The sequence below is a fragment of the Podarcis gaigeae genome (assembly GCF_964106915.1).
Source record: "Podarcis gaigeae genome assembly, chromosome: 7".
NCBI lineage: Eukaryota > Metazoa > Chordata > Lepidosauria > Squamata > Lacertidae > Podarcis > Podarcis gaigeae.
In genome coordinates, this window is record NC_139683.1 from 31,112,143 (window position 1) to 31,184,231 (window position 72,089).

Genomic DNA, 72,089 nt, shown 5'->3' on the forward strand with positions numbered 1-72,089 from the left:
AATGAGCAGATTCCCAGTACATGAACACACACACACAACCGCTCTAGAAATAATAACAATAATAAGTGCTTCACTCTGTTAGTTGGGAGGGGAAGGACAATGTTAAAATCCCATTTCGTTTTGTAAGGAATTGATAAGTGACTTCCTTGAACTAGGGAAAAGATGCATTAAATAAGGAACAATAAAGGATGGTTAAAAAATAATAATGGCTACGTCTCTTTCAACTGCCACAAAAAAAGGATGTATTCCCAGTTAGAAATATAATGGGCCCTTGCTTGCAGATTTTACTATAATTACCATTTAATTCCTCTCACACACATCACAGCAGGAATACCATTTAGAAATTAGCTAGGTGATGAGAAAGTCCTGCAAATTGGAATTCTAATGAATGCAGTTACAATATCCAATTGTATTTTTCCTATGAGTCTGGAATGATAATAGAAATTATCAAAGAAGTTTTATAGTATTCTACCAGAATCAGCAATTCAAAGCAAAGATTGAACTGGACAAATTCCTAAATGTGTACATTTGCAAATGCAAATTCGTGACCTTTGAACTTCGCATTTCCAATCCAACCCTGCTTTGAATCTCTGACTCAACATGAGATATTTCCTAATTTGTAATTCAGAATTTATGCCTGTGTACTTTGCCATTCAGTGCTTGTGTGTGTCCAGTATTATACTACTTGCTCAGATAAGGGGTTAGATTTGTAGCTAGTTTAACTGGTTTATTTCACTCGACTGGCAAGCTGTGTATAGCACAGGAGCATTTGGCCTTTGTTCAAGACCAGTGATCGCAGAACAGCATCTTCAACAGCAATGGAGGCATCAGGCTAGCTTAGGGGGTGCACGGCAGGCTAGTGTAGAGGGCTTTTGGGAAGAGGACACTGGGTACTACCACCACCCCACATCCCCAGCCTTCACCTCCTGAAGCAGCTGCCTGGTAAGACAAGCTCTGGGTCAAATTAACACAATGTTGTGTTATAAAAGAACAAGGGCACATTTGACTTTGAAAATGGGAACTTCCCCAGAATGAATATACAGTGGTACCTCGGGTTAATAACTTAATTTGTTCTGGAGGTCTGTTCTTAACCTGAAACTATTCTTAACCTGAGGTACCACTTTAGCTAATGGGGCCTCCTGCTGCTGCTGTGCCGCTGCCACATTATTTCTGTTCTCAACCTGAAGCAAGGTACTTAACCCAAGGTACTATTTCTGGGTTAGTGGAGTCTGTAACCTGAAGCGTCTGTAACCTGAAGCGTCTGTAACCCGAGGTACCACTGTATCGGCTCCATCCCCACAGTCACTGGAAACCACGGGAGGGGAGAGTGTGCTCGCACTCAGATTCTTCCTGTGGGTTTTCTCCACAGGCTTGTAGCTGACCACTGTGAGAACAATATGCTGGTCTAGATAAGCCATTTAGCTCCATGGACAGAGCATTCATTTTTGGTGCATATCTCTACATACTACACTCTAAAATCTGGTTTTAATTAACCTGATTATTTATTTATATATTTATTTATATATATATATTATCCTTGGAGGAACAACACAGTGTGATAAAGCATCAACAATTCAATCAACACTCAAAACACACAAAACAATATATCTATTAAAAACAACAACACACAAATCAGTAAGCCAATTTCCATAATACAATATCACAACCACAGTACGATCCCCATGAGCCTTCATGTATGCAAAGTGTTTTTGAATGGATAAAGAAAGCTTACAATTTTCTACCTGTGTTCGCTATATATCCTCTCTCCCTCAACACATTTTCTTCTTGCAATGAATTGTGAATTTTCAGAACTTGGTATTCCGCAAGCCATGACTGGTATTGTTTTGAAGGTCCTTTACCCTTGTATAAAATCAGAGGTATCAAAAGAGGCCTGGATTATCTTGGGCCTTTCCCCTCTTTTTCCCCCTTTCCCATTCTTTTTTCTTTTTAGCTTAGCTTACTACATTTGTTTGCTTACTCAGAGGAGCTTAACCCCCTGAGTAGCATGTAAACAAATTCAAGGTTGAAGTGAGTTAAGGAGTTGTTATCCCATAATAAATGATGGTGAAAATAAGTCAATAGTGTTGCTGACAAGCTAACTATCTGGGAGCAATCTAATCAAATCCTATTACTGATTTTCTGTGCCCCTGTTCAAGTCTCTGATTGATTAACAGAAACTGCATATAAAAAGATATGTGGGAGATCCCTTCTCTCCACATCATAGAATAGCATCATAGAAAGGTGGGGCTGGAGCATTCCTCTAAGTCACTATATCCATATCAGATGCTTCAAAGAAATGGCTTATGAGAGATCCAGCAGTAGGAAAAGACAATATGCACCTGTCTTATAGGCCCCGGAAAGGTCAGGGACAACAGTCTTGGAAAGAAAAGGCATTTGTTGTAGAAGCTCACCATTTTGTGGCAATTGAATATCTGCTGGATTTTAAATCTATTAACATAATTTTTCTCGCATATAAAGTGGGAGTTAGAAAGCAAATTCTGTTATCCTAGTGTTACAAACAGTGACATGGTTTGTGTCCCAAGCAAGCTTTTTTGTTAGAATGGAGTAATGCAATTCAGGAAAAGGCAAAAGAAAGGTTTAGAATGGGGGAGAGGTCTTTCTAATATTGCAATAAGCAAAGCCTGGTATTTTGTACCCACATGCATTGCCCTGGGTGCACATAATTATCCTCATTTTGCAGATGGGAGAAATGATTCAATAATACAGGTTAGAGACTATTTGGGGATTTATGAGTCAAACACCAACATCTTAAACTGCACTATGTGACTAAATAGCAGGCAGTGCAGATCCCAGGGCACAGGCATAATGAAATCCCTGCAATGCATATGCTTAATGAGGGGATTGCTATATGCTGTGTCAATGTCACTCCTGGAAGGCAAGCAGAATATAGCCTTTTGCAGAATGCATTGCAATTGTTTAATCACAGGCGATAACTAGGTAACAGAGGAAAGGTTCACACCCAGAAGGGAAAGGCAGCAATTTCTCTGTATGTGCGGAGGGAGAAAGCCAATCTTGGTCACTTTTACAATATTGTAATTTGGGCACACAAAACCAACTGGAATTGCATTCTGGAATAATAAGGCTTTAGGTATTCCCATCCAACTACATCCATATTTTATCCAAGGTTCTGCAGACAGATCCTACAGAACCCGAACATTGATATAATTCTCCTCATTGGTAAGGCTGTCTCACAGTGAGCATCATAATGGGCCAGTGAATGAAATCTGCACAAAAGAACAGGATTGTGAAAGAGTTAGAAGAGAGTTATGGAAAATGCACTTTCTAAGCAGCCACAAGAGGAACTACTAATAGGTACATTTTCAGTATAAGTAAAGCTGCATCAAAGTCATTTCTATGCAGTGGTGCAGTTATGTAATTTCAGGCTCCAAACATAATGGTCTTACAGGGCGCCCCCCCCTTTAAACGGTAATGAGTATTATTTCACTTCATTCAAAAGACATGCATTACACCCCACCATTACATGCTTTACTGTATATTCCTGTTATATTAGAGCAACTAAAAAAAATTACCATTCTTGGAAAATAAGAAAGACCCTCTAAGCAAGTGCAGAGTTTAATGTTTTAAACTCGATTTCACTCATTGTGGCACCACCATGACTACAGAAATTTGCTTCTGCTGCTAAAACACATTTACTTGGTACAAAAAGCATTCTTTTGTTGAAGAAAGGAATATTAAAGAGCAAGTTCAAAATGACCATCTGTAACCACATATGTAGGTTGGAAAATATGCCTGCTTCAGTGGTGGTGATCACGGCATGAGTTGTGCAGCCCTAAATTGTAATTATGCAGGACTAAAATGCTTTGAGATACTTGTGCGTTGAAGACTTGGGTCTTGCAGCAGACTGTAAGGTTGACTGATCACATTCAGCCTTTCTCAACTTGTGGGTCCCCAGATGTTGTTGAATTACAACTCCCATCACCCCTAGCTAGCAAGGCCAGAGCTCAGGGATGATGGGAGTTGTAGTCCAACAACATCTGGGGACCCACAGATTGAGAACCACTAAATTGCACTTTTATTTATTTCAAGCCAATGATCAGGGATGGGGGAAGTTGTTGTCCAGCAACATCTGGAGGGCCACAGGTTCTCCACACATGGTTTACATATATGAAAAGTTCCCAGTCAAACATGCAAAGCTGGCAAATATCTTTGGAACCATCTGACCAAATTTGTAGTGGGTATACTCCCCACTCCTGCCAAAAAAAAGAAGGGGAAAAAAGCAAGCATATTATTGTGCCATTAACCTTCACCCCGTGTTAGCTGCATATTGTTGTTAATTGTAACAACATTTCTAACCCACCTTTCTCCCAAGGAGCTCAAGATGGCCTATAAAGTATTCCTACCCCCCCCCCCCCACTTTACCCTTAAAACAATCCTGTGTCGTACATTCAGCTGAGAGACGGCAGCTATGGCAAGCTCACCCAGGGGCTCTGTGGCTGATTGGAGATTTGAATGCTGGTCTCCAAGGTCCTATCCCAACTCTCTAACCATTATGCCAAAGAGATCTCAAAGAACCCTGGAAACTCCTTGTCTTTTCTGGATTTTATTTTTATTTTCTTACCCATTTCTATGTATTGTCCATCTGTGTTCTGCCTGTTTATTTATTATGCATCCTTTCTATTCACATAATAATACTTTTTTAAAAAAAAGATTTCCCCTTATTTTGGACTCAGTTGCCTCCAGTTCAGTGCTCACAGAGAGCTTGCAGGTCTCTACAGACAAAGAATTGCTTTTTAATAATCTCAAAGGCCAGAAACTGCAATGTGTACACAGGCCAGCAGCTATAAAGTGCTGCTTAAAGAGGTGCACTATATATCAAACGAAGCTACGCCTTGGTATCTTGTGCACAGTGGAACGCTGCAATTACCAGGCAAAAAGGGTCCCACAAATCTTATTGTATCAAATCTTGCCAAACCACCGAGTTAATATCCAGCTAATAGCCTTGCATAATTAGTAGTTGGCAATTTGAAAAAAAATACTTAATGGCAGTAGATAATAATGATGACCGTGGTAATAATGTAGGTAATAACAATGACCATTGTATATGTAGGAGAGATGGGTGGATGGGGAGAGTTAAGGGTAGAAGTCTGGCCTTGCATGAGCAATATTTGTAAAGTGAGTAAGGAAGGGGATGGGGAACGTGGGACTGAAGAGATACTCGACCTAGCTTTATGAGATTTCCTCTAAATCAGAGATGTGGTACCTGTGGCCCTCCAGAGCTTGTTGGACTGCATCTCCCATCAACCCCAGCTAGCATGGCCAGCAGTCAGGGCATTGGAATACAACAACATCTGGAAGGCCTCTGGTTTGATGAACAGCTGGGTTAAATATCTCCTCCCTTTCATGGAGTCATTTGTCCCCAGAAAGGTGGGCAGAGATTCAGTAGCTTTTGGGAGGTGAAGCATTTTCAGAGGAGCCTTTAAATAACAGGTTTTTCCCCTTTATTTGGGGCAGGGGATGTGTGAGTCTTGCTTCTGCAGCCCAGCTGCATTCCTCAGATGGAATATCCTTTGGCAATAGCATTCCACAGGGGAAAAGATAGCTGCCCACGTTGAGTTCAATACAGTTCTTAAACTAGAACGTGTCATTCCAAGTTGATTCTTCTTCTCATTTCTCATTTTCATAGTAGAAGCTTTCTGGTCTCCTAGAGTAACAGAGCAATCCTGTGCATGCCCTCTAAGAAATATAAGTCTCACTCAATGGGACTTTCTCCCAGGTAAGGGATGGGAATCGCATGGGAATGCAAGCTAAATAAGTTGGGAAACTTCTCTAAGAATGCAGGGCTCTTGAGGCAGGGTGAGGCAGTTTATTTAGGCAATGAATCTGCCTGCTGGCCACTGTCGCACACCTCCTTTTTCTTCCTGAGCCACCTCAGGTTGCAAGATGGCGGTGGCATTTTTAGTTTTGCCCAGGGCAGCAAAACATCCTGGCTGGCCCTGTAGAAAAGTGACGTACCTATTTTTTTTCATTCATTTAATAAATGTGTGTACCACCTTCAAGCAAAATTCTTCCCAAAGCAGCTTACAAACCACTTCAGGAATAATTATTGTTTACTTTTTAAAGTAGTATACTTTTCTTTTCTTTTTTGGAATGCATGGGTGAATAAATCACATTCCTAGGAGTTGATATGGATACTTCTTTTTGATTTGTATTTGTAAAGCATTGTGATACTTTGTAAAGCATAGTGATACTAAGTGACTATTGAGAGAACTGGATTATAAACGTATTAAAAGCAGGATGAGATAACAGCTAGTCAGCTACTTTCACTTCTTGTGGATTGCTTCACAGTTCTGCATTAGTGCAAATTTTGGGGTTGACAAATTATTTTCCATCCTAAGAACCTCAGTATTCATTTAAATAAGTCCTTAACAGCAGTCAAGATAGGCTCAGAAGTGTGTGTGTAAAAGCCTTGCAAAGGAGTTTGCAGAATGTATGTAAACTAAGAAAATATATTAAATGTTGCATTATTTATGCAGCTTGCAGAATTTAGCCTCTCTTAGCTCATACTCTGGGTTACTGAGGCACAAAATTATGACTTTGGGAGTAGGGGACTCAAACACCCAGTCTTGTCTGTAGCCAGAACTAAGACAAATTCACCATGACGTGAATTCAATAACTGCATCCTTCGAGCCATGTTACATCACACAGAAAAAGGTGGTGGATTAAAGTAGTATCATACCATTTCAAGATGCATCGAGAAGTTATAGTTTTGGATATTGTGTAAAAAAAAAAAACCCAACTCTGCAGGCAGTAAATTCTTCATCGTGGGAGAAAGTTCGGCCTAGCTATAGCCTAGATATGTTCATTTACAATATACAGTAAGTTTTTTATGTGTGAGAACATGCACAAATACTGCCCCAGGAATTGAAGGCAATCTACCCTCATTGTCTGCCACCTCATTCTGCATAATGTTGAACATGTCTAATTAGAGCTGCAGTTATTTTTACAGATGCCGTCACTGGCTTATAGCCAAACCCTCAGTGCATGAAGTTCCAAAACTGGGCTCATAATCTGTTACAACATATGGAAAGCAACTCTGAAGGATGTGTGTGAAGGGGAACAAGTGCCCCAATGCTAGTAGCTTCCCCAATCCCAATTCCTCTGAATATTTAAAGGAAATATCTGAATATCTGAAGGAAACTGATTTTGATGGGCACTGACCCCCACCGCAAAACACACTGTTCCCCTTTCATGCTCCCCATATTTTGGGGGAGGCTAACAGTGATCAGACCTTTCATGCATTTATAGTCCAGGCACCCAGAAGAGACCCATTGCAATTAATGGACATAGCTTAGCCATGATCATTTAGTTCAGTGGGTCTACTCTGAGGACACCATCATTTAAACCCACCCTCTGAGTTTTTCCTTGCATTGAACTAACTGCCTTTTCTGCCCTGTAATACTAATATTGGCATTTCAAGTTGCAAAGATGTTTTATTTACTGTCTGCCGGGGGGGGGGGTTGTAAATAAATAGTCCAATCATAATAAACCATGTGGTCCTTGCTAATTCCCTATAGCAAACAAAACAATATTGACATTCAGTGGTTTTGGCTAATTTCACCCAAAATAAGCAAAGCAGTATTGATATTTACAGAGTAATCGTATTTGTTGCAATAAAGTCTGTGGTGCGCAACTGTCTCCAGTAAAGATCCTCAAAGCATTAGCTCCTTAAGCACACATGTGCCTGTCTATAGCTACATAAGTAGATCAGTTCATACACTCCACCCAAACAGCTGTGGGTGCCAGAAGAGATCGCCCCACAAAAGAAAGCATGAGGGCACCACATTACAAAGTAGCATAGTTGCAACCGTCTCCCATGTCTCTCTGACCCCTATGCCACATGCAAATAGTAAGAGCATAAGACAAGCCTACTGGTTTAGGCCATTGCCCATCTACCGTAGTTCAGCATCATCTCTTCTCACTTGTCAGCTAGATGCCTTTGGGAAATCCAAGCGCACTCTCCTTCAGCAATTCCAACAACTGCTATTCAGAAACATCACTGCTTCCGACCATGGAGAGCATAGACATCATGGCTAGGAGCAAACAAGAGCCCTAGCTTCTAGGAATTTGTCTAATTCCTTTTAAAAGCCACTCATGATGGCAGCCATCACTGCCTCCATATTGTCTCTTGCTTGAACCATTTGCTCTAACACTTCCTCCCCAAAAAATCCAAGAGTAGGGTCTGTCTCACACACAGAGAGAAAGCACTTGCCCCTCGTGCAGATAAGTGCTTAACTGGTAAAGGCCACTGCAACCCTGGCTTTCTGCTTGCAGGGACATGTTTTCATAGAATCATAGAGTTGGACGGAACCATGAGGGTCTTCTAGTCCAACCCCCTGCAATGCAGGAATCTTTTGCCCAATGTGGGGCTCTAACCCACGACCCTGACAGCATGGATCTCATGCTCTACCAGCTGAGCTATTTGTGAAGGTCTGGATCAGACCAAGCACAAGATCTTGCGGGCATCCATTTGTATTGGTGGAGGGATGAGGATCCACCTGCGCCAGTCCGGCCCCCTCCAGGCTGACTTCCCCATGTTCAGCAGGAAGGTCTGAAGGGGATCATGAACTCAATTCAGGTGAAGGTGTTTAAAATCTCCCACACTGACTAGGAGCCCTAGAAAAGTCGGTGAAGGTAGCACCCTGATAATACACAAAAAAATATGTCCTCACCATAAATCAAAAGTAGAGTAATGGCTTTATATCATGCGGACAGCTATTTTTACACTGAAAATTTCATCCTGCATTTTCAGAGGAGTGAGAAGAGACAAGCATTCCTAATGAGGAGGCAGGTCACATAAAGATGATCTATATTGATATCTATCTGTCTGAACTATGACAGGTGCATGTCCACTGTTTCCTCCAAAGTAAGTAAAAAGTGAAAATTAGCATCTGCCATCCAGGCCTTAATTTCAAGACTGAATTCACCTGGCCACATCAAATCCATCTCTGTCCACCTCTATCTTGGCAACTAGGAGAAGTTTCACATGTTGATTACTTTGGAAAAGCTGGGGTGACTCCTAGAAGCAATTCCCAGGCTGTACTCTGTCTCCATAGTTGTTGGAGGGGAGGGGAGAGTGCTCTTGTGTTCAAATCCTCCTTGAGGCATCTGATTGGCTGTGAGAACAGGATGCTGGACTAGACGGGCCATTGACCTCATCCAGCAGGTTCTCCTTATATTCTTAACACACTTCCCTTTGCCTCTCAGTATTCCCTGGACACAGAATCATAGAATAATAGAATTGTAAAGTTGGAAGGGACGATACTGGTCATCTAGTCCAACCACCTGCAATGAAATGGTTTTTCCCCCACAACCCTGAGATTAACAGTCTCATGCTTTCCTGACTGAGCTGTCCCAGAGCCTAAAATGAGTCTGATTCCTGGTTGTCTCTTCTTCATCCCTCTCATAGGCCTTCGAATGTGTCCATGTCAGAGGAGATAGCTAAGATATCTGTTTTCCCTGCCTTGCCACCCACAAAGGAATTACAGGGGTATTCTGTATTACCTGGACTTTCACCAAAGCCAACCCCCTTAAGATGGCTGGGGCCTCTTAGGATTACTGTCGTCACCCCTTTGCCTTCCAAAATTGCAACCCTTTTTCTTTCAAATAAACTGGCGTTATTTTTTGCTGCAAAGCCTGAATATTCTTTTTTTCCGCTGACAGAAGAGTTTTAGTGCATTGTTTGAACTTTTCATTTGATTGTTCTGGGCCTTTTTTGCAGCATTGCTCATGTTTCTTCATAAAGTTCAACCTCTGGAAAAAAAAATCAAATCACTACTAGCAGCCAAATGCAGAAGTCATTATCAGTCCTTGCAATAAGGAATCTATTCACTCATTTTTCTGGATATAGAGAAAAGAGGGACTCTCATAATAATACACAGGATTCTTCTAAATGTCTCCCACTAAGTCCTATGATGTATGTTAAATGGGCAGAAAGCAACAAGATGATTGGGGGATGAACAGAGCCTTTAACTGGAACCCCAAATGTATGTTTCAAAGTACACCTCTTTGGTATTCTTTTGAGGAAGGGAGGGGTAGAGAATCTGCTTTGCATGCAGTTTCAGCTTCAATCCCTAGCATCTCCTGGTAGGGCTGGGAGAAAATCCCATCTGAAATCCTGGACAGACACGACCAGTCAGGGTAGACAATGCTGAGATAAATGGACCAATGGTCTGGCTCACTAGAAGGCAGATTCCTTCGGTCCTGTGTTGTGTAAGTAAATAGCTGCCAGTTATTCTTTAGCCTTATATTTACTCTTTACATCTATATTTACTCTTATGAGTAAATATGGCTCCTTGAACCATCATTATTCTGTGTCCAGGGCAGCTGTCTACCAGCTCCATCTGATATGCAGGTTGAGACCCTACCTGCCCGCAGACTGTCTCGCCAGAGTGGTGCATGCTCTGGTTATCTCTCACTCGGACTACTGCAATGCGCTCTGTGTGGGGCTACTTTTGAAGGTGACCCAGAAACTACAACTAATACAGAATGTGGCAGCCAGACTGGTGACAGGGAGTGGCCACCAAGACCATATTACAGCAGTCCTTAAAGGCCTACATTGGCTCCCAGTACGTTTCCGAGCACAATTCAAAGTGTTGGTGTTCACCTTTAAAGCCCTAAGCGGCCTTGGCCCAGCATACCTGAAGGAGCATCTCCACCCACATTGTCTGGCCCGGACACTGACGTCCAGCACCGAGGGCCTTCTGGCAGTTCCGTCACTGTGAGAAGTACAGTTACAGGGAACCAGGCAGAGGGCCTTCTCAGCAGTGGCGCCCGCCTTTTGGAACACCCTTCCGTCAGATGTCAAGGAAATAAACAACTATCTTACTTTGAGAAAACATCTGAAGGCAGCCCAGTTTATGGAAGTTTTTAATGTTTGAAGTTTTATTGTTTTTAGTGTTTTGTTGGGAGCCACCCAGAGTGGCTGGGGAAACCCAGCAGATGGGTGGGGTATAAATAATAAAATTATCATCATCATCATTATCATTACTTCAGTGACTAGGAATGCTTATGACCAGCACAAGCTGGTGTACCAACTACAGTGGTACCTCGGGTTAAGAACTTAATTCATTCCGATGGTCTGTCCTTAACCTGAAACTGTTCTTAACCTGAGAAACCACTTTAGCTAATGGGGCTTGCCGCTGCCGCCGCACCGCCACCGAGCGATTTCTGTTCTCATCCTGAAGCAAAGTTCTTAACCCAAGGTATTATTTCTGGGTTAGCAGAGTCTGTAACCTGAAGCGTCTGTAACCTGAAGTGTCTGTAACCTGAGGAACCACTGTATTGCCTTTCCTGGATAGGGACAGCCTGGTCATAGCCATCCACACTCTGGCAGCCTGCAGGTTGGACTACTGTAATGTGCTCTGTGTGGGACTGCCCTCAAAGACAGTTCAGAAAAGGCAACTAATGTGAAATGTGACATCCAAGGCCGTTATAGGAGTGGCAAACCGAGGGCATATAACTCTCATTTTAAAACAACTTCATTGGTTGCTAGTTCTTTCCCAGACCAAAATTCCAAGGTACTTACATTCATGTTTAACATCCCGAATCGCCTCAGGCCTACATACTTTCTCCCATATCAAACTATCTGTACCTTAAAGATAGCAGAGAGGTTGTTCTTGTGCACGATGAAGTGCACAGCGTTGTGGTACATAGAAGGGCCATTTGTGCTGATTCCAGGCCTGTGGAATGTTATTCCTGCTGAGATGGACACACACATATTCCCAGCATGCTTTTGGAGGAAAAGAATGGTGACTGTAGTCATTTATGAATGCAGCAAGCCCATGCACATTTAACTTGTGCTCATTCAGCATAATGTGTATGGGAAGAAGAAGAAGAAGAAGAAGAAGAAGAAGAAGAAGAAGAAGAAGAAGAAGAAGGTGAAAAGGGTTCCAGGAAAAATGACTTTGGCTCTCCTACCCAGCATTGAACCCAATGGGTTTTGACGATATGCTATTTTAGCTCCAAGCGCGATCCCCAGATATAACCCTCACATAAGATGTGGGCTTACTGTAGTTTAATCCTACTGCTTTTATTATGAGTTGTACTGAAATAATTGTTTTTAAGTGCTTCCATTGTATGGCCATTGTGTTATCTTTATGTTGCAAACTGCCCTTTGGTCTTTTGGCAAAGGGCGATCTATAAATTACTTACTAAAATAAATAATCTTAATAAACGTTACTTTCTGTGGGGAAAAGGGAAGCATGAGGTTTGCACAAGGCTGTAAATCTGTCCCCTCTCAAACAATGGGTGGTTCAGCTGTGAGAGGAACTTTTGGATGAGGAGAAATTTGTTGTATTGGGAAGAGAATAATTGCAGAAGCTCGAACGATACAGACCTAGGCTGGGGAGAGGTGGAAAACATTTTATTCGCCATGGACAGACTTTTGTCTTTCACATTTCAGCAGCACTCTGTGCAAGGCCAAAATTTACCCCCACCCCCATCTCTTACCTTCCATTCTGCTCAATTCACTATGTCATAGTTGCAGCACCCTGTGGCACCCCCTAGACTCTGCGCCTAGTGTGATGGAACTGGTTGCTCTGCCCAAAATCCACCTCTGTGTATCCACCTTATCCAATGCCATGTAGGGTGGAAGGGAGGTTAGATGAGGGCTCTTGCAATTCTCTATTCTTTTCCAGAACAGAAACTGATTTTCCTATTTGGATTTTTCTTTTTTTAAGTAGAATGCCACAGAAAATTGGGTTGTGAGAGAGAATTGTGTGGGGGTTTTACTAAGCATACTCAGAGTAGCACTTTCCCACCACCTCTTGTTGCTTGACATTTCTCCTCAGGACAGTCACACTTTTTGCAAAACAATTCTTCCAAGTACAGCACCAACTCCCCACCCCACCCCACCCTAGCCCTGGAATATCTAAGGGGTTAATAAAGCTCCCAATTGATTTCCCCATAATTCCTAAAATTTCACCACAATTCTTAAGATTCCTGTACATGTGGAATCCATTTCGTGCTCTTACACTGCAGGGGAGCCTTTTGATTTTGCAGGTGCATCTGCTAATGGAAGTAGAGAGAAGCAATTTTTTCCCCATGATTCCTCATTCAGCCCTCAGCCCACCACCATCAACATCTTCTACCTTGTTCTAGAATAACTTCTCTGGAGCTGATTGTGGGATTGCTGCAGACCACGTGGAGGAGGGTTTAGTCCACCTTCCTCTTCTGTTAGCAGATTCTGCATTTAGATCAAAAGTTCTTCTGATAGATTCCACCCACTGTGAGAACATTTTCCTTGCAATATACAGATACCACCTATATCTTCTTATCATTATGATGACCATTTTGCTGGTCTTTGTAATATGGTTGACAAACTCTCACAAAGACATTAAAGTATCAAGAGGGCTTAAGGTGGAAAAAAATGTGCCTTTTGGAAAACGTTTGATCACATGTCAAAGATACAAATATGATCATGCCCAGTCTCAACAACATTCCTACATTAGTATGTTTTAAACAAAGAAGATAGTTATTTACTTCAGGTAGCATGAATAAGGAAAACATAAGGAATTTCTCTATTTTTTTCCTCCAGATCGTAAAGTTTTTATTATGGCACGAATTAACAATAGTTTGTTAATATACAGTATATTGGGTTGTGACATTAAGATGTCCCAAATGAGGAAACTCCTCATGGTTTAATGAGATATTATTGGAATGGCTTCTCAGAACTATCTCCTTCCTTATAAACCCTCAGACCACCTCAAAAGTACAATTCAGACCCATGTGTGGTTCAGTCAATTAATTACATGCTTAATACACATGTAATGGTTGTTGCTATCTGTACATGGTTCCAAGCAGGCAAAATGGTACAGTTAACTCCAAAATGTGCAGTGGACCAGAATCCTCCCATGTATCAGGCCCCACATGGGATGGAACAAGGCGACATTGCTGCAATAAAACATTAGACAGTTAAATATGAATTTCTTGCAGTCAGAAGCATAATCAGATGGCTATGGACATTTGCAATACAAATGTACAAATTGTATTCATAAAACTGACACTGGAAACTTGTGAAACTTTGAACCTCAAAAAAAAATGTTTTGACGTGTTTTCTTGGGAACGGAACCAAACAGAAAAGAACACAGACAAAATAAGGAAGTGGCAAGAAAGGAGTCTCTTTTGATTTATTTGACTGGACTTAGAGCATAGAACCATGGTCATGTGTCTTATTTTACAGAGGATTGTTTGAGCGGGTCTTGCTCCAAGTCCAGTTGAACGATAAAAAAGGGACAGTGGAGGGTGCCTTGAAGTTGTCTATCACAGATAATACCTGAGCAGCAGCCTTCTAAGCCAACACTTCCCTGAGAAAAAGTGGTGGTCACCATTGTAATGGATGGGTCTCTCCCACAGAAGCGAGACAACTCCCACACAAATCACTCTGGGGCTCAGTCACTCAGCGTCTGCTTCCAAATTAGCTGTTGCCGAGTCTGAGTTCCGCCCCTTCCTCTTCCCACATTTAAGGCCCCACTTTCGCTTCCTTTCCTGTTCATGCCTCTCATTAATTCTTGCACACCTGAACATCATGGGATGGCCTATTTCTGGTGGCCCTCCCTCTGAGTCCGAGCTTAAACTGTCAGTCTGTGTCTTCTTCCTTGAACTCTACCCTTCCTTCTCCTTGTTCTCAGAGCTCAGGCTTCTACTGCAACTAGGCTGCTTTCCCCTCGTTCCACATTCCTGCCTAATTACCTCCTCCTGTCTCTCCACGCTCTCCCCCTCTGTCAGCAATGGGACACAACTGACATCCAACTTGAATGACTTTAAGACATAATTATGGCAAATTCATGGAGGATAAAGCCATCAACAGTTGCTGGCCATTACAGTCATACCTCATGTTATGTTTGCTTCATGTTACGTTCTTTCAGGATATGTCCCACAGCAACCCAGAAGTACCGGAAAGGGTTACTTCCAGATTTCGTCGCTCACGCATCTGCAGACGTGCAAAATTATGTCATGCACATGCACAGAAGCAGCAAATTGTAACCCACGCATGCGCAGACGTGCCACTGCAGGTTGCACTCTTTTCATGTTGCGAACGAGCCTCCGGAATAGATCCCGTTCACAACCAGAGGTACCACTGTACTACCTCTTGTGGGAGAGAATTTCATTGTTTAACTATGTGTGTTATGTAGTAGTCCTATACAGATGTAACAGTGTTGAAGTATGGGTAGCAAAATCACAGCTGAGAACCTCAAATCAAGTATATGACTGACACCCTTCTTTGGAAATTAAACCAATGTCCAGACTTTGACGTAAATGGAGTCTCTCCTTCACTAAATATCTTATGTGACCAACATTAGCCAATCATATGAGAACTGCTAGAGAACTCTCTAGAATTCGGTTACCAACCAATCAAATTCATACACATAGTAATGTATGAAAGCATTTATCATTTCAGTGAATTAAATTACTATACTTTTTGTACAGTCTGTTGCTGTTGTAAAGAGAATCACCAACCCCACTTTCAAGCCTTTCCCTCAGTATGCCATGTTCTGAAGCCTCAAAACAGGTATATGTATGTTTACTTCATTCTGTCATCACCTTATTACATATATACCATCACTGCAAATCTATACAACCAATAAATCTTTCAGAAGTTGCACCAATATAGGAAAAGCTCTCTAATAACTGCCTAAATATTGACAGCCATTAAGAGAGCCACAGCACAGTTAAAAATCGTTCAGTGTTCCTGGAATATATTTTCCCCTCTCGGTATCCGCTCAATTCTTTTGTCATCTGTTTCTGCCATATTTTGGCTTTAGTATTGCTGTTAATTAGAGGTGACTATAGTTTGATTAATTGCTAACATGTGTCACATATGCACAATATGAAGAGCTGCAGTCTAATTTTTTCCACTCACTGCATGCCTGAATTCAATGGATTTAAGCCAAACATTTCTTTTTAATGACTAAAGAACCTAATCTTATCACAGCGAACAATGTGGATGTAATCAAAATAAGACACTCTAATCCATTCAAAGTGTTAAAAGTTCACAGAAGTATGCAATAACCATGGGCCACATTTCACAATTGCAAGCTGGATCACAAGGGTAGCAATAGAGGCCATCTGAGTGCCCTTCTTCCTCTGTTTAAGACTCTGTGCATTTGCTTCCAAGTTTGCGCTTAGCTTTTTTCAGCCTCATGACTTGCTTCTCCGTGCTCCACGGAGTTTTGATTCCACGTGCAACAGCTCTTGGCGAGCCTTCATAAAGCTCACAGTGAATACCTATAAGAACACATACAGTGACCATTCACTCTGCACAGTGGTTTATATAGGTGTCATCCTCTATACAAAGCTGTGGTTTCTTGGTTTTACTTGCAATGCCCTCTCTCATCTGCACCTTTGTTCTACACAAACCAATTTACTGTCACTGCTGCTGCAAAGACCTGGGCTAATGTGAGGGACAACTAAGCATGGGATATTTTTCTTTTTTTTTACCTGTTAAATTTATATCCAATCTTCCTCCCAAAAGAGCCCAGGGCAGCAACAATTTATTTAATAATAATAAAAATGCTATTAAAACCAGTTCTTCTTCAACCAGACTTTTGGCTGATTGATATCCAATGCCCCTTTAAATGTGCTATGGAATGGGGGATTATTAGGTTGTCTTTGTTCTTCTTTGTATTATGTATTTTTTAATATATTGTAATTTTATGTTGTGAACCGCCTTGATATCTACGGGTGTAGGCTGGAATATAAATTTAATAAAAACAAATAAATGATGTGACCAAACAACGGGGGGATTCAACATTGTGCTCTTTTGATTGTTCCATTAGTGTAAGCGTTTCTGCTCGCTAGACAAAATGATTCCTCTTCTCCTCACCCACATGAACTTTTCAAGGCCTTCTCCTGACCCTGGATTTGGGTGAGGTGTCAGGGTGGAGAAGCCCTGTTGTGCTAAAGGAATGCCTAGCACTGGGTTCCACTAGCATGCCACATTAGTTGAACCTGGGCCAATGTTTCTGTACAGGCCTGCTGAAATGGGAAAATGCTTGGTAGGCATCTAAAGGAGTAAAGTAAAGTAAAGGTAAAGGGACCCCTGACCATTAGGTCTAGTCATGGCCAACTCTGGGGTTGTGGCGCTCATCTCGCTTTACTGGCCGAGGGAGCCAACGTACAGCTTCTGGGTCATGTGGACAGCATGACTAAGCCGCTTCTGGCAAACCAGAGCAGCTCACGGAAACACCGTTTACCTTCCCACCGGAGCAGTACCTATTTATCCACTTGCACTTTGACGAACTGCTAGTTTGGCAGGAGCAGGACCGAGCAACGGGAGCTCACCCCGTTTCGAGGATTCAAACCGCCAACCTTCTGATCAGCAAGCCCTAGGCTCTGTGGTTTAATCCACAGCGCCACCCAAGTCCCTTCGTCTAAAGGAGTACAGTAATGTAAATCATGGCACATGCCTAATGTCAATAGGCAGGGAGTTCCAAAGGAACACTAAGGGAATGGTTCCTAACAAATGTGGAACAGACATTTTGTGGCACTTGCAGAAATGCAAGTTTTACAGACCAAAGTGACCAAACCAGCAGTTATGCATTGACCTATCGGTCCCTCTAATAGCCATGCATGCTATGGTGAAAAGGAAATGACTCTTTGGTGGATGCTGGATGGGCACACACTCTCTATGCTACAATAGATTGTAGTGGGTTTTGTGGATTTGAATATAAACCAAAAAGAGAACCAAAGTTCTCACAGCACTGGAATTAATGTGTTTTGTTTCAACACACACAAGTGTAGACTGTTGTAAATAAGATCTGTACTAGAAAAGTTACACTCCGAGAAAAACAAGAATAGTATTTCCATTTTCTGGTTCTGGCTTTTTTTAAAAAATGTACGGCTTTTATATTATACAGCCCCTGGTAGTAAGTGAAATATAATTCTAATTAATTTTTCCTACGGCTGTATACAAATCAATAATTGTAAGCATCCCAAAGGAAAAAGCACGCTACATGGTCCTCCAGGTTCCTAATGAATGCAAATAAGCTGACCTTTTTCTGACAACTATGAATATTGTTTCACAATTTTACCACTAAAATTGCTGTAATCAGCAATTCATGCTGCAAATCTGGAGCCAATAATAGTTCTAAATAACTATTCATTGTAGCAAAGCAGGATGTGAATTGCCCCTCAACTGTTCCAAACTTCATGGAGTTGGGGTGCACAACTGAAATAACTCTGAGGGCTACTTTCACGTGTCTATTAACTCAAGAGAGAGGGAAAGCATTTTGTTACAATTTAAACCAGCCACATGGAGGAGCCTTTGCACAGCAGAGGGAGAAACTGCATCTCAGTGGCAGCCCATCTGCTTTCTATGTAAAAGGTCCCAGGTTCAATCCGTAACTTCTCCAGGTAGGGCTGGGAAATGACTGGTGTCTTAAACCCTAGACTCTGTGACTGGCCAATGTTGTCAGTGCTGAGCTAGGTGGACCAATGACCTGATTTGACAGAAGGCAGCTTCCTATGTTCCTGTTTCTACAGCTGGCTCTTCCTTCAGACCTTCACTCAATGCATGAAGGGGTGAGACCAGGAAGGTGGGCATAACAATAGGGTGGCACCCCTGCTTCCCCCTTAATCATGTGGAGCCCCTTCATGGAATTAATGGGGTTTAGTTAAACCAGGATTCAAAAGAACTGGGGTGTGGAACAGAATGAGCCATGGAACTATAGTGAATGGGCTGTGCGTAGTCATCCCTATATTTCCCATCTTCCCATCTGTTTTGTTTTGGTTTTTCTGAGGATCTTTTGGTGCTATCAACCATGGTATCCTGTAGGATTGCTCTGTGGTGTAGAAGCTGGTGGCATGGAGATATGCTGGCTTCACTCCTACCTACTAAACTAATACTGGACAACATCCCTGGAGGACTTCTGCTTCGCCCCACGGCATCTATAGTATGAAGATCTGCCAATCCATATTGTCCTTTATGCTCTTTAACATCTACCTGAAGCCGCTGACGAGTGGCATATAGATGTCATCAATGTGCTGATGACACTCAACTTTTTTTCCTCTTTGTGACCTGAATCAGGTGAGGCTATCTAGGTGAAAAACTGGCGCTTGGATTTGGTAATGGGCGTGGGAAAGTTCAGTAAACTGAAGCTGAAACCCAACAAAAACACAGATACCATATCCAGGACTTAGGGGCCCAATCTGTTCTAGATACGGTTGTACTCCTCTTGATGGAGCAGGTCTGTGTCTTACTCCTGCTATTACTGGTTTCACCCTTGTCACTGGAAGCCCAAGTGGCTTCATTGGTGCAGAGTCCCTTTTTCAGTTCCAGCTGGTTCACCAGCTGCAGCCACTTCTGATAGGGCCTTCTCAGTAGTGGTGCCCGCCCTGTGGAACACGCTTCCACCAGATGTCAAAGGAAAAAACAACTACCAGACTTTTAGGAGACATCTGAAGGCAACCCTGTTTAGGGAAGCTTTTAATAACTGAAGGACTATTGTATTTTAATATTTTGTTGGAAGCCGCCCAGCGTGGCTGGGGAAACCCAGCCAGATCGGCAGGGTATAAAATTATTATTATTATTATTATTATTATTATTATTATTATTATTATTATTAAGATAGGCTTTCCATACTTTCCATTTATAGTCATATAATTGTCCCCCCCCCCCCGAGTTTTGGGCATGCTGCCACATACCATGTTCTGGAATAATGTACTTTGTGTCTGCAGCAAAAACAACAACAACAACAACAACCCTGACTTTTGTGAAATATCCAGAATGGATCCCAATATTTTCATTCTGGTGGCATGTGTACAAGCAACATCCTAGCTTCTGTGTAGAGAGGAAAGGATGGGCAACTGTGGCTTGGGAGACATCTGTTTTGAACAACTTCCCTCTGTCCATTTGCAAGCTCAGTTTAGTGGAGAGATGTGGCAGGCAGAGATGATGGCCCTGATTCAAATGGCAGCAAGCATTAGCTGCGGACAAAATTTCATCACAATAGCCAGGTTCTTCATAGCTGCGTCAGACACCTAGTTCCCCTTATAACCTTCTATACCTCAGGAAGATTTGAATTCCAGAACACTAGGCATGGAACACAAAAAAGACACAAATGCTCATAACTCTCACATTTATGAACTGGAGGAACACGAGGGTACATAAAGGGTATGACTACAGCTATGGAGGTGTCCTCAGTTTAGACGCAACCTGCCATTAGTGTGGTAAGGAAAACTCACTTTTTAATAATAGCTATTTGTGACCAAACGCATGGACAATCAGCTACAAATGCACTTTTTAAAAGCTTGAATCAAACAGCAACTATACCACCATAATTGGTACGTGCAGAAAGTCCCATAAATTCTAGTCCAATAGTGCTCTCCACCTCCATTTAGAGTCAGATTGCAGTATTGGTTTGAGTGGCAAGCCCAAATCCCTGCCTGATAGCATTTGACAAGTCATTCCTCAGCCTAACCTACCTCACAGGATTGTTGTGAGAACGCAACGAGGCTGATGTATGGTGCTCCAAACTCCCTAATAAAAGAGAGGGATGCAAATGTGATTGATTAAAAAAATCGATGAGAGTTTTGTGATTGATTTGCATAGAAGTGGATTGTACTATAATTGTCATACATTTCAATCAGCAATATTAAGTAACCAGCATGTTATTTTAAACGGTCCTTTGTATTTAACAGGCAATTTTCTGCATGCAGTTAGCCTGGGAGCAGTCTGGAATAATGCAACAGAGCTTTGATTGAATCAAGCAGGTATTGCTTCGTATACCAAGGAGAAGCTTTCTGCAATATAATACATAGGGGTTTTTCTCCAAAAAGCAGTACAAACTATGTGGCACAGTACAAACTTGTAAATGTACCATAGCAACAAAACAAAAGAAAGGCTAAAGAAATAAAGATGAAATAAAAGCCTAATAATACACATCTAAGAGTTTAGCACACAAAAGCTGTCTGGTAAACTGGAGAGAACATATACCATTCTGCACAAAAGGCTCACACTGAATTAGACATTCAAAAAAGATTTTTTTTTAAAAGATGATATAGATTTCATTATAATACTGTAAACAGTTTCCCTGTTGTTTATGAAAGTTGTTGTTTTGTTATAGAGCAGCATCACATTCTCAAAGTTTCCTTGAGACAGATTGGGCTACCCTACTGAAGCGTACTGGATCAATGAAAACAAAAGAGAAATTTGACTAATGCCTACTGTGCATATGACACATATGATGTTCTAAACTGATCTAAACAATCTTTTCTTGATGACATCTCAAAAGATACCTCAACTCTCTAATACTTGTAATTCTTTCATGTTCTGAATGAATCCCTACTACATCTCACTCAATATTGATCTTTAAGCCATGTCTCCCAATCCTTTTCCCTGTGTGGTCACTGAACAGTATAAAAGTTCAATAGGAAGATCAGCTGCTCATCCACTTTTTGCTAAAGCAATTTGTATTATGGATTTACTTTAGCAGTCTACAGTGGCAGTTGCTGTTTTTACTATTTAAATGCTTTGATTATCTGACCTTACTTACTTTATCTTTTTAAGCGCTGTGCATGAGCTTTAAAAGTTGATCAATAATGAGGGATTCCTCCACCACATTATGCAGAAATCAATCCCGTTTTGGGCTATTTGTATTTCACTCTTACGAGTCCATCTGTCTAGGTTAATTTTATATTTTCTTTCTTTCTTTCTTTCTTTCTTTCTTTCTTAAATAATTTGGACCGGTCTTTGCAAATAGACATTCCTGGGTCTCAACGGAATCCAGGAACTATGATTTGTAGTAAGTGTATCAATGGAAGAAGCCTTTCAGGAAAGTTGTGGAATCATTTCCTGTACAGGATTTTAAGATAAGACAAGATGAGCATCTGGTTGGTATGGCCTAAGTCAAGGGATTCCTGCTGCCACTGCAAGCTGTACTAAAAGACTCCAAAGATTCCTTTCAACTTTATCATTTTGTTGCATCTGGAAGTATTTTGGAGGACAGTGGGGTGTTTTTTTTAACAGAAATCTAGCATTTAGAAATAGTAAAGATTTTACTGAGTTTTATCACTGTAAATGGTAGTTGTACAATCATTTACAATTAAAGCTCTGTACTTTGGCATCTTTCCCAAACAAACGCAGATGTGATGCTGTTAAGAAAACAGCAGCCATGGGGATTGAGACCATGGTGTGTGGGAAGGGGGATTTTACCCTTTGTCCTGGTGTGGTTCCAACTTAGATTGCCCAGCTTCTATTTGCAATGGGACCTTTCCTGCAAATAAATGCAAGTAGCAGAGGGGGGAGGGGGGTCCAAGGGGATGTAGCCCCCACCCATGCCATGATCCCAATTCAGACACACACACCCCATACAGCTGCTATTTATTCTAGGAAAAATAATGCAATTAATGACAAGGAATAATTGCATGTCTATTTTGGTCCACAGTGATATATGCAAAACAAAAAGATTGCATTCAAAATGTGATTGGTAACTTTCCACAAATATGTGATTGCATACTGTACTAATATTCAGAGCTCTTTTGTTTTCAAACCCCTCAGTATTCTTCCTTTCCCAATCTACTCAGACCTCTCCCATTGCTTCAAGCCACCATCAGTTCCCTCTTGGTGTCTCTCCCTTCTTGCTCCTATGCCACAGACACTGTAGGGCTTGCTCTTTTGCTACCCTACCCTACCCTGACTTCATACAAATCCAGAATTCTGATGTGTCAGTACAAATCATCCAAAAGGGGCTGCACTCTGACTTCGTTCAAATCCATGATGGTGATGTGGTGCTACCGATCCTCCACTGGGGGGTTGTGTGATGACTATCTAGTGCAAATATAGTATGCAGAGAGAAACAAAATGAAATCTATGAAAGAGAGGAACTTTTCACAGAACCAGTGCTGCAGATAAATAGCCAAGCCCAAGGAATTGTTAGATAGGCTCTTTTTCTTGCTTTAAGGATGGGAGAAAGGAACAACACCTTTATGTTGCCTTCAGAGGTGTGTATGGAAGAGTATCTTCCCATTCCGGGAAACTGTGCACTACTTCTAAAACCCATCTCTGCTATTTAAGAAAGAATGAGATGGAATTTTCATAGCAGTGTGCATAAGAGAAATTCCTTGCTCACTTCCTTGCAAGCTGGGCAGGGAATCAGATCTATGGACACTTCTACCTCTCATGTTACATCTTATGACTCCTGCCCTGTTCTCTAGGCAGAAGTAGGTAGCCCATGTAGCATAGGGGGAAATGCCAGGAAGGGGGGGGGATACTGCCATATTGCCCAAAATTGAAAAACTTTGGCCCCATAGGGGAAGCCAACATTCTTTGGTTTAATTGACTGCATCTTGATTATGTAGGTGATTTTTCTTCATAGCCATCACTATCATGCTCACAAAAATTGCATTCTTATTTTAAGTGATCTCTGCCATGGTAGTTAAATTAAACTTTCACATTCAGATCTGATATTCTTTTCCTTATTTAGGGGCTGGGGATAAACTGGAGTTGCCCATCTTTATCATGCTTCCCTCAAAAGCTTCCAAATTGTTGTTGTTTAGTCGTTCAGTTGTGTCTGACTCTTTGTGACCCCATGGACCAGAGCATGCCAGGCACTCCTGTCTTCCACTGTCTCCCGCAGTTTGGTCAAACTCATGCTGGTAGCTTTGAGAACACTGTCCAACCATCTCATCCTCTGTCGTCCCCTTCTCCTTGTGCCCTCAATCTTTCCCAACATCAGGGTCTTTTCCAGGGAGTCTTCTCTTCTCATGAGGTGGCCAAAGTATTGGAGACTCAGCTTCAGGATCTGTCCTTCCAGTGAGCACTCAGGGCTGATTTCCTTCAGAATGGAGAGGTTTGATCTTCTTGCAGTCCATGGAACTCTCAAGAGTCTCCTCCAGCACCATAATTCAAAAGCATCAATTCTTTGGTGATCAACCTTCTTTATGGTCCAGCTCTCACTTCCAAGCTTCCAAATACATCTTGCTAACAACAGATGGCTTCACCAGATTGACCTTGTTCTGATCCTTGCAGTTTTTGCTCTTGTTCTATGGGTGCTAGTGCTAATATTTAAACTGCCCAGTTTTATCCGCAATTTAAAGGGAAAGCATTTATTCCACATTAGGTTAGGCAAAAGGCAAAGTCAGCCAAGTATATTGTGCATGATGTAATTTAATTGATGTAACCACATGATGTAATTCTTATAGCTTGTTCTTCGTTCTAAGCAAAATATAATGGGAACAGATGCTAAAGTAAAGTTTTGCTGATGGAAATATAGGCATGCAAATTAATATGTATATAATTTATAATCATGGAGCTGATTCCATGATTGCATCAGTTAAGACAGCTCTGTTTAAAGGGATTCGTATTGTTTAATGATGGGGTCTCTGTATCATTATGTAACCCAAATGACAAAAAAAGCTGTCTGAAATTAATTTAAGATGGGTTCTGCCTCAAACGTGTTGAACACAAACCACAGATTGAATTGTCTTTGTATTTTTGGATCTGCTGTAAGTTCCCTCAGATTCATTCCTTCATATATGTATTTGTTACACAAAATATCAATTTGTCTCATGAGATTATAATTCTTCAATTGCATGTGATCTGAGCATAAATTCAAGCTTTTTAGACTGTTGGTGTTCAAAGTGATACTGGAGAAGATTACAGGTGATAGTTTGGGACAAAAGGATGACAATATCAGGAGAATCAGATTTCATGAGCATATATAAGGATGAAAAATATTAGGAGAATGCATAATAACATTGTAACCATGAAAACAGTTTTTTTAAAAAATGCTGCATGCTGATTTGATAAAAGTATGATGGATTTCATTATGGCCACTGGAGAAAGATCCTGTCTTGTCTTTGTAGCTCCAGTGTGAAACTCAAATGTTGCTTCTGTGAAATTTCAGCAGCTGCTCTACTTCACTCTCTAACATTTTGCTGCTGCTAATTCCTAAATATGGCAAAGGAAAGACAGTTTGTTTCCCCCTCCCTCATAAAACGATAACAATTCATTATATAATAACTAAGGCAATACCAACAAAAGGGGAATGGGATTTTATGGGCAGCACATAAGGAACATTTTCAAAAGCTAGCACACAATACACTAAATAATAAAGAATTTTTTTGGGCTTTTATTTTTTCAAAACTCAGTTCCTTGAAAGCTGAACAACCAGTGTTATGGGGGATTAAAGAATTTGGCATATAAAAGACCTGTTAAAAATAGCTGCTAAAGATCGAAAACAGCTTTCCCCAGAGGCCACGTTTTACATTTTTCAATGTCTAGCTCCTTTAAAAAATAATAATAATAATAAAAGGTGATGAAGAACAAAGCCAAACTCTAGTGGGGCAATTCACTTTCTATGCAAAACTTTTTTGCTTGCAGTTATTGATTGAAGCCAAAAGCAGCCATACGTAGATCAAGATAGGAGCTACAATAAACTGGTTAGTTGATGAAATTGTTGTGTCTAAAAATCATATGTTCCTTATCTGATATTTCCCTTTAGATGTAGAAAATTTGGGGGGGTGTTATCAGGACGCTCTGCATAAAGTGTACGTATCACTACATGCCCAGCCCTGAAAGAGAAAAGTCCATACTTTATTCCTCAAGTGGGTAAATGTTAAGAGAGAAGAATCCAAGTTTCATGATGCAGCAGCACAAAGCTGGGAAGTGAAAATTATGTTGCAGCAGAGTCTTGAAAATATGACTGTAAAAGTTAATCAATAAAATGTCTATTCCTGTCTATTCACTAGGGGCCCCAGCTGCATAGCTTCACACAATCGATACTACAAATTATTACGATTTCCAGGTTCCCACTGGACATTCTGAACAAATCTTTCAAGTGTAACAGGCTTACATAGTGGGGTTGTTGTAGCTGAGCTTGCCCCCCCCCTTTCAAACTTTACATGTAGCTCGTCCAGAATAAGTGGTAATAAAAATCTTAAAGCCTGTGAATTTTCTACAGCTGTTAAATATTTGCTTTCTGGCCTACCTATGCCTTGTTGGGTGTTTTCTTCATTTCATGCTACATCAAATAAGGTAAAGCATTACTTTGTACTCATGTTAGGAACTCGCATTGTGGTAACAATAGAGGAGATAACTTTGCACATGTTGCTTTTGCACATGTACAAACATGCCACACAATTTGAAATAGATTGCTGAACGGAAAACAAAATGGAATAACTTCTCACCTACCTGTCCTCTGCAATCTCCATATTTTTTCTGCAGACCCCACCCTCCCTGAACTTGCCCGTTCACCATACTGAAAACCAAGTTCTTAGTGAGTTTCAGTGTTGGCACAAAGCTCATTTAAGTTGCTGCAGTTAGTTAGGGCTGCTAAAACCAGTGTTGCCATTTTCCCAGGACATTACCCTGACTTGCAAGGATCCCCCATCCATGCTCATAGCATGTCCTTGGCTTCTGTACATCTTCTTAGCAATGAAGGAGGTTGGAGAGGAAGCTTTCTTCCAGCTAGGGTGTGCCCACCTCTTCTGCTGTAGAAATGGCCCTTTATAATCTCACTGCATGGATATGGGGAATAGCTCCTCTCTAGCAGTTGCTCAGACAGTGAACCTGATACTCCCATAGACATTGCAAATGCATAGAGCTTTGGGATGAGAGAAATGTGGGAGCATGAGCTTTGCTTCATGACTAGCTGCTACAGGGAAAAGGTTTCTCTTTCTTGTTGCAGCTACAATGTAGTGAGATTATGGGTCAATTTAAATCAGGGGTGAATCCAAAAGTGTCTTCCAATTTGGGAGGTCATTTTGCTACATACTCTCTGTGTGTGTGTGTGTGTGTGTGTGTGTGTGTGAGAGAGAGAGAGAGAGAGAGAGAGAGAGATCTCCAAGAGTTCTTAGAAAATTCTCTTTTGAGAAAAAGCTCACTTAATATTAGTTTTCAACTCATATTGGTGGGTAAAGGACGGAATGGGCTAAAAGGACTAGAGGGAGTTGCTTGCTAGAACAAAATATCAATAAATATAAAGCCTGTATCTACATGAATGGCAAAACTGGGGAGGTCATTCTTTTGCAGAAACACGAATTTTACCATCAGTTCAGAAAGAGCTCAGAAATGAAAAATTTCACAGAAAATTATTTTTGTGAGAATTATTTTTGGCTCTCAGCCTTAATTCAAATATTATAGCCTTAACAGCCTCAAGTATAGTAATGAAAGATAGTAATGAAATAAATTCTCCTGGCTTTCATGTGGTAGGTAGTAACACTTGAAATCCATTCATCATATGGCTTGCGCTAGCCATATGGAGAGTCTACGTGCCAACAGCATGCATTTCAGGCTGCATAGGTACTGGTGTAGAAACTTCCAAAATGACTAGAGAGATCAATTTGGTGAATAACTTTCAGATGCTCTAGGTTATGCAAATACTATCATGAACCAGTGTTTCAGGTAATGTCTTCATGGTGGTTATAATGCTTTGAATCAGCCTCATCAAACAGTGGAAAGACGACAGCCAAGTGGTACAGTATCTGCTTTTCATGTGGAAGGTCTCAGGTTCATTTCCTGGCATGTTCAGGAATATCCTCTGGCTGGGAATGTCCCCTGCCTGAAACCCTGGAGAGCCACTGTTGGTCCGTGCAGACAATAGTAAGCTAGATGGACCAGCTTAGTAAAAGGCAGCTTCCTATGCCCACCACAGGATGTGATCTGAAATCAAATTAGTGCCTCCATGGTTTTTGAAATGACTACTCACTGGGTGAATATAAGCAAGCATTTACTTACCGAGATGTACATACAAACATGTGGAAAGTCGTTTGTCTGTAGCATGCTGCCCAGTCAGAAGATATATTTTTTTCTGTGGAAGTGCAGCAGTGGTAGAATTCTCTGAAGCAATTTACAGGGCAGTCCTTGTGGCCAGCTTACCAGCTGTTTACCTGAACACCATAGCAATTTCCCACTTGGTCAATGTTTGTCTATATCCACTTGCCATGGCAAAGGGACCACAGCCCACCAACTGCATTACTACTGCCTGCATAAGGCAGCCATGTGCTAGTGCTTCTAAAGTCCGGGTTTTTGCACCAGTGCTTAAGCCTGAAACAAGGTGTTGCTAAACACACATGCAAATGAGATTCAGCCAAAGTTGAACAAGCTCTCTACACAATCTCTTAATTTGGCAAAGAGAAGGACTGACCAATAAAGTTCAATGTCAAGTCCACATTTGCAACTTTAGAATTATGACTAAATAGATACCTTTAGTTCTTAAATGGGTATGAATCAGTTTAATTGTTTAGTTTATTTTAGATTAAACTGGGTGCTTCTAATATGAAATGTCACATTATAAAGTTTTGTTCTACTCGGAACTTCAGTTTCACAAATGAAGACTGGTCTTCTTAAAGGGAAACTGAAAAGAGCAAAGTGGCATAAAGGGAACAATGCCACAACTCAGAACTAAGCTGAAGGTTCATGCAGAAAAGTGGGGTGCACTGCCTGGTTTGGTAGTAATTGTTCACAGCCTTTCCAGTAAATGAACAACTTATACCTTTCTAGTAACATTTCCCCCGGATATGGAAGCTTTGAGTAACGTGGTGGATAGATTTACCTGTTTTGTCAAGTTCAGGGGTATCTTTGTTTTCCACTCGTAACATAGAATTAGAAAAGTACAAGTGGATTGTTGGATATTTTTAGTTTTTCTCACACAGGATGCAAGGATACAAAGTCACCTTACATAAGAAGCAAAAGAAAGAGGCAATATAAGTGGTCTTACCTTGTGGACCTATGGGCCCCCAATAATCCACAATAATGCCATCGCAACTATTGCAAAGTTATACCTGCCAAACATACTTCTAATGCTTGCAAATTTACCTTTAGATGTGGCTGACATGGTCCCTTTAGGATTCCAGGATCTCCTCATAACATTGTTATATTAAGTGACAAAAATGTTTCTTTTTCTTACGCACGTAGAAGAGTGTGTGGCAAAGCAATTGTTTGGGATTCTAAGGGCCCCTGCCAGTCTCATCTACAGGTAAATTCCAAACAAACAATCATAACCTTGCTAGGCATAGCACTCCATAATAGCTGTGTGACAAAGTTTCATCATTTGACATTGCGGTCGAATCAGAGATGTAGATATCTCGGGAGAAAGCTCCAAACCTCGCTGCAACTTTCGTATTAATAAAAACCTCTTTGTGATTAAGCCATCACTTCAGGAAACGTATCATAGAACTTTTGAAGTTCACATTTAATTTGTGATATCGAAGAAAAAAAGACCCAGCCTGAGAAAGCTACCTAAATTGAATGCACAATGTAACAAATTCAGCAAGAAGAATGCATTATTCAGAGTATTTACATATAGTGAAAGAGACAAAGGCATTTAGCTGAGATGAATACCTTTCATAACATTCGCTTGAAAACTGAACAATGAATCAATTTATGATTCATAAACATGAAAAAACTCTTTGAAAGTTTTAGCATTTCCCTTAAAGGGAGAGAGAGAGAGAGAGAGAGAGAGAGACCTGAGAGAGACCTATTAGGATTAGGATTTGAGTTCATTTTAGCAACTTCATATGTTACTCGTTACTCAGACTAGAAGCTCAAACTCTTAAGTTTGCTTTAATTTGGGAGCGTCTTGCTTTGAGGCAGCTTCTTGAACCAAAAAAGACAGACAATAAGAGCCATATGTAACCTTCAGACCCCCAAAAAGAGAGGAAGATGAGAATGCCACTGGCAGATAGACAATAAAGAAAACTATTTTCCCCCTCAACAGCAGATTTTCACGTTTTCAGAGGGGGGAAAGGGGGGCATTAAAAAGACTTCTGGTTAACACATTTTGGATGAAAAACTGAAAGGCTAGTTTTAAACGGAGTTTATCAATTACTTAATACTTGATTCAATCAATACATCAGTCAAAGACATTTACAAAACACACCACCAGAGCAAAACAAACCCTACAGCAGAGAGCTGAAAGAATTATTGCTGACTTCTGGCTCGCCTTCAACCCTTACTGAAACATCAAAACAAACAGTAACTCACTTGTAATCACTAATTTCTTCATGAGAATCTATAATGCGTTCGCTCAGTGGCTTCAGTTCTGTCTGTGATTTTCTACTGGTCGGGGCGAACTTGGTTCTGCTCTTTCCTCACTTAGCTGCTCTTGACTTGCTTTCAAGCTGGATTCCATTAGAAGTTTTTCATCCTGGCTGGCAAATTCTTGGGCTGGAAGATAATAAAAGCATCACAGTTTCAAAAGAAGCCAGCGACATACTTTTGTTGTTGTTTCATTTTACACTTACTAAACCTGTTGTAAATGAACTTGGAGAATGTGAGGGGGTTTTTTCTGGAAAAAAAAAACAATCTATTTCTGCTTGCAAGTATTAAACACAAACACAGACAGGGAGTGAGAGATGTTTCTAAAAACCTGTATATATCTTCAGATAAATATTAAATATGTGTAATACTTTCATCAGTCGCTAAATGCTCTTATATTCTGTAGCTGGGCTAACATCCATTGTTGTGTAGCAATTTTTTTCCAAAGCAGGTACAGTTTGTTTTAGACTTTCAGAATGAAATTTTGTTTGGTATTAACTGCCTCTCGTTTTTCAACAGATTAACACTCTACATCTTTAATATAATTAAGGTATAAACTGAAAACTTCTGCGTCACTAAATTCTTTCCATTGTAGAGTACCACTCGACTATATAAACAAAATCTTTTCCCAAGGTCATCCAAGAGATGGCACTCTTTCATTAGCCCAAAGAATCTAGGGCAGTGTGTTTCAAGCTTCCTTAGAAAAATAGGCATTTTAAGACAAAGACATTTTTCCTTTGTTCTTTTGTTGACCATATTCTAAGAAATATACATATATAGGTGTTCATTTAAATATTTGTCCTTTAGCACAGATATATAGCAGGGCGTGGGTTTTTAAAAAAAGGTTTTGGCAAATATACAGCCGCAGACATACAAATGTTTATTCAGTAATGCAGTCCAAGTTTAATGAGGTACAGCATTAAATTTCAGAATAAACATGTATCACTGAAGGGTGTTTTATTTCCAAACTGAAGCCTGTTAGTGAAGGTTGTGCACACAATTCAAACCTTAAAAGAAAGAAAGCAGAGGAGCCTTGCTGGGAAGGCATCACAATCAAAATTAAGAAGGTCACATATGCATAGATGGCAACGCTCTTCAAACCTCTCCCTTTTAATAACCCTGGTTTATGTTGGAAGAATGATGTGTAAATTAGGCTTCAATTAATTCAGAGCAAAGGGACTGGAGCCTTATAAAACCAATATTGTCATAACAAAAATTGGCACATTAGTCTTCTCAAATAGCCTACATTTATCTTACATATTTGAAATCAATCTTAGTTGCCCTGATGAGTTGAATCTAAATAAAAGTATTTCATTTAAAAATTATGAGCATTTGGGACATTCAGCAAATATATTTCCTAGCAGACTTACAGAAACCACAAGCATTGTTATTGACCTGGAACTCTTACATAATAAAAATGAAATGCTATTTTTTTACACACACACACACACACACACACACACACACACACACACACATATGGTCTTGTTTGAACAAGCATGAGTCTAAGCTTGTATGTTTGTATAGTGTGGGGAGAGTATTGAACATCTATATATTGCCAAAGTTCTGAACACATTTATAGATTTATTTTACAAATCGTAAGCATTTCTTCAGACTGCAGAGCAAGATTTCCAGGAAGCATTTGCTTACTGGTATTTAATAAAAGGACAGAAGGCCATACATAGAATATTTTTTGGTTCACAAAAAAAAGCTAATAAACTAGCCGGCGAGTATTTTCCTATAGAAAGAGTAGCTTGACTATATTGTTCAATAATAGTAAGCAATTTATTATATCATTTTGCGGGATCGGTCTCAGCACTAGAAATACCCCATGCCATAGAAGACTGTAAATGCAATCACTTCATCCTTCGCATAGCATAGCATAGCATAGCATAGATTGGCTTTAGCTTTGAAGTTTTTGTGTGCAAAATATAAAAATTTCGAAGACTTGAAACACGTGAATATGTCATTCACATGATTTAATGCAGACAGGCTCATACGCAGTCCTACTGAAAACCTGCAAATACAGACAGGCTAGACAAAAAATGCAAAGTTTTTCCAAAGTAGCCTATGTACGCTGCCTGCTGATTAGTTGTCCCAACATAAAGCCAATTTGAAGCACTGCCCACTCCTTCTCTCCCCACAGAACCGGTAAATATAAACGTCAAGGTATGTGTGCTTTCTGAAGGACCTGCCTGTTCAAACCGATAAAAGTCCATTTATGTTTCCCAATACTCTTAAGAATCTACTCTAATTCTCCATGTGCTGGTTGAAAAGGGTTAAATTATTTTAAGTTTACCTATGCCTTGGACTTGAGCCTCTGCTGATCCCAAGCCAGAGGCAGTAGCAGCTGCATGCTTTATTTACAATCCCTTTGTCAGACTTACAACTGCCTCGGGCTATAACATAGTGTACCTAATGTTCAAACTGGCAGGTAATCTTATGTCAAACATACTTCTTTGATTTAAAGTGATCAATAGATTCTTGTAAAGAGGTAATTTCTCTGATGTTTCCACCTTGCCTTTCTTACAGGTGATTCACAGAAAAGCCTGCTTATATGATGTACAAACAATAAACAGAAAGCTATAATCATGTTTTTTCAGATGTTTCCGGTGCCCAACGATTTTGGATCAATACCCTGTGTAATACAATTATCTGCAATGATCTGGTTGTATTGAAAAAGAATTTGCAGCAAACCTCTAGGGGGTTTTATCCAGAAACATGTGTCTGGCAATGTTGTGAATAGCGGAAGGGGAAAATTAAGGGTTTGACACAAGCTGTCCATTACGTTCCAAATGACTTCATTAATATTTTATTTGCTAAAAAATCATATCTTTCAAAAACTTTACTATAGGGGTGGATCCATAATGTTAAAGGATGATAATAAGGCTGTGTCCTTTCGGTATTGACTATCTCCTGAAAAACACCTTCTAACATATAAGCAGGATTCCGAGGATACAGGTACTAGGCGAAAGCTATAGAAATTATTGGCTGAGCCTGAATGCCTCTTTGAATGCCTGACAAAATGAAATGGGAAATATTGTGCAGGGGAGAGGAGGGGGGGGGAAGCTGGCTACAATGCATGTGAGAACAGCCCTTTGTCTTCAAGGTATTCAAACAATCCTTTTTTGCGCTGTACCATTTCTACATTGGGACTTCATCGTGTGACTTTATAAAGACTCCTAATTGTACTCTGCATATGGGGGGATGTGTGTGTGTGTGTGTGTACACGCACACACCTCAAATACATGCATGTGCCTTCTATCCAATTCACAATGTGTATAATCAGCAAGTGTGCAAAGCTCCCTAATGCAGAAATGATTCCCCCCCCCCACATTTTTCACACTCTCCAATGGCAAAGAGAAACAAAGGGACTCGGTTGTGTTTGTTTCTGTTTGATAAAGCTGCTCTCTCCAGCTCTAAATTCCCCCTAAAGCCGGACAGGGAACCTTTTGTGTTCATTTGATTACAGCAATCTTTTGTCCATATGATTGATATTTCTATTCTATTAGACTGTGCCAAATTCACAGTGCAGTAATATCACTATTTTTATACATTATTACCTCGTCCCTCTGCACTGCTTCCCTGAGCATCCTGCAGCTCGTGATTTACCTGCTGAATCCCAGTCCTAAATATGATGGCTTTCCTCGCCTTCAGATTCTTCCTTTCATTGCATTCTGGACACTTGCTTTCAGCTTCTTGACCAGACTGTCAAAGTGCTCCACCTTAGCCACTTCAGCTTTGATATCTCCCATTGCCTGCAGGAGAGCTGAAATCTTTTGCGTATTGCCTCTGAAAACAAACAAAAAAAACATTTCAATACCACCTTTCACAATGAACTTTAGCAACAAAAATACTGTATCCTGCTCTTTCAAGCTATAGGAAAAAGGAGATTATATATATCTATACACATTCACATACATATTCTCATTAGCAAAGAGGTCACGTCCTCCCATGTCCTATAAGATCAAAAAGTCATACACACTTTGCATTGTATTTTTTTTAAAAAAATAGGTGGAGGGGGGGAATGACAAATGGTTTTATTAAAATCAATTCATTAATTGTTCAAAGGAAAATGTTACACATAATTCTGGAGGGGGGGCCAAGAAAACAGTTACTTGATCTAAATGTGTCAGATAAGAGGATTTTTGTTTTGTTTTTTGTTTTTTTTAAGGGTTTGGTGAATAAAAAGAAAATGAACAGCTTGAAGCCAGCAACTGCAATTCAGCTGGTAGGAAGATAACTGAATGTGCAAAAAAACCACAAGAAAACCCACACCACAAGGATACAAAAAAACCAGACAAAATGCTACCACCCTCTCTTTCTGGTTAATTAAAGTGCTTCTCTAATTGTCAACAAAAATTTCAGTGTCAACATTATTTCAAGATGCAAAGTAAATTGTTTTAGACTGTTCACATGTGTATGTAAAATATATATAGTTAACTTACTGACTTTTGTTTTGTTATAGCTTTTTTAAAAAAATCCTCAACTTTAATTTAATTGCAATTTTTAAAATATATTTTCAACTTGTGTATCTCCCATTTACTTGTGAATATCCAAGTGCAAATGAATAAACAGTTCTGAATGATGCAGAAGTTCAGCCAATAAGTTTAACTTTTGTATTGCCCGGAACTGGGAATCCACAAGCATCTGTGCTTCGTTGGCATAGTGCCACACCTTGATTCTCTATCATGCTCCATCATGCTTCTTTTAATCTGAATATTTAGTACTCTTTCATGTCTTAATTACAGCAAATTGCACACAGTTGGCACCACTTCTTGAAATTAATCCCAGAGTACTTTGTTTCTGTCAAGCACAGTCAAAGCCTTGGAGAATAATAGTAAATGTTATTGCAGATCTAAATTTAAATGACTGTCTATGTATTTAACTTAAGCCTTTAATTATTCGTGCTGTACTGTTTTTGGTTCAAATGTTAAACATTCTTCATTGAGAAAGTAAAATTGCTTTAGACAGCTTAAAACCTGCAGATATGTTTGGCTGTGATGTTAACATGACAATAATTATTTGTATTAACTTATTTTTTCAGGTGTGTAAAACTTTAGGCAGTACATAATATCCTGTCATGCTTTCATTTAATTTCTCATCATCAGTGATTTTTTTAAATAATAAAAAATAGCTAAATGTTATTTTAAGAAGGGGAATACTTATTTTCTCCTGGATTTTAAAAACCATTTTCATTCTTATATAGGGAATGGCAAAATTATATTCCTTTACCTTGTGCCTTTCTATAAAATAGAGGTAGATTTCTGCACACAATCTACAAACATATAAGCTTTGTCACTGTAGTTTTGTAATCATTGTTAGAATAGCCACTTCAGTTTAACAAAACACAAATGTATAGCAGGGCCCCCAAAATTCCCCCACCTGCTTAACATAATGAAATCTTTCTGCAGCGTATTCCAGAAACCTCAACACTGAGATATCCCCGCTCCCCATAATGCAGATCTCCATCCAAAGTAATGCACCTATCTTTCCCTCTCCCATGTATGTTATACAGATAGCTTTCGCATGACTATAGCATTAAAAAAAACACAACTCCAGGCCTCTGCGCATTTTTATAGAAGGGAAAATGCCTCCAGCTCCGTCTCTGATATTGAGCATATTCACAGCGAAAATGGGAAATGCAGTTTCTAAAATCTCTACAGACATTTATACAGCTGTATTCATTTTATTTCATATCAACATGCTTTTTGGAAGGGATAGAATTGTTATCACAAATGCAAACATATCTTAAGTTTCAAGACCAACACCAAAGAAATGTGTACTTACAAAATTTGTGATAAAACAGGGTGGGTTTTTTCCTCCTTTCGAAATTCACCTCTCCCCCCCCCCCCAACACACATATATAGTGCTGCACATCACAGCTTCTCACACTCCCTTTTGCAATGTGATTTTTAAAAGAGATACCTGTTTTGCTCATTTTTATCATCGCAAGAGCGTACCTGATCTTTCTGACTACAAAGTTTCCAAGCATCTGCAAGGTCCCTTTCAAGCTGTGTTATCTGCTGTTCTAGCTGAGCAAGTACCATTTTGTGTTCCTGCTAGCAAGCTATTACATTCAGATGCAACAGCTGCAAAGGGATTTCCTAGATGTCCTATCTCAAGAACAGGTTTCCTTTGGTTCAGAGGTATATTAGCAGTTTCAGGGTTTTGTTCCTATAGATTCCGGTTCCTCTTCTTCCACTTGAGAAGCAGTATACTTAGTTTATTTTCCTCCCAAGCAACTTCTCTCTCTCTCTCTCTCTCTCTCTCTCTCTCTCTCTCTCTCCCCCCCCCCCTTGCATCTATAGGTACAGAAACTGTAGTGGATTATACCCCATTTTGTCAACTGTCTAAGAAACATGACTGGCAATGAATCTCATTAAGTTGAACAAGCAAGCATTACCTATCATGAGGCATAATTTTCCACACATAAAAAGTTGCTTTCTTGCAACTTTGATTCCAGAAATATATAGGCTTTGCATACTGGGCAGGGGACACTTCTGCTGAGTTTTTTTGGGCAGGGGGAGTCAATCGCATACTGGGAAGTTCAGGTTGCACAATTAGAGTTGACTTAATGGTCTTGGGCAGCAAACCCACTTCCCCAAAAGATCAGGCTTTTTACAAAAAGGAAAGTGATAGGAAAAGGGTCTGGAAAGTGCAGAATAACACTTGCATCAGATACGAATGAATGCTTAATAAATAGCCAACATCATCTTACCTCCCCACACACAAATTTGGATAAATCCTCAATGAAAAGATCATCAGGAAGTGACCTGGGAAAGGGCACTGGAAAATCCATCTGTCTTGGAAAAGAAAGCACTAGGTCAATTCAGATGTGATGCTCAAGTTCTGTGATATTTCAACTTTAAAGCAGTCATGGGGGAGGGCTCCAATTTAATGGAGTGGTTAGTTTAACCCTTCCCCCCAAATCTAAATCTGCAAACACACACACACATATCTGGAGTCTTCTTTCAAACCCAGAGTGTGACTATATCTAATAGGAGCTTCAGGGTTGAAGGAAACGGCACCAAGAGCTAGCATTAAAGAACCCCTTTGCCAACGTTGCTACTCCAAATTGGAATGTGACAACTGCTTGAAAGTGAGCCAAAAAAATAAACAAATCCCTTGTGAGATGGGTTGCTCTCAACCTGTATTCACTGAGTTACTGTGTGGATAGTTAATTTGTGTTTGATCCTTCCTTGTGCCTTCTCAAGGAATTTTAATTTTTGTATGCTTAGTAAACCTGGATAGCCATATATACAAAAAAAAATGCTAGGAAAGAATTTTCTTCTGCATCCAATTGAGATCAGGGTTGAACGTACAGTATTTTCATCAAGAAGCTTCTCCTTACTTGGCTACTACTGTCTACTTTTGTTAATTGCTGTTCATTTTGGTTCCTTTCTGAATTCAGACATCATCTTCATCGGGTCTGGCTACCAGCTCAGCTACCTAATAGCTTACAACTACCAGGTGACACCACATTTGGAGATGAGGGCCATGGAGGATGAAACAAGAGACACCTAGTTTTGCGATGTAAATGTTTTATGCTCTTACATATGTGCACATTGAGTGTGCATTAGGCTCCCACATGGGTGAGTAAGGAGGTTATTGGCTGATAGCCATAGCAATACACAATCTGGAATGGTAAGCATCCAATCAAAAAATTTATATTACTTTCTTTTTCATTGGGGGCAGGCCTGGTCGTGCTTTTTGCTTTACGTGATAATAATGAATGCAAATGCTTCTACGAAGGGTATCATAGAAAGGATAAGATTATGACACCAGCTAATGATGGCGGGCAAGTGGATTAGCTGCTGCCTTTGTTAAAACTATCTCTTCAGTGCATTCCAATAATTAAACCTAGGGAAGCAAGTCAACATTCCAGTGTTCTGAAGTCCTTTTGAATTATCCCACTACCTTAAGTCATCAGACACCCAGAGACATTTAAAAAAACAAACCCCAACATGTTTGCACTTCTTTTAATCAGATGCACAAAATAATGATCAAATTAATTTGTTTTCCTCATTGCTTTAATATGTTTTGTGGGAAGCAATTCATAACTAAGTAACTAAATCAGAGAAAAAAATCACCAATCCAGAAAATACTCTATCAACATTTCTGAATGAATGCTTGGTCTGAACAAACCAACGAATCCTAGAATAGAGAAGAAAATAGTTTTCACATTTTGATTCCTTTTTATAAACATGCATTTTTAAACCTCTATATATTAACCATTAAAACGCTTTTGTTTTTGTAGAAGTGTCAAGTTTTGGGGTCGTTCGGTGGATTCAGAAATAGCCTCTTGCACAAGTTGACTTGAATAGCCTCTTTTCTTACTTCTGGAATCTCAACAAATAAGGAGAACTTGTGCATTATGTCCTGCTCAAAGGACAGTGGATACCTTCAACATCCTAGAAATGGTAAGGCATTGTCCTTCAGTCTAACCTACCTCATGGGGTAGCTATAAGCTAAGATGATTACTGTCTTCAAGAAGCAGGCATGCTTCAATTCCAATCCCTTCTGCCAAGCCACTTCCACCATACATCATCTTGGCTGTACTGTAGTCTCCCAAAACTACCCAGTGGTACCTTCAATGCAGAAGTCAGGGGCACCCCATTCAGCTGAATGAACTGGCTTGCCACATTACGAAGTTAGACAATGCACATTAAGACCCTCATAAGACTATTACATTCAGAGTATAAGCTCAAGACTAAAAAAAATAAAATAATCATAGGTGTGTTTGTGTGGAAGGGAAAATCCTTCATGAAAAGGGACCATAGCTCAGTAGTACAGTGTCTGCTTTGCATGCAGAAGGCTCCAGGTGGAATTCCTGGCATCTTAAGGTACGGCTGGGACAGAAGCCTCTCCGAAAACTCAGCAAACCTCTACCAATCAGTGCTGCAAATACTGAGCTAGATAGACCAATGGTCTGACTCAGTATGAGGCAGCTGACTGTGCTGCCAAAGGAGAAATGAAATCTCATTCTCCACAACCAGGATGGAAATGTAGCAGTCTGGCAGAGGAGGAAGCAGATTGCTCCATCCCTCCTGCACCAGTCCACCTGCTTTACCTAACCTTTTGCTTTTCAGGCCAGCATACAGAGACAGGCTACTAGCTTTTGATCAGGGTAGGAAAAAATGTTTGCAGGCTAACAATTTCTGTGTGCTTATTTACAAGGGATTTGTGTGTGTGTGTGTGTGTGTGTGTGTGTGTGTGTGTGTGCACGCGCATGCACATTACAACAAAAAGACAGAACCTCTTATTTGCTTTGTTTTTCCAGGTTTTCCTATGCCGAAAAATTGACTTGGTGATAAACGGTAATAACACCATTGCTCTTTCAGAGGGAAAAGCAAGCCAGACTAAGGAAAGAAGGGGGGGGGGTTCCTACTTGGTGTGCAAAGATTAATGGATTTTCTGCCCTCTGACAAGGTTTGTTAACAAGCCAAAGACAAGCGTATGGGGAAGACTTCAAGACACTGTAAATAAAAAGATCAATGTGAAAATCAAGTCCCTTTCCAAAGATGTTAAATTCTCTTAAGGGCACTCTGTAAGGTGGCTTTTATATCAGGATTTTATTTTATTTTTGGCTGGCCCTTTCATACTTTCCCCATAATCTACTTTGTATCACAAACAGGGATGCTCATTTTTGCTATAATATATATGATTTATTTGTTTCAAAGATTTACGTGCCACCTTTCAGGACGAAACCCTCCCATCGACTAGCATGCTCCTGAATACTTAACTATTTCTCTAGGTAAAATCTCTTAAATAATTCCTTTATCTCTTTTCCCCCTCTTTTTTTTTTTTTTTTTTTTTTTTGCAGACAAAAAGCACCATGATTCTGAGTGCCTACTTTGGTTCATATGTTCCTGTGCTGCTCTTATACAGCAGCACAGGAGATACTTAAAAGTCTCGTAGCACTGTGCTACGTAGGGAGCCAACAGCCAGCCTGGCCTTAAGTGACCCAACTGGCAGTTGTAGACCTTGGAGTCTCAGATTTCAGTGGCACCCTGTGTGATGCCAGAATCTGCCCCCCCCCTGCTTTCTGTGGACATAATAGTTGCAACGCCTGCTGAAGCACCCCCGAAGCTCCCCACCCGGCATGACCGAACCAGTAACACTCCCCTAGATCCCCCTTTGCAACAGGATGCTCTCTAAGGATTCTCCACTGAGAATCACAAGTGGGGAGAGTGTTATCATGCTGAGGTCCTACTTTGCGGTTTCCATACACATCTGGTTGGCTACTGCGAGAACAGGAAAATTATTCTATTTCCAACAAAAGAGCATGGTCAGTCCTCATTGGGTGGATTTAACTTCCTCCCCCAGCAAGGTTTTTAACCTTAGTGTCTCTCCTAAGCGTGTTGATACCCCCCTCTTGCATGTGGATGATTCTATTTTGGCTACATTAAGGACCGGTGCTTGTAGAACGAGTTCATTATTTGCGTACAAGTAATAACAATAACACTAAAATTTTAGGCCATCTTTGCATGAAAACTTCTAATGTGCTTTCAAGTGTTCTTCAGACACTCCTAAGTGCATAGAGGAAATTAAATAGCCCTGGTTTAAAATATGCAGTGCTTGCATGTCTTGTTTGTTTGCTTCTAATGTATACAGATGTAATTAATGCTCATTACTAATCATAAAGCTGTTATAAGAGAGCCTGTTTTTAATGTGTAGTTAGTTGAGGATCAGCCTCGTTGTTTCACAACTAATTAACTCTTCCAGATTTGTCCCTTGCCTCTAGAGACACAACACTACTACCTCAATATGTCACCGTTCTCAGTTTTCTGGATAGCTCTTTGGGTGGACAGTTCTGTTTTAAAATCCAAGGGGCTGAAGCCATACCTGATTCCCAACCGCCCTCTTTATTTTATGCTTTCTTCAGGGACTCTGAGTTGCTCCCAAATTGCAACATCCTAGCCCTGTTTTCTGACAATTTCATTGTATTGTTCAATCTACAGGAAAATAGCCACATTAATACAGCTTAATTAGCAGAACTGCAATGTAAGGGAGAATACTCCAAGCAAGAAAAGTCTCCTGTGGAGCTAATAAGCATTCTTTGGGGGTAAAAATGCCAATTAAACAATTTACTACTATGTAAATTTTGCTATTGTATTAGCAGAAACTGGTCATTTGGTGCTTGTTCTAATGATGAAATCTATCACATAAGCACCTAAGTAATTAGCTGTGGGAATTCTAAACCATATTTAAAGGGTTTACAGTGATGGTCCATAAAAGGATAAGATGTTCAATCTACCGACAGAGTCGTCTTTTAGTCACTGTGGATCTTTAAAGGGAACACTGCCACTACAGTTTTGTGGAGAGTCCCCTTTAATAGTAAACACAGCCCCACCTTTATAGTAAACTCCAATTGGGATCAAAGGGATGTGTCTGATTCAGGTATCAGCAGGATGTTTTTTGTTAGCACTTCAGGCTCACCTGGGAGCTGGCGTGATTTGCTTTGCACAGGACTCATGCTGATTCCTGAAAGTCCCACCCTGTACAGCTGAATTTGTTCTACCAATGCTGCAGGAATCCCTAAGGGATAATGAATTGGTGAAGCAAAGGGGACGTGCACTGGATCTGCACCTTGACTCTCGGACTATGATCCATTCACCTTACACATTTCGCCATCAAGCTCTCGAGCCAAACACTGGAACTTCCTCTGATTCCTTATTGCAGCCCCTCTAAGGACTCCATTCAAAAGGTGATAAGTCATTGCCATAGTTCATACATGTCAGGGCCCTGCAGGGTCAAGCCTTCAAGCAGTCAGCTGGAAGGGCCAGAGGCAAGTACATAGACCTCGCAGACGTCTAGCTCCAGAGCATCAAATGAAGATTAGAAGGACCAGAGGCAGATGTAGTCGGGTCAGGCAGATGGTCAGGTTGCAAAGAAAAAGAAAAAAGCAACAGTCCAGCGGAGGGAGGGAAAGGAGAGAGGGATGGGAGAAAGGTGAATCTATATGGCTGCTCTCAGTAATGCATCCGCTAGCCTGAAAAGCTGAGCCCAAAGCAGAGAGACTGATAGCTGTCTCAGTGGCACAGAGAGTAAAGCATCTGATCCCTGCTGCCAGATACTCTCCTTGCTTCAAGCCTCCTGGAACCCTATTTAACTGGGGTGGAGCTGCAACAGGGTGGCAAAGGAGCAGTGCAAAACCCATCCTACTTTGCAAATAATCACAGTGGTGCTCCACAAAGCAGGAGGATGGCTGTGCATCTATCCTTTTTTCAAAGTGCTGTCACAGGACAATCCTATCTTTTGAAGGAGTCCTTAGTTTGAAGGCCTGGTTGATTTCAATTCAGCTTAAAGATAAACCATAAAAGCTGAGACTTTGACATCGCCCATGCACAGCTAGCAACCTGGACAGGAGACTGAGCACACAGGTTACTTGGTGCCACTATTCCTATTTAAAGTGCATAAATTGTTTGCACATTTGCACCCAGCCATACTGATTAGCACTGCCTTTGCCAATTTGGTCCTCTCCAGATGTTTTGACTGACAACTACCATGAGCCCAAAGGGGTCATGGGATGTGTAGTTCAAAACATCTGGAGGGCACTAGGGTGGTGAAGGTTGAATTGCCACATGCAAAATTTAATGTGAATCTGTCCCGTCAATTTTTTTATTGTATAATGTCTGCAGCATTCTTATGCCAGTGTTGTGTAGCCCAGACAGCAAATGTGCTGATTTGAAGGTATGCTGTGCATAGGGGTCCATAACTAATCTGGTTATACTTACCAAAGCAGAGGGCCTCCATTTTCCTTTTCCTCTTCCCTGTTTTGTTTATACCCTGCCTTCTGGTATAAACACACCACTTAGGGCAGCATGCCTAATGGAATGCTGTCCTGGGCTGGATCTAGACACATCAAAGAAGCGTTTCAGTTAAATGTGTTTTAAGCTGTTGTATGAGAAATTGGGTTGGCAAAAATGGAACTCCACAGCGCCAGCTGATGTCAGTGTAAGAAGGCATAAGCAACGCATATAAAGCGCTTTTTCTTTGCCAATGTAGCTGAGTCCCATTATTTAAGTCCTAGCTCAGCAAATGGTTATCACAACCATACCTTCAATGGCACAGTTGGCTGGTGGCCATCATTGGCGCTTGTGGGAATGAATTTCATAGTTTAACTACGTGCTGTGTGAAGAAATACTTCCTTGCGTTGGTTCTAGATTTTCCAATATTTGGCTTCACTAGATGTCCACAAGTTCTACTGTCAGCAGAAAGGGTGAAAAACATTTGTTCATCCACTTTCTCTATGCCATACTGAATTTTATAAATGTCTCTTGTGCCACCTCTTGCTTGCCTTATCTCTAAAGTAAAATGTCTCAAAGATTACCACATTTTCTCCTAAGGGAGTTGCTCCATCCCCTTGAACATTTTGTTTACCCAGAACCTTTCCTAAGCAGGGATCCTTATTTGGCCCACTAGGCTGTTTTCTCTAAACTGCACCTGATAACATGTGTGATATCAATTGTGGCATAGGTAAAGACAGGGCTGTAAAGTGACAGTCTGGAGCTTAAAGTGTGCTCTTGCTTGCTTATTGGTGAGCAGTGCACACAAGCCCCTTTGTTATATGATGTCATAATGGTGTCAGGTGATTTACAGCTGGGTAGCCCTGCCTGTCTGTCAAAGTGGCCCATGCAGGGAGGGAGCGAGCAATACTTGGCCCGCCAGCCAGATCCAGTTCCCCGCTTCTCAGAGAGATAAATATGCATGCAACATAAGCCTTGCAATCTGTTGAGATTATTCCAAATAGTTACTCAGGTGCATTTGTGCTGCAGACATATAGAGCTAGCATCTGCATGTACGCAAGAGTTCTGTAAACAACTCTGTTGCCTTAAAGCAATCTGTCAGTCTTTCCACGGTGTGGATGGTGAATATTCAGGTGACAGTGAAATTGCCTACTAAACACAGAAACTGAACACTGCCAGGACAAATGAGTGATTAGCTATGCAGGCATACACACCCAAGTGAGCCTCAGAAAAGCATGGTAAGGAGCATGATGACCAGTTGCTATTTGCATGTAGAGTATTCCAAGGTGATAACAAGCTTTGCAAGGGAGCCAAAAGCATGGCAGAGGACTGGGTGGAAAGTTGCCAAGCACAATAGGAAGAGTGTGCTCCAAGGGGATGCTAAGCTCAGTAAATCCATCCAATATGCATTGTTATCTGGGGGCTGACAAGAAATGCACAGGGGAGGCATCTGGTAGTGAATTGTACATGTATGCTGTGATTGTGGTTACTGAGGAGTAGTTGTCTCTGAAGCAGTTGGAAACTGCTGCTTCCAAGGGATCAAATACAAAACACATCCAACAGGGAGTTAGAATTTATTAGTTGGTGGGGGGTGGGAACCACCAAGCATATGCTAAGGCAGATTATACAAAGAAGTCTCCATCGCTTTTGTAATGCAACAAGGCATCACAGCATCCAATAGGAGCACAACCAACTCCAATACACTAAGTACTGTTGTAGGAGTCCAGTTCCTAATCCTACCAGAACAATTTTGTGGTCAATTTCAGATGAAGGTTGGTGCCCATGAAGGACATATGCAGCCGTATCTATGTACATGATGGTGGTGACTAGTCGAATTGACCTGGCAAAGTCTCTGTAGTCGGCACAGCAATCAAAGCACTGAGTATCCATGCTAGTTACATAGGGATGCTTGAGGAAGTCATTATTTGTGAATTTCTATATGAAATGACCCGATCAGCATCACTCAGGACTAATGTATGGAACATAACTTAGCTATTTTATTTCAGACTAAACAGTCCTTGGCCATTTAAATATTTAAATACAGATTTAAATACATATTTTGAAAAATAATACACATTTTTATATGTATTTTGACAGTTTTCTAAAATCACAGATTAACACAAAAAATGGATGAAATTATGGTTAAAACACATAAAGGTGACAATCCCTCAAGTTGGTGTTTCTCCTTTCCCATCCCTTCCAATGCCCATTTCCAGTTTTCTTCTGCACATAAATATCTAGAAACAAATGTGTGGTTTGTGGAACCTTTAAAGTTCTGGCAAACAATGCTTGAGTACAAAATTTCATTGCAGTTACAATGAATATTCCCATCTAAATGTGACAGTCACATAAAATGCCAAACCGTTATTTGCTCACTCATGGCTTCAAATACTGCTACCTCCTCATCCCCTTGGATGTTCAGATATCTCCCCTATCATCCTGATTTGCAGCACACCATAGTTTACCTGCAACCTAGAATTAGAAGTCACAGTTTAAAGTTGCCACACAAGTATGGAACAATATAGTCAAGGGTTAGGAATGATGGGAGTTGTGCTCCAATAACATCTGATGACCACAGGTTTCCCACTTCTGGTCAAGAGGTAAGATTTTGTTAGAGGTAAGATGTTGTTGGGCTCCAAATCCCTTCAGTCCCAGCAGCATGGCCAAGGGTTAGGGATGATGAAAGTTGCAATCCTGCACCATCTGGAAGACCTCAGGTTTTTCACCTCTGGTTTAGAGGCCAGACCACCATAAGAAGATGGCTGGTGCTTTTGCATTGAACAATGGTTTAAACTGTAGCATGGGATTTTTTAATTTGTTAAAAGGAAAGTTTTGCTCATTAGTATTTAAGATTTGCTTAAAGGAGAAAAATAAAGTTTGCTTAAAAACAAAACAAAACCCCTAAATTCAAAAAAGACCTTGCCTCCCATTCGCATTTTGGTGAGATCTTTCAGATTTAAAAATAGACACCCTATCTTTTGCTATGATAAGTAAACAGAGCAGAAAGTATTACAATAATCTCTTTGACGCCCCACTGAAGTATATAATACCTGTTTTATATGAATCTTCTGTTCATGCTCTAGTTGCTGGTTCACTTTCTCAGCATGATTTCATCAATCTTTCTGCTCAATGCTTCCCCCCTATTCCTTTCCTTTCTTTTCTTAATGCCCACTGCTCATGCACCTACCTCACTCTGCAGACTTTCTCTAGTTGAGTATACATTTTCTAGTTAAGTATAATTACCACAGTTACCTGAATTTTCAAGTTAAACTTTAATACGCATCACATGCTAAAATACAGGTAGCACATTTTCAGGTTCTAATGAAACTCTGTAGCCACAAATTATTCCAGTACCACTGATTAACACATATTATTAATCTGAACTCAATTTACCTGTAGATAATTTCTCCCAAACTTTCATCTTTCTCCTACTCAAACCTCTTTGCAACAAAGCTATATACGTCAGCCTTCCACAACTTGGATGTTTTCCCAACCTGGGTGCCCCCTGGCACTGACTGTGTGGGACTACAAGTCCCATCAGTCCCAACCAGCATGGTCAATGGTCAAGGATGATGAGAGCTTTAGTTCAGCAAGGCATCAGGTTGGTTGACATGGTCTACATTGTCTAACTTTTAAGCCGTTCTCTATCCAAAAACACCCATGACTTTATGTCAATGTTCCTTACGGAACATAATAGGAGCATGACCAACACTCAGGCAAGACAATGAACTGACCATGCTGCCTCAATATAGTCATGCTCCATGTTGTACGGATGTCTGGTAATTGTCTTCCAAAGCAACTACTCTATTCCAAACTTTAAAATGAAAAGCGTAATGCAAAAGAGGTCAGCAAAAGAGGTTTGAAGACACTCTCAAGGGAAATCTTTAAAAATGTAGTATAAACACTGAAAACCAGGAAACACTGGCTTGCGAGCACTCCAGTTGGAGAACAGCCTTTACCAAAGGTGTCATGGGCTTTGAAAACGCTTGAACTCAGGACGAAAGGGAGAATGATGCTAAGAGGAAGGCATGCTTGGCAAACCCTCACCATGATCAACTCCCACCCAGAAACCTATATCCCCGCTGTGGAAGGACATGTGGATCCAGAATTGGCCTCCACAGTCGCTTACAAACTCATTGTTAAACCGTGTTCATGAAAGACAATCTTATTCAGCTATGAGTGATCACCAAAGAAGAAGAAGCTCCAAATCCAGCACCACTCTGGCTCTGTCACAAACGAGTTCACCTAGCTCTCTCCTCCTCATGAATGAAATGTTGAAAGCTTCCTGGATGTTTACTAACACTTAGAGCTTGACTTACATAGTTACAAACTCCAATAAGCAGTTCATTTTCATGTCCTCTTATGCATGAAAGCCCTGGATCCCTTGTAGCATTATCACTGTTACTCTCCCCATTTCCATTACCTCAAAATTGCTTACCAGTCACTGCCCACTAGTCAAATGATGCTTGATATCCCTTCCTCCCCATCGCTCAGTGGTGGAGGACACATTATATCTTAATGGCTGCTGCAGAATGAGCTAAAGGCCAAATAGGATGAGTGGCTTTGTTTTCAGCGAGGCTCAACCTTAACATTTAATTATACATACAACTTTATATATCACTTAATATTAAAAAAGGAATATCTAAGCAGTTTATATAGAATAGGGGGGAGGGTGAATTAATATACATTCATATGAAAATGCAAAGGCTTCACTATGTTGTTTTAGGTATCTGCCAAAAACTTGTCTGTTGCAGCGGGAATGTGAAAACATGTGGTTTGGTTATATCTATCCTTGCATGTGAAGACAGGCTCTGGCCCACTGAGCAGACAAGACCAATAGTGGGAGGAAAATGAGGGGCACATGGGGCTCGTCAACCTGGGAAGGTAGCCCATGTAGAAGGAAAAAAAACAGACCCTGAACCTCTGCTGCTTTGTGGCTACAGTGGTACCTCAGGTTAAGTACTTAATTCATTCCGGAGGTCCGTAATTAACCTGAAACTGTTCTTAACCTGAAGCACCACTTTAGCTAATGGGGCTCCTGCTGCTGCCGCGCTGCTGGAGCCCAATTTCTGTTCTCATCCTGAAGCAAGGTTCTTAACCTGAAGCACTATTTCTGGGTCAGTGGAGTCTTTAACCTGAAGTGTATGTAACCTGATGCGTATGTAACCTGAGGTACCACTGTATACTCATTCATGAGAAAAGGCTATGGAGTAAACCCTGCACAAATCCATACTGGAGTCCCTAAGGCAGTTGGATGGTGTCCTGTATGGCCTTCTTCTGGCAACTCCTCTGGTGAAGCTGGTTCCAAACTTTGGCCCACATCAGCAAGGCCTTGTAGTCTGGGCAGCCCTCCATACATACTGCCTAGGCTTGCTCCCTGGAGATTTTAAAATTTCTTTTAATGTTTTATTGTGTTACATTGTTGTTGTTTTTTTTAAAAAAAACTATACAGGTGCTTTTGATGTTTTTAATAAATGTTTTAAATAGGGGTTTGCTTTATTTTATATAGTATTGTTTCATCATAGATGTGTTTACCAGCATGAGCTCCTTCGGGAGGAAGAGTGGGGTATAAATTTAATAAATAAATAAAATGCAGCCAAATAAAACTTTTTGAAAAGCTAAATGAAAACAAAACAACCCTATATAACATATATAAAACTGAACAGTATACAAAAAAAAAGTTTGAGTATTAGTAGCCTTCTGAGTCAGCTGCTAGCCAATTTCTGCTGGGACTATGTGAATTATAATATCTATAAAGGGTGCAAAAACACAGAGAGATAGTATAGATCGATTTATCTGTACAAATTACACTGGCACATGTGGGACCAGCAACATTTTTGTTTCCTTTGTTTTTTAAAGGACATTGTAGTATTTCAACTACATAAATCTCTGCTGGATCACACCAAAGGCCAATCTAGTCTGCAATCCATCATATTATGGAATACCATTTTCCAGATATTATGAAAATAAAACATATTACTCAGTAGACTACTGTCACCTCCTTCAGATCCCACCCAAGTCAACACTGCAGAGTAATTAGGCTTTCTACAAATATTTAGTCCAATATTCCGCAGAATCCACACTTCTGCTGAATCCCTTGTTGAAGGCTCATGTTCAGATCCCCAACATCACTCCAACATAAAATATGATGCAGCACTTATCATGTTTCTATAGTGGTCAACCAGATGATTATGGGAAGCTCACAAGCAGCACATGAGAAATAGCCCTCTCATGCTGTGGTTATCCGCTGAAATAACCCAGAGTTTGTATACAGCCATCATGATTAGTAGCCATGACTAGTAGAATTTTGTGAGTGAAAGTCCTGTTTTTGTTTAGACCCTTTTAAAAATTAAATCATTTACAAAGATTTTTTATTCTTCTGTTTCTTGAAATGTTTAAAATATTGTTCATGAAGTAAGAATAATGGTTGGAGGCATTAATACTTCTGAACACCAGTTACTCGAAGCCACAGGAAGTGAGAGTGCTCTTGTATTTGGGTCAGTGTGGTGTAGTGGTTAAGAGCGATGGACTCGTAATCTGGTGAACTGGGTTCGTGTCTCCGCTCCTCCACATGCAGCTGCTGGGTGACCTTGGGCTAGTCACACTTCTCTGAAGTCTCTCAGCCCCACTCATTGAGGAAGAGAAAGGAGAATGTTAGCCGCTTTGAGACTCCTTCGGGTAGTGATAAAGTGGGATATCAAATCCAAACTCCTCTTCGTCTTCTTCCTCCTGCTTCTGAGTTTCCCACAGGCAACTAGTTAGCCACTATGAAAACAGGATGCTGGACTAGATGGGCCATTGGCCTGATCCAGCACATTCTTCTTAACGTCTTATGTACAGTGTTCTAGTTAAACAATCTGAAGAAACACCTTTTTCACCCTGGCTTTTGACACCCGAAACATATATTTTTAGGATCTACCTTGTTTTGTGATTGTAAGTTGTTTTTAAACTGTTCTTAAGTTTTCATTTCATTGTTGGAACCCAACCTGGCACCTCAAGGTGAAGGCCAGCTATAAAATAATAATAATAATAAATAATAATAATAATAATAATAATAATAATAATAATAAATAAAAACATTAGATTTTGAATTCTCGTAAAAAGCACTCTGTTCTTTTCTGCTGCCATTTTAAATGGGCTTCTGTTGTTAGATATCTGAATCTCTCTCCCTCTCTCTCCCTATATATATATATATATATATATGAATGAAGGGGGGGAAGGGTGTAAAAGGAATTCATGTGAACACCTGCTGAGTTTAATTGCACTACAGCTGGCTCTGATTGTAAGTAGAGAGAGTGTGGTTTGCCGACTGATTGGCTGTCATTACATTCAATTTTGTTGTCTTTTTTCCTTTTCAGTATTATCCTTCCATGTTGAAAAAGACCATGAGGGATTAGGGGTCTAAACCACAGAGAAATCTTATGATCTCTGGACAGAATGTGATGCACTGCTCCTAGGATGAAAACATCTGAAAAGAAGTGCATGTACCTGAAGAGCAAGACCAATGATCTTGAGAGCTCAAAGCGGCATTGATGAGAAGGATAGGCGTACTGGGTTAGATATTGAAAGAGGTCACAACGCCCAGAACATGTGGGTCTCCAATTTAGTGCTGCACATAGAACGGATGAGTGCAAGCAATGAAGCCTAAAGAAGTCCTGGTAATTCATATTTTAGAACTGGAATACAATTCAGTCCAGTTGTAAGGAGCTGGGATCATTTTTCAAAGTAGCATTGAGATATCATGAGTCAAATCTTCCCATTCAAATGAAGAAATGGAAACAGAGCAGGGCTGGCAGCAATTTGATAACTGTTAGGGAGATGTGTTTTGGTACAGATATGCTTGTCTCATGTTGTAAAGAGGACTCAAAGGTATACAGTTTCATTCGGACTGTCTCACCAGAGTGGCGCATGCTCTAGTTTTCTCCCACTTGGACTACTGCAATGTGCTCTACATGGGGCTTCCTTTGAAGGTGACCCGGAAACTACAATTAATCCAGAATGCGGCAGCTAGACTGGTGACTGGGAGTGGCCACCGAGACCATATAACACTGGTCCTGAAAGACCTACATTGGCTCCCAGTACATTTCCGAGCACAATTCAAAGTGTTGGTCTGACCTTTAAAGCCCTAAATGGCCTCGGCCCAGTATACTTCAAGGAGCGTCTCCACCCTCATTGTTCAGCCCGGACACTGAGATCCAGCTCCGATGGTTTCAGGGAACCAGGCAGAGGGCCTTCTTGGTAGCGGCAGCCGCCCATCAGATGTCAAGGAAATAAACAACTATCTGACTGTTAGAAGACACCTGAAGGCAGCCCTGTTTAAGGAAGTTTTTAATGTTTGATATTTTTAATATCCAGTTGGAAGCCACCCAGAGTGACTGGGGTGGCCCAGCCAGATCGGCGGGCTATAAGTGATATATTACTACTACTACTACTACTACTACTACTTTCAGCAAGATGTCAGATTAGGGGACTGGGAACCATAGGTAGTGAAACCCTTGGTAGACCCTGGTCTTAGTTTTTATTGGAGATTTTGCATAATGAAATCAGATTTGAGTGTGGTAGACAGATAAAGTGGAACTCTTCATCCAAGATTTTTTCAAAAAATACTTTTTTAAATGGTTGCATAGTTGACATGATTCCGTAACAATCAGAACTATATATATATATATATATATATATATATGCTTTCGTAGATTTTCACGGGTACAGGAATGCAGGTTTTGGTGTCCTCGGGTGTCTTCCCGTGTAAAAGTTGGGGTGTCTAGGCGACGTTTCGACGAGGTCTCACTCGTCATCTTCAGGCTGGTGCTTTCGGCTTCTTGTTACTGGAACAGAGCGGGATCCCGCTCTGTTCCAGTAACAAGAAGCCGAAAGCACCAGCCTGAAGATGACGAGTGAGACCTCGTCGAAACGTCGCCTAGACACCCCAACTTTTACACGGGAAGACACCCGAGGACACCAAAACCTGCATATATATATATATATATATATATGGCACTATAGGTTGTTTTGACTGATAAGGACCAGGCCGTCCTGTGATCAGTTTTAAAGTTATATATTTTCAACAGAGTGTGTTAAATTAAAAGGGTTCCAGGTTACAAAGTAACTAAAAATGTTAAATTATATTGTGGATTTAAAACATTAGGCCCTAAGTGAATAACATAAACTCAAACAGGATTAGTCGGCTGACTGATTATTTAATTTCTATACCACTTAAAATATTTACAGTATCTCTAAACAGTGTACAAAAAACTGAAGCCATAACAGGCAACTTAAACAAATGATTACAGATTTACATATTCAAATGTTACATTAATATAAAGTTACCAATCCATATAAATCAATATTCGTTCATTTCCTTCTGACACACCCTCTGGGTTCTCACCCTGGGTCAAATCAAACTTTCAGCTGACCCACAAAAGTCTCACAACGATAAGAGATCCGGTAAGGGAAGATATCACCCTAGTGTCTAACTCTAGACTTGCTTTTTATGAGCAGGCCCAAGGTGGGTGGTACTTCCTCAGGTTGCCCACAGCTGTGTCCTATTCAGCTGCACTCTCCACACCCAGTTCCAGGTACAGCAGGTTTGTTGAGTTTCCCAGGGTGTCCAAAGGATGGGGATGTTAGGATATTTCCGTTCCACCTTAAAAGGGAGCAGGCTTGTGAGTCACAGAGTCTGCGTATTTCCTGTTCACAGGATGTTTATGTTTGCTATTGCTTTCGTTTTCTCTCTCTGCGCCAGAACACGCTACCAGGCAGTCATGTTTGTTCTTTGTTCTGACCAACGCTGAATAAACATTCTAAATGATACCCTCTTGAGTGCAACCTTTGCTGTGTGTGAATTCTGCTGAGAGAGTGTGCATCAGCCCAGGAATGTGGCAATCTATTTCTGGAGCTGGTGTCGCTAATCGCTGATACTGTATCTACGGGAGATCGATGGACGTCCAGTGTCGACGTGGAGGCAGTGGTGGCCTTTGTCTCCCTGGCAGTATCCCAACAGGGAAAGGGCTGCTCCCCACTCACAGTTCTTTCTTCACCCTCTGTCCTCTTCTCCTCTTCCAGTTGCTTAGTTAGCAATGAAATTGAGGAAAGTCCTTCTTACAAAGTATATGGAATTTAAAGGGGGGGTGTTTCTTTTTAGGGAAATGGCATTTTCTTTAAAAAGGAATGGATAGCCTTTCATCAGAACTTGAGTAAGCACATGGTTGAGTAGCCTTTGCCCCCATGGTGAGGAGAATTTTTAGTGCACATCCCTACCTAAGCAGAAATCCAGAGAAGCAAGAAGTGATTAAATGCTTCTTTCTTACCTGAGTGGATACCACATAGTGTCCCCATGTACACGATAAGTAGAGGAGCAGGTTGAAAAAAATGGTCTTACATGTTCGGCCACTGAAGTCTCAGGATGTGTACACAGTACAGACAGGTAGGCAGAGAGCACAAGATGATGCTCACAGAGCAGTTTGGGGATGGCAGAAGAGTCCTTTTGGAAACCACTTTCCACATCATGACTTTCATTCACAGGAGTCCTGCTGTGTGACTAAAAAGAAAATGTAGCATAGTGTTGTGAAAGCTGGCCGAGCTGTGCCAGCCACTCTGGCCATATTCTCTGTCAGACAAAAGAATGTTAGTGGCTGGCTGATGTCCCTTAATGGTCGGTGAATACCTTTTCATGGGTGTTGATTAATAAAAGATGGTTTCTTGATATAGAGACGACTCTGGAATCCTTGGAATCTGAGACCCACTGGAGGAATGTGACTCATCTTCTCCCTTGCCCCCCCCCCCCCGGCCGGTTAAGTGTGGCTCTTAAGGTATGTGAAGCTATGAAGGGGAACAAAAGAAAACTGTAGTTTGAGATGGCGACAGAGAAAATCAGAAAAGGGCAGAATGGGAATGAGGAGAGGGGGGGGAGAGGGAGAGGCACCTTTTGGGTAGAATAGCTGTAGCTATTCTGCTTTTAGGCATGCTTAGGAATGAGGGATGCATTTGTTTGCTTCACATTTTAATGCAAACCTCCCAAGTTCACGCTTACTTTACCAATATGCCAACAGAAATGCTTCAAAAATTCATACTTCTCTGAATTTTGTGATGCCATTCTCCAAGCAAACAATGCAACCAAAAATTGTATGTAAAGCATGCACAGAAATGCTTAGTGATGCTAAAACACACACACACAAACACACACACACACACAAAATTTTATGAAAATTGCTTACAAAAATGCATATTCCAGGCAAATGGGGCATATATTAGGAGAAATGTACACAAGAATTCATATAAAATTTTGTGCAAATATTTGTTGTTGTTTTTAAATCACAAAAGTGTGCAAAAATGTGGGAAACTGAAGACTGGAAAAAATGAGGAACTGAGAGAAATCAAAATTGGCAGATTCATCTATGCTTAGTGGTGCTTAAACTATTTATTTTCATTTTTGCCCAACTTGTATATATGTAAATATACCAAAATCTAACAAGGACACCATAAGTCTCCACTAACATCTTCTCCAAAAGGAAGCCAAACAGTGGTCAGCATTGCTTATCATCACTTGATGAAGTGGGAACCATACAACAAGCTGAAGGGTTTATACCTCTATCTACTTGAATGTCAAACAAGGGTAGGCTGGGGTGGTTCAGAATTCCTATGTACAGCAGCATCCAAATCATAAGTAAACAGAGCAATAAATCTATGCCATATCACCATCATGAGAATACCAAAAACAGGCAAGTTTTTGCTTAAGCTCTTGAATCTGCTCTTCCCAATCTCCATATCAACTCCTAGATGGGTTATGATATAGATGGGTTATGATATGAGAAATCTGAAACAGAGTCAACGTCACATATTTTGATTAAAAGAAACAATTTGATAGAAGTACAATGGTCAGTTACATTAGTTGGGATGGGAACATGCCATTGCTATAGAGATTTACTAGGAAACAAGGCCCATTGACATCCTACACATAACATACAGATATCCTTGATTTCTCCCCATTATCAAAACCTTGCAAATAAAAAGAAGTAAAGATTATGGGTGATATCCAACTAAGTTGTTTACGGAGTAAGTCCGTTGATTTCAATGTGTATCCCCTCCTAGACCTACAATTCCCTGTGAAGAAGGACTGATTGTTTAAAAAACACACTGGGAACTGCAGCTCTGGGAGGGGAAGAGGGGCCTCCTAAAAACTCTCAGTACCTTTACCAAAATCCTGTTCCTAGAAATCCTTTGGGGAAGCCACGCCTGTTTGAAAGTGCTGTAGTATCATAAATGTATGGTGTGAATGTGGCTTGTGTCTCACATCCTCCAACATTCTTCAGCTAAAAACAGGGATGCGCAGCTTTTGGTTCATGCTGCTGTACAAGTCAGCTGGCTGCCTTCCCTGATGCAGCCCCCACCTGTTAGCTGCTTGCTCCCTTCCCTCCTCACTCGCTTCCTCCTCCCATGTTATACCTCACGCTGCCATGACAGCAGCAGTGGCTTTGGCAGTGGCAGAGAGGGACCGGCAAGAGCTGTGAGAATGTTCAGGGATGCAGGAGAGGATATATTGTTTGATTATATCCTTTCCAACTTGTGTTAACAATTTCTACAATTTAGCAGAGTAACATTCCCTTTTTTAAACTTGCACAGTGGATGCATTTGCTCAGGCTCGCTAAAGCCTCCAAAATAAGTTTCGTTGGTAATTTCCCCTTTAGTCCCTCATAAAAAGATAGCCATGACACAGTCTTCTACAAAAGTATAAAAAGGGTTTACTCACACATTCTATTCACAAATGGATCCCAGAAGGCAGACTTAAGTTACAAAAGTAATATACACCTGGAAACTATCCCATAAGGAGACAGCCAAGAGAGCACCTTAGGCTAACCAGATGTTGCTTCTTCAATGAATGTGGTCAGAGAGAGAGAGATGGCTGACCAGTCCTGCTCTTTTGTTACCTGGGCAGGTGAGGACATGCCCACCATTAGTCACATGCAGAGGAAGTCTGTCCCAGCCTAGGAGAAACAGGAAGCTCCGACTGGCCGGTCCAGACATCCCCTTTTATGTCCACTCTATGGATGTTGTACTTGACTGCTCTTGTGTTTCACATCCCACAAGACCATCACGTGCATCCGCCACCTCTGTTCGAGTGGGGAGCTACCTCCCCCATGTACGAGGGTTCTGCTTCATGAGAGTTCCACTGCAAGCACCTCCTGCAAGCACCAGCTCATCCCCTCCCTGAGCTCAGTGGCGGTGCTGGAGGAGGAAAGGGGGTATCCTGAGATCAAAACAGAAGCCAGGATGGCTTCTGTCATTCCAGGAGTGTCCTAGGAAAATCAGGACACTTGAAGCTTATAGTGTCTTCATCTTCAGATTGCAACAAGGTATATAAGCATTTGAAGGCAAAATGCTTCCCTTATCACACAGATTACCGGCCTTGCATTTTTAAATCACATAACTTCCTTCAATGAATGTTAGAAACCATAGGTTGTGAAGGGGGCTGGGAACTGTACCCCTGTAGGGGGGAAACTACAGCATACTTTAGGGCAAGTAATGTGAGTTAAATGTGTACTCAGCCATAGACAAGTGATTCTCAGCTAAGGTTGCCAGCTAGGATTAGGCCATCAGAAACAGTGTTCAGGCGGAAATAGCTCAAATGTCCAAGAAAATCCAGATGTATGACAACCCATGTCAGCAGTGTTATTTTGGGCGATTTCGCTTAAAACAGCTCAAAAACTTCATTTTTGTGTGTGTGAGGTTCCCAAGAAAGCTCAACAACTTTGGCAACCCTACGCTCAACCTAACAATTTCACAGAATTGCTGTAAGGATAAAATGGGGCAGTCCTGTGTCTGTCACTATATTTCACTGGATGCTGACTTATAAATATATAAATACAAATATATATGACATAAATATAATAATAAATGAACAAATATATAATTGTAAGGATAGATATATGTGTGTGTGTGTGTGTTGCATTTATTATTTCTATATGAATGCAATATCTATCATCTGAAGCAAGTTGCATCATGATAAGCACATTGCAATAACAACTGCCCTGTGGGGAGAAAGGAGGGACAGCCAACATAAATGTTCTGGGATCAGTATGTAAGCCATCTTGGCCATGCTCCTGTTGACTCTACTTATTGGCATGGGTCCCACAGAAACACATGTAACTTCATTAAAATGCCAGTTTTGATTTGAAGGCCTTGCTTAGTAAGTGAGATAGTAAAAGTGGCATTGAGAGAATGAAAAATTAATTAGTGCTTCTTAAGCTGGCATGTCTAACTTCTGTGCAGTTCTACCAGACATATTACAGCTTCGTGCAGTTAATAAATTCAGGCTGCAAATCTAACCCCATTTACCTGGAAGCAAGCCCTACTGAGGTCATTAAAATTTACTTCTGAGTAGACCTGGTTAGGACTGCAGCCTGAGTTGGTATTGTATAGGATTTCTGCAGTTTATCTCCTTAGAAAATTTTGTTCACTGAAAATAAATCCCATATTTGTTTCCATCCATCATTTCAATGTCCCATTATTCACTACATGCTAGCAAATGCATTCCCTCCCCTCTTGCAGGTAAGTACATATATGCTGCAGGTATTTAAACATATAACTATTGCTATATATGTTTAGAAGTGGTGAGAGTTGTTGTCTACAAATGCTGGTCCAGTAGGGTGACAACATGTCCTACTTTAGGGAGACTGGCTGCTCACTGAGTCCCGGCGGCAGGCAACGTTTGCGGCACGGCACATGGCCCCATCATCCTCCCATGGCCCCGCCATTGCTCAACCTCCAGGGGTTGCCACGGAAGCTTCAGTGCTCTGACCAAAGCACTGTTTTTGAATTGGCCAATCTGTGGCGGGCTGGAGGACAGAGCTAAAGGAGCGGACCGTGTAAGCGCAGGCTTCACTCTGGTCTGCTCCTTTAAAAAGGAGGCTGCAGCCGACGTCGGTAGCACAGTCGGCTCACAGTGTCGTCAGGGAAGGTGATCAGGAAGAAGAGCAGATGATCAACCTAAGACTAAGGTACTTTCAAGAATGTATAATTTGCTGCTAAAATGGAATACACAAGATGAAACGGTCAAATCAGCTATGATAAAATGGGCACAGGACATTGGGTATAATATCATGTTTGCTGACTGGGAAAGGTTATGGACCACCGGTTTGAAATTCACGGCATGTAATGCCTTGAAAGAAAATATTATGAAAATGATATATAGGTGGTACATGACCCCAGTCAAGCTTGCAAAAATATACCATTTGTCTGATAATAAATGTTGGAAATGTAAAGAAACTGAAGGAACGTTGTTTCACCTCTGGTGGACCTGCCCTAGAGTTAAGGCTTTCTGGGAAATGATATATAACGAGTTGAAAAAGGTATTTAAGTATACCTTCCCTAAGAAACCAGAGGCCTTTCTTTTGGTCATCGTCGGCCAGAGGGTGTTAAAGAAGGACCGAACATTTTTTATTTATGCAACAACAGCAGCAAGAATACTTGTCGCCAAGCACTGGAAAACCCAAGATTTGCCCACACTGGAAGAATGGCAGATGCAACTGATAGACTATATGGAGCTAGCAGAAATGACTGGCAGAATCTGAGACCTGGGAGAAGAGGCTGTGGAGGAGGACTGGAAGAAATTTAAGGACTATTTACAAAAATATTGTAAATTGTATGAGTGTTAAGAAAGATGTAAGATTATTAACAATATGGCACCATTAAGTTAGTTAAAAGGAATATGAAGATAAATGAAAATATAAGAAAAGATAAATTTTGGATAAATATTATGTTAAAATTAAGCTTTTAAGGTTTGGGTAATATTATCTAAAATTAGGGACGCAATATTGGAAAATTATAATATAAGAATTGAAACAAGGTGATAAATTGCTGGGTAAAGTTAAACCTGGAACGCAGGAATGAGAGATGCGAGGAAGTCCAAAGAAGTGAAGAAAATATGGTTATTGTAAAGTTATATGTTATTTTCTTTGTTTTATTATTGTATTAAGAAAATCTTTAATAAATATCTTTTAAAAAAAAGAAGAGCAGATGATCATTGGTGGATGAAGAATCGGAGCTGCAGGTCTCTGTCCGAAAGGGTCTCAGCTCCAAGTCCTGTTTAAAGATAAAGAACTCTAAGAAAGAAGAAGAAGGGTCTACAGTTAGTACCTGGACGGCAATCTGAGCAAGCACCCAGATCATCTGATCACAGTCCTCCCAACTAGGGAAGATGTATTTCTATTTAAATTGTAGTAACTATTTCTAAATCTGCAACCATACCTATAAATTAGCATGTACAAACTGTATGCCATTTTTTTTGAACTTTATTACCTCATCAGAATATTTTACAGTGGCGCAAAACAAAGAATCAGGTGGCGATTTGTTGTTATAGATCCATAGTATGTGGTTCAATATGACATTGGAACATGAAGTGGTTCAAACAATCATCAGACAAGAAAATAGGATTATTGTTCTCACAGGAACAAAGAGGGCTAGTAGCAGTAAATATTGGTATGTAATCAATACCAAATACAAACAAATTTGGTGGGAACTTTCCAGCCATGACTTTGTTCCTTAATATAGGTCAAAACCACCCACCACTAATTCTCTCCCACCAACTACACAAAGTTATCTATGAAGAGGCTATGTTGAGCATTAATGTCTTGAGAATCTGCTTGGTTCTTGAAATGGCGCTACAAACTTTGTGTGATGCTTTTGTGGAGATTGTATTATATAAGTAGACGTACCCAGTTATTGTTCATAAAAGTTTTATTATTTTGGAAAATAAAAAATGTTATTGCCAAAAAAGGAAGGGGAAAAACCACAACATTGCAGCATAATTCATTGCCTTGGTGGTGAGTCACGGAACACACATCTAATGAGTCAGGTTTTCAGAAATTGCAATATGTAGGGCCTTCTTAAACCAAATGAGAGGGGGGAAATCCAATGTATTTCTCTATCCTTGGGCAATGGTGAATATATCCACAATAGTTTTGCAAACTTGTTCTGCATTGTCATATTTGGATATTGATAATATTTGGTGATAATATTAATATTGATGGTAATGATGCAGCAATAAACACTGCCACATTCTGTTCAGTTATTTATTAGTATACGAGGTCTTGTGACTTGAAGTGTTCTAATATACATGATGGAAGTGTTCTAATATATCTGTTTTTCATGGCAGTTCACTATACAAGCTTAAGGCGGTTGCTGGGCATCAGAGAGGAGCTTATGCTAGGTCTACTTCACTGCTAACAAACCTGAGATTTTACAAATTTAAGTATTTGGTTGTGGAGGGGGAAAAGGAAGCAGCCTTCTGCATAACAACTACTTTAATGAATATGAATGTGTGTGTGTGAGAGAGAGAGAGAGAGAGAGAGAGAGAGAGAGAGAGAGAGTTTTGCACAGCATCTGGCGTTTGACATGTGTGGATTCACAGAAGCAAATAGAGAGGATGGGCAAAAAAACACCTCTGGGCGAAGAAATTTGGTATCACTACCTTCATGTAAATGATATATTACATTCTAATGCCCATCAGGAATGAGTGAGGCACTGAGAAGATTTAGACATAAAGATACCTTATGCAGTACGAAAGGTTTCAATTTTGCCATTTTCTAAACACAGAAAAATGCAGCCCTCCAATTCAGAATATTGAATGTCTTATGGAAAGTGAAAGGTCATTTGTAACTGTCCAAAGGATTGATGGAGTTGAGATACCTCCTTGACCTTCACCCTGCACTCATAAAGAACAGTCTCAGATGACAGAGCATCAGGCAAATTTTCAGAAAATGTCTTTTCTTATTTTATATTGCATAGTGGACTGGTTACCTGATATTTTTCATAATTGTATGTCAGGATATAATTACTGTATGTCTTCCCTCATTAAAAGTAGCCTGCCATCTAATACCGCTAAGCTACAATTGTCAAGCATTTTCTCATCTTCTCTCCTGCCATTGTTTTCCATCTTACTTTTCTGGAATAATTGCTTTGGAGGCCTACACAAACAACGTCAAGGTCAAATCTTACAAACACACAAATTCTTTTCCAATTAATTACTGTCTGTTAAGGATGCATATGATAAAAATCAGTGAGGTGCTTGAGGGGAAAGAAGCAGCAGCAGCAGCAGCCCACTGGTGTAATTGTCATACAGTACAACTGGAGAGAACTTAAGTTGAGATGTTAAAAACAATTGTTAAACTTTCACAAGGCTTGTGGGAAACAAGCAGTGTATTGTATATTGATCGTTGTACCATTTTTCAATTATGTAACACTTCACTGGAAAGAAATGCAATACATACTGCCAGCCATATAAGTTGAAAGTAAGGAAAAATTACTCACTGAAAATTCCTCCCGTCATGATCCCACCTCTTCTTTCTCTTGGTAGAAGCAAAAATAAAAACAGAGCTTCAGGGTTCCATTTCTCATTTAAAATAATAATAAAAGATCCCCTTACAGGACAGAAAAGGATAGGAATACATATATAAATGTCATACCCGATCAAGAAGATGAGTCAATCTTATTATTACGCTGCTCATTCATTGTCTAATAACCACTTACCATCTTTCCATGGATTGATCATATCTATCATCTACTTTCTAACGGTTCAATCCTAGACATGCCTACTCGTGAGTAAGTCCCACTGAAGTTTAATGGGACTTTTCTCCAAGTAAGTGTGTATAAGATTGCAGTCCTTGTCCTTGTCATAGAAAGTTAATGAGCTAAAAGCAAGGTTAAGTCAAACAAAGGAAGACTACAATCCGAACTCCAGTTACTTGAGAATAAGCCTCACACAACAATGTACTTTGCTCCATTATCAATTTATGCTCATTTTGATGGTGGTCAATAAATATTAAATTCTACATCTATTGTATGCAAGAGTTCTTTTCTCCTGGACAAACCATCTAGTCTCCAAGAAAGACTGGAAAACTAAAACAAGTCCTACTGCAAGGTATTTATGGTGTGCAAAGACCCAAAGGAAACAGGCAAGGTGGGAAAAGTCAGGGAGGGGCTGATTTGTTGTTAACACACTTCCTCACATGCACCCATGCATACAACAATGACACAAGTTGACAGAGCTGCAAGTAGCTACGTAAGTAGCCAGTGGAATTATAAAAAAGGTACAAGTAAAGGACCCCTGACAGTTAAGTCTAGTCGCGAATGACTCTGGGGTCGCAGCGCTCATCTCGCTTTATTAGCTGAGGGAGCCGGCGTTTGTCCACAGACAGTTTTTCTGAGTCATGTGACCAGCATGACTAAGCCACTTCTGGTGAACCAGAGCAGTGCATGGAAATGCCGTTTACCTTCCCGCCGGAGTGGAACCTATTTATCTACTTGCACTTTTGGGGGTGCTTTCGAACTGCTAGGTTGGCAGGAGCTGGGGGACCGAGCAATAGCTGCTTACCATGTCATGGGGATTCGAACCGCTGACCTCCTGATTGGCAACCCAGAGAGGCTCAGTGGTTTAGACCACAGTGCTATGCACGTCCCTAGTGGAATCATAGCACCAAGTATATGAGCTGAAGCAGGAAAACACAATGGGTGTGACACTGGAATACATCACTCTGCTCCACTGCTTATGGAACTGTGAGCCCATTCAGACTATTCAAAAAAATGGCTAGTTTCAAATTCATGTGTTCATTTAAAATAAAGTTATTTCAAAAGTATATACTGTTGGTACTTGGCTCCACAGGCATTAGCAAGTGTAGACCCAAATGTCAGCTGTAGTTGCTGGAAGTGTGGAAAGCTTTAAGGAAAGTAGATTTCATTTCACACATGGAAGAACTGTGAAAAAATTAAAAGTTTCTGAGAGCATTATTGTTCAAAAAAATTAATAATTGGAGCCATTGGCCTGCAGAAATAATAGGATATATATTTTATTATACTGTTGGTCTTATATATGTTTGTCCTGATTTTTTTCTGGTACATTTGATTTTTTAACAAGTGGGTTTTTTCCCCCCTTCATGTAATCCCATCACACATACGATTGTGTGGAAACATACTTTCAAGAAGACTTTTAAGTAAGATCTTTCCCAGTCTGCATCTGTATTAGAATTGTTTTTAGATTTTTCATAGTGTGTGCTTTTTTGGCTGCCCTGAGGTCCTTTGGGAGAAGGGTAGGTTATAAAATTAATAAATAATAACATGTCTTTACAGTGTGCAAATGGACACCTATCCAACCAGTGTACCAGAACTGATGGAAGGCTCTTTGGTGCAGGAATCATAGAATCATAGAATCATAGAGTTGGAAGAGACCACAAGGGCCATCGAGTCCAACCCCCCTGCCAAGCAGGAAACACCATCAGAGCACGCCTGACATATGGTTGTCAAGCCTCTGCTTAAAGACCTCCAAAGAAGGAGACTCCACCACACTCCTTGGCAGCAAATTCCACTGTCGAACAGCTCTTACTGTCAGGAAGTTCTTCAGGAGAATCATTCAGCAGCAGAACAGGGATCAGAAGCGACCAGCATGGTGGGCCGATGCCATGGAGCCACCCTCCCCATACCTGGGGCTGCTGCTTCTTTCCTGGCTGGCTCAGGTGAGAACAAAGGCAGGGCAGGCACACTCAGAGCCAATCCAACAGTCATGCCATAGGGATGTACTCATACAAACCCAACCTTGCCACTGTTATATATAAGCAACAATCACACCAGCATCAGAAACCATTGGTCCATGGTACCACCCAAATGGGATGACTATTTCTGATGAGAATCAAGGCAATCTTCAGCATTTCCCACATCCCAAACAGCCTGAGTGTGTTACCAAATCTGCTCTGAACCCTGTGGAGACTCTGTGTAGGAGATCACTTGGGGGTTGAAAGGCAGAGGGGGGCTAGTGCTGCTTCAATCCCTGTTCCACTGATGGATCAAAGAGCCAAGATTAGAAAAGGGATATTCGAGAGTCCCAATCACATCACATCCCACATCCCTCAATTCATACAATCAGGGTAGCTCTGTGCTGCTATGATTATGTTGGCAAACAAGAGCTAAAATATCTTCCCGGAAAGTCTAATAAGGATGCAAAGGGCATCAGGTTGGGAAAACCTAGTGTAGTAGAATAAATTCACTTCCCTCTTCACCAAAACTCAGCAGACAAAAACCTACACCTTTTTGTTTCCTTCTTTAAGAACAGTCAGCTAAAATGTTGATTTATCCAGAATCTACAACAAACCAATACATTTCAAGCTGAATATTACTGTTCACTGGGATGGGTTGATTATATCCAGAGGGTACAGGTTTGGATCAGAAGACCCCAGAACAACCTATCATGCTCCATTTTGGGAGCTTCCTATGTATCACATTTATTTATTTAGCCATTTTGTATCCTACCCTTTTTTCCAAGCTTAGGCTGACTGAATAAAATAACATTGAATTCTTAAAATATTAATACCCCCTTTTTAAAAAAAAAAACCCTGCGCAATTATAGCAATAGAAATTTCAATTTTTCTTTTGTCCTGTTGAATGTCTTGCAGCATATTTGTGGAAATATATCATTATCCCTATGCGGTTGCCATAAATCTTAGACTTTAGGGGGAAAGAACAAAAAAATTGAATTCCGTATTGAACACCCTGATGCGGCATGTGTTAATGGGGAAGCAGGGTGGATTGAAAGTTTTTAATGTATGGGCTTTTTTACTTGTTGTGTTTTTTTTTTTTTTTTTTTGTAACTGTGGCCAAGTGCTTTGATTTAAAGAATACTTGAAATGTTTTGCCATTGGCAATGAAATCACAGTTAATAACTTTCACAGACTGCAATAAACTCCTGAGAGATCTGTACACTGTCAAATTTATGATTTTAAGGCCTGATAATGTTATATATTTATATATAGTTTATCAAAGTGCACTTTATTTCTATTTCTTTTGATTTATGAAAAAAACATTATGTAAGAAATGCTTCTTCAAATATGTCAGTCAACAAGCATGTCAGCCCTACACTGTAATCATTTTGAGGACTGTTTAAATAGGTGCCATTATCAAGCAGAACCTGGAGAAAATCCACTGTTTCATAACAAAGAATTTCTTTTCCTACGCATTTACAGAAACAAAATGGAACTTTGCTATAGAATAGATGTTAACAACTATTCTGTTCTCAAACTTATCTTCAGATATTATTAAAAGGAAGATTCCATAATTACCGGCTCCTGTCCAGTTTACACAGAAGACATGGAGCAAGTAAAATTCTTTATTTGCTTACAAAAACACATGATGAATGGTACTTTCTTCCAGAATCTGATAACAAAAAAACCCTAAGCCCAGGTCCTTGGACTTTACTGCAAACCCCCCAGTCTACGACATCCATCGTATGAATCTGACTTCTTGCGTCCTGGTCTATAGATGCAGAATAATATAGTGGCAGTGTGCCACAGTGGCAGAATGAACTGCATTACCTGAAACTGCAGGTGGGTGATCACATTTCTGAATGCTCCCCTATATTTCAAAACTCCTAGTGAGCTGAAAACCAGCACAGGTGTCAAATGCCTGGAATAAATTTTTAAATCTCCATACTATACAGTGGTACCTCAGGTTAAGTATTTAATTTGTTCCGGAGGTCTGTTCTTAACCTGAAACTGTTCTTAACCTGAAGCAGCACTTTAGCTAATGGGGCCTCCTGCAGCTGCCGCGCTGCCACTGCACAATTTCTGTTCTCATCCTGAAGCAAAGTTCTTAACCTGAGGTACTATTTCTGGCTTAGCGGAGTCTGTAACCTGGAGTGTATGTTACCTGAAGCGTATGTAACCCGAGGTACCACTGTACTAGTTTTCTATTTGGAGGGTGTTTTTAATGTGGATGAGTGTTCAGAACTGAGATCTTCCCCCTGCAGTCTGAAATGGTGCAGTCCACCTATTGTTGCACCATTCTCCCCTTGTATGTGTAGGCATCTGTGTGCAGTGGTATTCTTTTTCAATTTCTTGAGTTATGTGGCAAGAAATGCCCACCCCAAGGAGTTGCAAATTTATTTTTGTACAGGTTGAATGAAAAGGAGCCTTCTACTTCTTCCACACTGATCAGGATTGTCTCAGCCAACATCTCAGCATCAGAGGTAAGGAGGGTAGGTTTGTTTCACCATGTGTGTGTCCTTACATACAACCCTTCGGGGGTCCCCCCACAGGAACAAAAGGCTGCTGTTAGATTAAGCTGTATACTTTCATTCTGGCTCTGAAAATCTTGCCAATCTCCCAACACATGAAACTGCCTTAAAGGGAATCACATCAGTGGTCCATCTAGGCTGATATTGTTAACACCAAAATGGATTTGCATATCCACCAATAAAGATTTACAGTGCTATTTTTCTAGAAAAAGAGGTGCTGGAACTCTCCATGAACACCTCCCTTGTTCTCTTAGAATGACAATGGTGCCCACCTGACAGATGCTGAAACTGAGTCCTGGTGAGTTCCAGCTGGGGGAAAAGCCCTGGATTCAAGGCAGGTATCTTTTCTGGTCCTACCTGGAGCTGCTAGGAATTGAACTTTAGTTCTTTTCACAAGCAAAGCATGAATCCTGTTGCTGAGCTTCCACCTTTTCCCCAGTTGTACATCTAGCAGAAAATTGACTTTGACCTTCACACTCAAGAGAACAACCACTACAAATCAAGACTACTTATCAGCACGGTGAACAGCAAGATGGATAGCATAGTTTTGGGTGGAAGACAAAATGCACCACAACGGAAACAGTGCTGCATGCAGTGAATACAAGGGCAGAACAGAAAATGATGCCTTCTTACATCGTTGCTCACTTCTCACCGATTATCTGATGCCTTGTAAGAACTAAGCATCCTGCCGGTGAAAAAAGACTTCCTGCTTTTAAAAAAATTAGGGGAAAATTAGTACTTCTTGGTTGTTGCCATTCATGAGAATTAAACCTTTACATTTTTAGCACCAGCTAATATCTCTTCAAGATGGAGGGACACAGATCACACTTTAAATCTGATCAGCACCAAAGGATTCGCACATGTACCTAGAGGGAAGAAGAGAAACCTGAAAATGCTCTGTTTAACTTCAAGCTTCTATCTGAGTGAAATCTCAATATGACATTCTTAACAGGGACCTCCATACTGGGTTTGTGCATCTGTTTGTTTGTTTTTCCTCTGGATGTTAGAGTGCTTAGTCCTCCAGTCTTCTGGAGCAGATTTTGAGATGGGAGACTGCAAGGAGAGAAAGGTAGGGAAACTGATATTGCATTAGATGCAACCCACAATAATTTGAATACTATTGTTATTACCTGCCCTTCACCAACACGTCTCAGGGTGGATTACAATGTACATTCTTCTGCATAGTTCTGCCACATTCCCAGTGGTGAGGATGATCTGTCACTTTGCGTAGACTTCTAAATGTTATGAAAGGTGACTCTAGCAACATTACATGTGATTACAGAAAAAGAAAAAATGCAGAAATATGCACTATGCACACAACTCCAAAGTATATTGTAGCAGCACACTTTGGTATCTCTTTCCCTGGGGCACGATGGCTGGAGCTTCAAGCTGCAATGTGCTTTGAGTGTGCTTCCTCCTTCTCTCAAGCATCTTCATGGGCAGCTAGCAAGGTCCTTCCTGCCTCCTCTGCTCCGGTGCCCCAGGGAGAGGTGGGGGAGTATGAGAGCTGGCCAGGAACCCAGGTGTGGAGGCTTCTCATCCTGGGATGGGAATGTTCAGATCTTCTCAGAACCATGGGCAATGTGGAGAACTGCTGAAGCGTCCAGCTCCCCTGGCTCTTCAGGTTTGACCAGAACCCTGACAATTATGCAGGTGCATTACAATGGGCCCCAGCAGAATATCTATGGCTCCACCAAAATAAATGTGTTTATAACTGATTTTTATAATGCTATAATTGATAGCATTTTATTTAAAACACACGGCATGTGAATTGAATCCAATGGAACTTTTATACTTGAATGGTAGAGACATGAAACTTCAGCATATTGCTTCTAATGTCATATATGTCTATCTCTCTCTCTCTGTGTGTATATATTGGTATTGGTATTGATACATATCTTACATGCCATTTTACAATGTATAATTGTTTTAAAATTGCAGATTTAGAAAACTGAGATTTTTTTTAAAAAAGTTTGCTTTTAGCAGTAACTTTTAATGAGCCTTTTAGAATGTTCTTTGTAAACCACTGAACAGCTTCCTGCCAAGTAAATTTTGTGAAATAAATAAAATTAATGAATTACATTATTATCTGTTAAACTTATTTGTCTGTTTTTGGTTTTTCCTTTACAAAAAAATACTCAAAGCAACATAAAAAAAAACAAAAATAAATAGACCACACATTAAAGCTGCATAAAACTAAAAGAGAGTTAAATGTAAAACTCATTCATGATTTTACAAGACAGGACTAAAACTTCCCAAACACTGAAGGAGGCCAATGATAATTAAAAGTCAAAGGCCTGGCATAAAAGAATTGCTCATCATCAGTGTAGTCAAGACACAGTGTCTTTATGTCCATTAATGATTGTTTGTCTCTTTTAGGTGCTTTCCAAGTTGTAGTTGTTAATTGTATGTTGTGGTGCATTTTATTTGTGTACAGCCCTAACATCCCATGGAATGAAGGGTGGCTTAGTAGTAGTATAAACAAACACATAAATAAAATGGCCTAAATTTGCAGTCCTTTTTGCATACCCAATCACATTTTTTATCTGTACACCGCCCTGGGTTCCCATGGGATGAAGGGCGGCTTAGAAGTATAAGAAATAAGTAATTAAATTGCCTCTATTTATGGCTCCATTTACATACCAAATCACATTATCTGATAGGCATCCCACTAGTAGTGAAATATTATGTAGCATCTGACACATACAGCTACAATATTGCCACCTAATCAGGTTTAGCATTTGTGTATATAATATTTTTAAACATCCAGATGGTTCACTTAGCATATGCAAATCAGAGGCATTCATTTGTCAAAATGAAAATGATAGCTTGAAGTAATTATTTCACTTATTGCAATCATCCTATTTGCAGCTCTTATTTACTGAGGGACAGCTCTGACTCGCGCATTGGCTTCCAAATAGGAGTATGGTTCATTAATAATATTAAAAATCATTAAGCAGGGCTCAGTTCAATTGCCATTAAATAGACTCTGTATGGATGGCCTGGGACGATAGAAGGTTTGGCGGGGAGAGAAATGGCTGTCTTAGGAATGCTTAGGCAAATGTTCACTTGATCTACTTTTTTTAGATGATGCTGTATTAAATAAAATAGTCAGGATCTGTATGACAAATATTTTTACTTGAATGAGTTAATGCTCTCATAGCTTTTATAACCTGTCTTTTTCTTAATCAGGTACATGAGTCTCTGTAAACTTTCTCTGCTTTCAAAGGCAAACATAACTAATAATTTCTGTAAAGGTCTTGAGCCCTTCGAACATCTGTTTTTAGTTTACTATAAAAACGATGTCTCTGATCTCATGTGTTGAACTACTGTATGTTTGCCACTGTCTATTTCCTGTGAAAAAATACACTGAACAATAATAGCTTTTGTTCCTAACCTTCCAGCCACAAAAGCAGCTGAACAAATAACTTTCGTGCTTTCATTTGGAATTATTTATTCCATGTATGTGTTTGCACAGGGTCATTTGGGTTATTGGATGTTTCATCATTTAAAAATCAAATCTTAGAACTCAGAACTACTGAAACCTTCAGCCTAATAGGTTCCTCATGCTAATAGCCAGTCTATTAATGGAATATTTTCCCCCCTAAGTACTTCTTCCCATTATGTTTAACAATTTATTAGCCTTACAAAGATATGGTGGAATACTCATCATTATGATGAAACAATTATAAAGATAAATATTGTGTATACACACGTGTGTAACTCCGGAAAAAGTTTTTGTTTTCATCAAGATTCCTTCTCTTCTGCCCTACTTATTTATGTGAATGATTTTTTTTTTCATTCAGCACCATAGGAAAACATACACAAGATCAATTTGCAGTTTGGATATACTATGAACCAGCTTATGTCTTGCATGCTGGTGGTCTCTGGTTCAAATCCAGGGCACAATCCCACACTAGGAAAGAAATGACATTCACACCCACATCCCCCAGATTTTGTCCATTCAGAGCTATAAGAAAACATATGTAACATAACCCATTTTACATTTTATCCAATCTCCAAAGTGATAGTGCATATGCAATCCTATATACACAGTGCAATTTTAAAAGAAGCAAGCCCATAAAGTTCAATGGGACTTACCCTATTGAAATAGATAAATGTGCATAGGATTGCACCCTATACAAAATTATAGAGGCTGTGCTTCCCCCTTGCAATACTGTGCTGTTAAAATCTGTGCAGCTGTCAATAAATTTATTCTATGTTCTGTTATAACTCTTCCAAATAGTGGCAGAGTGTGGGAGGGGTCACAGGGGAAGTTGCCCTGGGTGCAAAATTCAAAGTGGTGCAAAATTTCAAGAGAGAAAAGAGAAAATCTCCCAATGTTTGTGTGGGTGGACAGAGGAATGGATTTGGGTGACGGCCTGTTGCTAGGGCGCCCTCTGCATATCCGCTCCCGACCAATCCCCCATCCCACTCTCCACCATGCTCGAGTACCCAAGCTGCCACTTGGAAAGGTCACTGAGCTATTGCACCTTTGTTCCAGCCTATTGGCGAGTTGTGCCAAGGATACTTGCCTTACCCTGGGATCTGGCAACCCATGCTATGCTACTGCTTCCAAATAACCTATGAGCATATTTATGAAATCTAACACAATTTCTAGTCTTATCCCTTTATTTTTTTTATGCCCATCTGTTAACGAGAACCTCTGCATCAGAGGTCCACAGTATCTTACAGCTCTCAGCCATCAGCCCACGTAGGTGAACCTAACAAATAAGGAATAATGCAGAGAAGGAGATGACAACACCACAAAACTAAATAGTCAACCAAACTTGACTATGTAATGACATTACTGAGATTTTTTTGTCATTAGGTGCCAAGTGTGTCTGCAAAATGTCCCATATGTACTCCTAGTTCTAAAAACAAGAGAGGTGTAGACCCATTCCATGCATTTTGGTATATAAGATCTCAGTTTCCAGTGTGGGTCAGTGGGGGGACGCAGGTGGCGCTGTGGGTTAAAGCCTCAGCACCTAGGACTTGCCGATCGAAAGGTCGGCGGTTCGAATCCCTGCGGCGGGGTGCGCTCCCGCTGCTCGGTCCCAGCGCCTGCCAACCTAGCAGTTCGAAAGCACCTCCGGGTGCAAGTAGATAAATAGGGACCGCTTACCAGCGGGAAGGTAAACGGCGTTTCCGTGTGCGGCTCTGGCTCGCCAGAGCAGCGATGTCATGCTGGCCACGTGACCCGGAAGTGTCTCCGGACAGCGCTGGCCCCCGGCCTCTTGAGTGAGATGGGCGCACAACCCCAGAGTCTGTCAAGACTGGCCCGTACGGGCAGGGGTACCTTTACCTTTACCTTTTTATGGCTCAGTGGTATTTAATATGCAAATTGTCCCAGGTTCAATCTCCAGCTAAGGGTGCAAAAGTTCCTTGGGCCAGAACCCTAGAGAACCACTCCTAGTCAGGGCTGGCAATACTGAGGTAGATGGCTCAACGGTCTAACTCTGAATAAAGACAACTTCCTATGTTCTTACATCTGGTGATGTGTTGCAATCAGCTACATTCACTGGGAATCTTATGTGTGTTTGTGGCTGCCAGGAAGCGCTATCCCTCAACCATATCCAACTGTAGGATTTTGCCATCTGTTAGGTGGCTGTTTTATTGCTGTTTTTATGTTTTGCTGGTTGTGTTTTTATTGCCTGTTACTTCAGAGGACTTTGTTTTTAATTTGTATGCCACTTCAATTCTATTTATGGAGGAAATGGTGCTTTGAAAGAACCCTTCGTCAAGCAGAAACAGCAGCAACAGCCAGAGACCAGAGATGTGTACAGGGGAGCAGCCTTGTTGGCAGTTTACACTAGGAAAAGGACGGCCCACCCAGTCCACATTCCCTCTTCAAAGTGGCCCTCCCTCTCTCAGGATATGAGTTGCTGACAAGGGCATTACACAGAAGCGAGAAAAGTAGATGTGTGAGTGACTCACTCTTCATTCCTCATTTCTGCTGTAAGGTGTAAGGTGGAAAGTGGGACGTGGACCTCACCGGCTGTGAGATTTGAAACTCCCATATGGCTTCTGCAGCTCATAGACCTCACGGTAGGTGGCAGACTCTGGTTCTACTTCCCATATTACAACAGGTCTTGAGAAAGAATCACATCATCACATTTCTTTCTCAACTTCTGTGTAATGTACACAAACCTGCTCTGAGAATCTGAAGAGCTACATGGGCTTTCAACTCTCCCCCCACCAAAAGAAGCTCAGTGAACCAATTGTGTGAAGTCAGAAGATAAATATGCTCATTATTCCAGCTGCATAAGCC

The 72,089-nt window shown here is 40.6% G+C and overlaps 1 long non-coding RNA gene across 4 annotated transcripts; it reads right to left on the bottom strand.

Annotated features, from left to right (window-relative positions):
• Positions 1-13,253: 13,253 nt before the first annotated feature.
• Positions 13,254-36,851, bottom strand: LOC310848728. 4 transcript variants are annotated; one of them, XR_014566552.1, is made up of 5 exons: positions 35,807-35,963; positions 33,629-33,808; positions 29,963-30,145; positions 20,464-20,518; positions 13,254-13,932 (listed from the first exon to the last, which is right to left on the bottom strand). It is a non-coding gene; the product is annotated as an uncharacterized lncRNA (long non-coding RNA). The 4 variants fall into 4 exon arrangements; XR_014566553.1 differs by lacking the exons at positions 13,254-13,932; positions 35,807-35,963 and adding exons at positions 14,416-16,266; positions 36,738-36,851; XR_014566554.1 differs by lacking the exons at positions 13,254-13,932; positions 35,807-35,963 and adding exons at positions 14,416-16,266; positions 35,980-36,264.
• Positions 36,852-72,089: the final 35,238 nt, after the last annotated feature.